At 43.6% G+C, this 56,639-nt stretch overlaps 2 protein-coding genes across 2 annotated transcripts in view; one reads left to right on the top strand and one right to left on the bottom strand.

Annotated features, from left to right (window-relative positions):
- rtbdn (retbindin) overlaps positions 1-5,191 on the bottom strand; it is a 9,049-nt gene extending 3,858 nt beyond the window's left edge. The window contains exons 1-5 of the mRNA XM_041062358.1: positions 5,006-5,191; positions 3,652-3,831; positions 3,420-3,519; positions 2,408-2,536; positions 1,790-1,886 (exon numbers count right to left, since the gene is read on the bottom strand). Of these exons, the coding sequence (XP_040918292.1) occupies positions 1,790-1,886; positions 2,408-2,536; positions 3,420-3,519; positions 3,652-3,811 (486 nt within the window). The 5' untranslated portion in view covers positions 3,812-3,831; positions 5,006-5,191. The remainder of the gene's footprint in view (positions 1-1,789; positions 1,887-2,407; positions 2,537-3,419; positions 3,520-3,651; positions 3,832-5,005) is intronic.
- Positions 5,192-17,852: 12,661 nt separating this feature from the next.
- LOC121198328 (microtubule-associated serine/threonine-protein kinase 1-like) lies at positions 17,853-55,409 on the top strand. Its single transcript, XM_041062369.1, has 29 exons — positions 17,853-18,006; positions 18,443-18,565; positions 18,788-18,915; positions 25,624-25,652; positions 37,536-37,627; positions 38,227-38,302; positions 39,681-39,753; positions 41,982-42,142; positions 42,750-42,825; positions 43,619-43,828; positions 44,587-44,688; positions 46,141-46,273; positions 46,358-46,425; positions 46,931-47,007; positions 47,148-47,356; positions 47,609-47,747; positions 47,892-48,024; positions 48,717-48,882; positions 49,054-49,155; positions 49,748-49,870; positions 50,283-50,392; positions 50,531-50,691; positions 50,820-51,079; positions 51,208-51,432; positions 51,533-51,762; positions 52,456-52,578; positions 52,689-52,822; positions 52,926-53,113; positions 53,340-55,409. The coding sequence occupies exons 1-29, from the start codon at positions 17,853-17,855 to the stop codon at positions 55,004-55,006; spliced, it is 5,472 nt and encodes a 1,823-aa protein (XP_040918303.1). The 3' UTR covers positions 55,007-55,409.
- The last annotated feature ends 1,230 nt before the right edge of the window (positions 55,410-56,639 follow it).

The raw sequence follows: 56,639 nt of genomic DNA, 5'->3' as shown, positions 1-56,639 counted from the left end.
CAGATGCCGTGTTTCGTGCCAGCGTCCGGCACAGGCACGGCCACTCTTTGCAGATGTAACCTCATTCCCACAGAACCCGAAGCAGAAAGAGTGTCTAATGCTGAGATAAATCAGACCTTAGCTGGCAAATAATGTTACCAATGAGCATAAAGAGGGAGTGAGGCACAGAGTACCAGAGGGATTTTTGCATGCAGTGAATGTGTGTGTCTGTGTGTGTCTATGTGTGCCTTAAATGTATTAACTTGTTTCTATGCAAATTGACATCTACTGCAGTCAGCATTTACAAATCCTGTCTACTTCTTTGTATATTTATTCCACACACACACACACACACACACATTCACACACCTATATTTTGTGTCTATCAGGTGAAGTTTTAAGGAGCTGGGAGAAACACCACCGAGGATTCTGAGACGGCTTTGTGAGGATTTTTCTTTTCAAATCATAGTGAAACACTGTATTGAATCATTTATTTGAAAGACAGGCATTCAAATCTTTAAAATTCAGAACTGTGAGAGGTTTTAATGCGATGCCAGAGACAGCTACGTCTATGTATGTTTGCCATTCTGCTTTCCCATGCAGCCCGTTTCAGCCCTGCAGGTGGACCTGAGGTGCTGGGAGCTCAGGCCGGGAGGCGGCCCACTGTGAAATCTCCCATCTCTGCTGGCTGAAGAGAAAACAAAATGAAGCTTCACTGCTGTGACCTCCAAAAATGTTGCAAGAAGCAGGTACTTGTTTGCAGTCTCTCTAAGGGAGGCGATTTGTTGAATGTGCTGTGACTCATTTCTTTGCATTCAGGAGCTGTTTAAAACACTCTGTTTGAGAGCTACCTGAATTTACTCAAGCCTTTTTTTGTGCTATTAGCGGCATCCTGCATGAAAATCGGCCAATATAAACACACAAAGCACGAATATACACAGGTGCACATACACACACACACAGATATTCTTGCTTATCATTTTCTCTTTTACTACAAATTTGTCGTTTCCAGTAATCACCTAATATCCTCCAAAGACTCTTAATAGGTGTCTGGGGGTGTGTGTGTTCATTTGTTGTAGTGTGTGTGTCTCTCTCGCCCTCTAGATGTGTGAGAGAGAGAGAGATAGAGAGAGCAGAAAGAGAGAGAGAAATAGATAAAGGAGGAAAGAAAGAAGGAAGAGAGGAGAGACATACTATCAGACAGATAGACAGATAGATAGACAGACAGAAAGATAGACAGATAGATAGACAGACAGACAGATACATAGACAGATAGATTGTGTTGTGGTGTGTGACAGTTTGCTGTTGGCCTCAGCTGCACACCAGCCCCTCGGTCACTCTGCCTCTTTTTAAATCACCCAGCTGGCCCCTGCCCACTGAAGCAGGACCGAACCTTTTCATGCTTCAGTTGCACAGTTAACCCTTCGCTCACCGCACACTCTCCTGACCACCAGCTGCCACAGACTCTGATGTGACACAGTATCTGACCTTCTACCCGCAACACGCGGCTCAAATGACAAGTTTTGAGCTCAGTCAACGAGATTCAGACCTCTAACACCTCCTCTGCCATCCAGAAAATCTTAAAGCTAAGGTGTGATGTTAGAGAGAGCGCACCACTTTAATGTGCTACGAAATGCTGAAACAACTGGTTACAGTTAAACATTACACCCCTGAACCATGAGAGACATGTGAATCTCATGTTGGCTCGAGAACAAACAAAATGACAAAAAAAACCCCAACAAAACAAAAAACCCTCACAGTCCCAGGTTTTGTAAACATCCAGTCACAGATGTGCCAGATCACAGCCTACCTGCTGGTACTGAACACAGGTTCCAGTGCAGTTCTGTCCCCTGGGGTCTCTGGCCCAGTTACGAGCACACGTCAAGTCCATCCTGCAGGCATCAAACCTGAAGAAAAGCAATGTCATGTAAATGAACTTAATATTTAATTATAGTTAAGTAGCTAATACTTGGTAATTTTAATATTTTTTGACATGACAACAGCCATCGCTAGTTCAAATATTTTGTCTCAGGAATGTGAAGACACGTATGTGCTGACAGCAGCTGTAAAGCCACCTCTATCAGTCTTTCTACTACCTTTTCTAATGAGTCACATTTTTGTTTTAACAAAGCATCCATTACATGAGCAGTTTCTCAAATTGGTGGAGATCCCCTGGGTGTCTGTGTATCCAGCTTGGGAGCCACTGCCACACATATTTGTAGCCTTCTTTATAAGAACCTTGGTCTTATCTGTGTCAAACAGATTTATGCTGTTTATTGGACACTCTGTCTCAGTATGAATAGCACTGTTTGCTGCTGTTACAAAGGCTGGTGATCTCTCTCTTGACAGCCTTATAGGTGAAGAGGGGGACAGATATGGATACTGATTTTGATTTAGGTTCGCTTGGCGCTTTGTTTGGCAGGCTCACCAATCACGACAGAAGCTGTGGCAGAGCGGCACAGCCTGGATGTATGAGCGGCGGTGGGGATGAGGCCAACGCGCAGCGTCAGGGGAGCAGCGGTAAAAACATGACACACGCTTCAGGAAACCTTCACACCTGAGGAGAGAGAGGGCAGCTGTTAGTACTAACACGATGTTTAGTGACGTTTGTATTTAAACCTCTACTGACCCTGGGACAGTCAGCAAGGCTGGTCATAAAGTAGTAATGGGATGACCTAGGAGTTGACACTGGTATTGCCATGCTGTTTATAGTATCTAATCCTTTTAGTGTGTCTGTCCAGCTCGTGGGACTTTACTGTCATTTTCAGTCTGACTTTCTGCATTATGTTTGTTTTCTGTGGTATGGTAGGGTTTTTGTGTTGTCTCCATTTTTCTTCCTACTTTCCCCTACCGCACGAGCAAGGTACCTTTTCCCACTGCACAGGGTTATTTAATTAAGGCTGTTCTGGTTGAATAATGGCCAGTGTCTTCATAGGACCCACTGATACATTGCATTGTTCATACCACAAACCCGCATAAAATCTCAAGATTATTTTCTATTGTGGGCTTGATTGTCTCACTTAATGCAGCTTCATTAAAAAGCCTGGGAACAGATCACTCTTGTTTTAGCTCGGATTTTGGCTGCCACCAACTCAGAAATATCGCACCCATTAGCAGCTGTATTCACCATTTAATCACTGACTTTGTTTATCTGGAGGTAGGTACGGAGGTTCGTGGATTTTTAGAGCTTTTATGCTAAAAATAGCTGCCTGCTGTGACCAAAAACACTAGCAAAGCTGTGTATGTGAAATCAAAACAATGCACTGAAAGAGCTCTGTATGCCAGTGGGTTTGTCACTATAAATGGCCTCTGTCACTGTATGTAACATTAGAAAAATGTGATCCATTTTTAATATAAAGAATTTAAACTATATTTATTATAAATGCTTTAAAGTGAAATTTAAAGAGTCCGGCTCAGGATATCTACTGGGTAAGACTTACTCAGAGCTCAGAGGTCCACATTTGTCCCAGGGTTCATTCTTATTGCTAGCAGAGGGAACATGGGAGATGTCCTGGATGTCTTCATCTGTGCAGCAGCTATCTGTCAGCAGCAAGGACAGGAGAACCTTTCAAGCAGCTGTCAGTCAGGAGATTTTGTTTGATATTTCCATCGCGAGCTGTCATTACAACCACCGAACATACAGTGTTTCAGGATAAACACACAGCCACTCACTGTCAGCGTACAGCCCACAGTCCCTCAGGTGTGGCTCCGGGCTGGGCGTGGCCTTGTGCTTGCCGTCTTGAAGACACATCCCCTCCGAGCGGGTTCCACCAATCAGCGCAGCCGCCAAAAATGCACAAACCAATAGCAGAGGGCGAGAGGTGACATCCATCTCTACAGCCGCAAACAGGTCTGGAAAAGAGTTCAGCACATTGGACAGCGGCAGACACAACACAACACATTTTTCTTTTAAAACTCAAACACCAGAAGAAAATCAAAGACACTAGACAAGATGATTCACACACAACCTGACGCAGTATCTAATATAATACACAAAAATTACCCCCACAGACATAACAGCTTATTGATACAGTGATATCAAATCAAACAGGTTGGATGTAAAAGCCACAATCAACGTTTCTCTCACGCCTCCTGGTGTCAGTCATTATGCCATACAGTGAGAGGCTGAGTGAGACATCCAGAGCAGGCTGTTGAGCTCCATGTGTGCTCTGCATGTGGTGACCTAGTAGTCAGGGTGAGCCTAATTAGGTGGGACTGAGGCACCGTGCTGAGATGGATGACATGCGTAGTTGTTTAATCTGACAAGCGGCTGGCCGATGTGTAGCCTACATAACACGAATTAAACAAATCTGTTGGACATGGCCGCATGGCCCTGGGCAGGTCCACTGTGACCGTGATCTTATGGGACAGAAACACGCAATTAAAAGGCAGAAAACAGGTAAAACTTTGGCACACGTGTTTACTCTGACCTCCAGTTTCGAATGCGTCTATTACCAATTTATAAACAGCAAAAATAAATATGGGCGTGGGCTACACTCTCTATACTACTTACTACTGCGGTTTTTCTACAATATTCTACCAATTAAACTATGTTATAAATGTGAATCAGCTGGTCAAACTTCGAAAAGAAAAATAAAATAAGATTTAAAAAAAAACAACTCAAAACTTATTGCAACTTAATTCTTATCTCCACAATGCATCAGTCGACAGCAGCTTAAGGCTGCGCCAAACATATTAAAAGTGAGGCTCAGGCAGTGACCTGTGTGATTTGCAACATATTAAAAACATCTAAACAAAAAAAATGCAACTCAAACAGATAAAAATCACGCAGTTGTCTGAACAAAAATTTGAAAGAAAGATTTGTTCTCATTAGTGAGTTTGCAGTGACATCAAGGCTCTTTGTGGCACAATATTGTTAATGTCATCGGCTGCCCTCATTATAAAGCTGTGCATGTGTTGTGATAACGAGCTCACATCCTTGTAAAAATGTTACTTACGACGACCTGTCGAACAAGGTGTTGTTTCATCTGGTAAAAACAGTTTAGATCGTCGTGTGTGTGTTTACCTGTCGGTGGGGGTAAAAGCTGCTCCGTGCGGATTAGTTTCCTCTGTTTTTATGCTTTTCTGTTGCAGAGTGTTTTCTCTGTGCCTCCCCGGTGTGTTGCTGTGGATCCGGCGGCTGTACGCGGTGCTCGGTGCTCCGGTCTCCTCCTCCTCTCTCTCTCTCTCTCTCTCTCTCTCTCTCTCTCTCTTTCTCTCTCTCTCTCTCTCTTTCTGCCTCTCTCTGTGCTGGCTGTGATCTCTGCTGCCCGGGGCCGCTGCTCGCCACTTTGTCACCGGTTTATATGAAGGACATTTCAGTCCTTTCCACCAGGCAACTCACCCCTCCCTCTGCCCCATGCTGGGAAGTCCTCTCTCTCCCTCTCTCTCTCTCTCCCTCCCTCTCTTGCACGCACACACACACACGCACACGCACAGAAAAGAGCGGGCTCTCTCCTTGTTAATCTCCCAATGAGATGTTTACCAAATCCTCCTTGTTGACAGCCTTCCTTTCATCCTTCCAAGTGATGTTGTAGATGGAAACACTGAAAAACATTACATTTCTCAAACTGATTTAAAGGCATAATCCGATCTCATAGGGGATATGTTGCCCTTGATTTTGAGAGGATCATTCACAGGTGGTGCTGAGTCACACCTGTCCTCCCCCAGCTCCCTCTGTCCACACACACACGCACACACACACACGCACACGCACACGCACACACACACACACACACACACACACACTGAGGTCAGGGCTTTTTCCAGATGACAGGGTTAGAGGAGGGTATAGCTGAGATTTAATACTTTATGATATGCTGAGGACGGGGAACACACATCTCTGTGGAACAAAACACCACAAACTCGCCGACAAGCTGCTGCGCCTTGCAAAACCCTTCCTGTTATCATAAAGACAGACCTCAGGTCAGACTGTTTTTCTAGATGCAGGTGTTTTTTTTTTTTTTCCACCTGTGTTAATAGATGCATGTGGGTCATCTGTAGACAAACTAGGACCTGCAGTCCTGCCAACACTGCTACCAAAAGGTGTGATCCCTAAAAGCATGTTATTCATACTTCTCATTTGGTGGCAAACATTTTGATCAATCACAGTTGTTTGATGACAAGGCCGTGGAGTACATGGTTTGAGTGGGGTCATGTGGACACATGAGTGTGACCAGCTAGTGTGTTTTTCCACCATGTGTGTATTATTACTCCTGACTTTTAATCTCACCTCCCCTCAGACCTGGTGTGCCAGCCTAATCCCTGGCTGGGTGCATCTCTACTCCCGCCCCCCCCCAAGTGGACTCCCAAGGCTTTTGGCCACAGAGGAGCAGATGGAGAGTGTCTTGTGGCCTAGATACGTCTGCCTAAAACCAAGACTGTGAAACTGGTGACATGCCTTAGACATGATTGGCTCTGGCAACAAAACCATGCAGGCACAGGAAGGGACCAGACAGATTGGCCATCAAATAAATACGCAGATTGAGTGCAGATGAAATGGCCCCAGCGGAGATTCAACTCAGATTCATACTGTATGAGCTGAAGGAGGAAATGAGGGCTCGCTCAGGCCCTGTTGTCCACCAGACTGTTTCATAACTGCCGAGGGTCATCACCACAGAGCACTTTATTTCAGGGGGTGAGAGCAGAGGAGCGAGAGGCAGACAAACAGCTCTCCATCTGGTAATTAGAGGAGGAATAACGATATCCTTTGTGCAAGAGCTATTCAGGGAACAGAGAGAGAGAGAGGACAAAGCAGGCCATCACTGCTCTCTGTGTACCCTTGTTGTCGTTCTTATTTAACAGGGTTGGGTCACTGCCTGTATTTGAGCTGTAGGCTGACCCTCGGCTGCGTCACCCATCGTTGTCAACTCACTAACTGACAAACATTCATTTCCGCCATTTAGAGTTTCTTTGATTTGTGCCACTGACCTATTTCTCCAGGACAGCAGCATTAACCAGTGCTGCATCTACACGAAGTTTGGAAATAAAAGGTGAGAAGTAGAGAACCGAAAACTGTCCGCAAACTCTTCGTGACCACAGGGATACAAGATGTGTTATTCACTGCAGTGATTCTCGACTAAGAGTTCTTGTACACCAGGGGCTACTTCTGCAGTTGCCAAGGGGTTTGGGAGGAAAACAGAAAGCCAGATAGGAATACAAATGACTGTGATGCTGATTGGATCAACACCTAAATTTCCAATAACCAGTAAACTGCCCGTGAACTTGGGTGCATGAAAACTTGTGAAAACAAGCGAAAGGAGAAGTTGAAATAAGACCATATCAGGAAGGCTGGTGGGACTGTGAGGCTACATGAGAGAGGAAAAAAGTTTGATCATGAGACTTCAGGATCTGCCTCTGTTTCCTCCTCATGAGGAAATCCAATGCAGAGGATTTCTGAGATTATCCTGTACCTGGAAACGTAGGAAGCTCCTTAAGCTCATTAAATGTTGTCTAGTTGTTTGGAAAAAGATCCCGGATTTTATCTCAGTCCAGCCGTAGTTTGTATTAGCTACTAACATTTAATGGTAAAAAGGAACCACTCCTGTGAGTGTAGAAGCTACTCTCAAAGAAAGGTCAAATTCAGTGACCTTTCCGTGGACAGAAATGTCACTGGTCGAATACCAAATTGTTGTTGTTGCTAATTAAGGTTTTTGCTGGGGAGAAATGTTTCAAATACCACCAGGAGTCTGAGATTTACCGCTGGATAAATATTTTTCTAATCAAAAATCATTCATTACATGAGTCAAGGCCAAAGTTCGGCTCTTCCTTGTCAAATCTTTATTTCATATCTTCTAAAACCCCCTGCTGTGACCTTTTTGTTCAAATACTTGCTACCCAACGGGTTAGTTGACAACAAAAAATACAAATCAGAGGAGAAATCTGCACACTAGAATATATTTCATCATTTACTCAAAGTCAGTTTCTGTACAATCAGCTCACAGACATTCGAGCAATTATGTTAAAAAAAGAAAAGACATCTCCAGTGCACACAGTCAAACAGGCATTTTTTTTAACTTAAAAGGCAAATTTATGTCAATAAACACATAAATGGATAAATATCTTAAATTCTAGTTGTTGGTTGTTTTGCATCTGAACATCTTTAATTTCAATTCTGTCTAATGCATTTAAAGGGCTGTGAAATAATGTCACCATCCTGGATCATTAGTTAGCTGTTGAGCTGGTAGAGGCATGCAGTCTTCAGTGAACCTGTGATTTGTTGCTGGAGATCATAAAAGTAGAGAAGTAGTCCCAGTTCTCCACCATGTGGTCACATGGCAGCACTGCATGCAAAGTATTCATGCCCATTCATTATTATTCATTCATGGCTGGGGACTCACATTTACTGTGGAACACTTCAGAAACCAGATTATATTGTCTTCTCGGTAAAAGTTAGTCTCTTGACTGACATTAGCTGATTTGTTTCCACATCCTTGCAGCATAAAGTTGTGATGAGTTGAAGTGAAAAAGCATTTCAGTTCATTTCAGCTCGTTCTGTCATTTATACCATTGTCAGAGAGACGAGGCTGAGTCCACATCTTTGATCAGGCCATCGCTTCTAGTTGCCGTTTGGTCTTAATCTTCGCTCCTGGATGTTTTTCCCAATGTTCATGGTTAAGGTAGCAATGGCATAAGTGGACAGGATCATGATGGTGCTCCCCACAAACTGTGACGAGGCTCCTCGCTTCGCCACAAACCTCCATCCTCGCCTCTGCACGTGAGCATCTGCTGCCTCCACTGTCTGAGCAATGGGCTCCATATCTGCAGCTCTTACAGACAGCTCCTCAAACCCTTGGAAGTGCTGATGAATTCAAAATGTCAGTGCTTCTGTCTGTCTCCCAGGATGGACCGGTCTCGTCCTTCTCGTTGAAGCTCAGTACGCCGGCTCGCCTTTTTCCAAACATGGTTCTTTATCTACTCGGCCTTGTTTGCCCACGTCAAATCCTCAGACTCAGCTGGGTGCCAGAGCACACCAACAACACCCGGGGAGATTGGCAGAATGAGCAAGGTCTCCTGCCCGCAGTGCAAACTGTCCAGGTACAACTCAATAATAGAACGAACAGAAGTCAGTCCGTCTGACCTCACTTGTATTTCAGGACCAAGGTCAGCACCAAGCCGAGCCCAAAATCCTGAGCACAGACGAAACATGAACAAAACTATCAGAGCTGCCAAACCTCCCCACCCATCTGTCAACTTCAAAGTTACCCACAGTCCATCAGAATGTCCCTATCGTGTTTTAACCCCTTATGGGTCTCTTATAGAACGTGTTTTAAGTTGTGATGTCTTGCTTAAAAATGTGTAATTCTTCAGTTGAAGCATGTCAGACTCGCCCAAAATACCCAGGGGGCTCTGCTTCATGGCACAACCTATAGAAACTCACAATATTATAACTGTGCATGAAGTCGTTTCAAAATGGAATAAAAACTGACAATACAACCATCTGCCTGTAATGTGGCAAGTGAATGATGTAATAACTTTTTGTGCAAAATAATAATGGTTGCATCATAAGTTTAGTGGCAACTTTTCGCAAAAACTCAACATATGTTATGTGGTGACAAATTAAAATTTAATATATTAAGGTCTGTGTAAAATAGGGAGCGCCAAGTCCATCACATCACGCTCCACATGATCCATATTGCAGCTGTGCCACGTCTCTTTGTATGTATATGTATTGCAGCCAAATGCCATCCACATGCAGTGACTGAAGATTCTTCCTCTGTGTGAACTTTAAGTGTTTATATATTGAAATAAAGCACATCCACTTCCCAGAATCCACCTCCAAAAAAAAAAACAAAAAACACCAAAGACAAAAGTTCAGACAAGATGTTGGCAAACCTAGTTCAGCCTATAAATACACTGACATGATTGTATGTAAAATGTATCCCAGGATGTAGTTTATAGTTTGTCAGAAAACGAAATCTTTGACTTTGAATTATGTCCATGAAAGGTAGTGGTCTTGTAAGTTAAGAAGAGGTGCGTAACCTCAAGGCTCATCATAAAAAAAGTGTGGTCAGATTTTTTGAGACCAGTATTTATGTAAATTGTGATCATTCTCTGGTGAACATCAGTTTGTGTGAGAAAACTGACTTCACAGCTGCTTCTTTGTTTTTTCCTCGTCTTCTCTCTCACATCCAGATTATTGCTTTCTGGATGCAGGCTGTTGTTTATCATACATCATTTCCTCTGCTCACATAAAGAAAGGAAATCACTTGCTTGAAAAATGTACAAATAGAGGATGGATCTCTGAGTCATGATCAGACTGAAATTTTGACTTTAAGGACGGGGATAAAGAGACACGAACAAGAGACGCATCTTAATGCTTGAGCTGCGTGGGTGCACCTTTGGGAAGATATATCACACGACAGGCGCCCAGACAGATTCATGTTTGTATTACAAGGACAGGCTCTGCAGCTGTGGATGGATGGAAGAAGAAAGTCCTGACAAACAGTTGTGTTTGTCCCATAACTCTGCCTCTGAAACGGCACCTCAGAGGGAGCAAAGAAGACAAACTTTGCAACATTCTCAGGTCTGTCTGCAGCACCTTATCGCTCCATGTCATGTTTTTTAATGATTCCCATCCCAGACCTGCATGTAGTACTTATTCAAATCATGTAAGACTAGTGGTTTGGGTGGTTTGGTTGTTTTTCAAGACTCAAATTCAACAAACTGCATAGGGATTTTTGTTCACATGTAAGAGGTCAGGGAAGTTTGCATCAGCCTGAGCTCAAAGCTGCAGCTGTGTGCTACTTTTTGGATGTTGTTGTGTACTCTTGCAGGACTCTTTGCGTCATGGTAATAGGCTTAGCTCTGTGTGTGTGTTTGTGTAGGTAGGTCTTTTCATCAGCTGTCTGAGGGACTAAAAACACTGCTTGGGTCTTTGCCAGTGCTGCTTTGAAGCTGGACCCAAATTACCATTCAATTCAAACATGAAAACACTCATATATATATATATATATATACATAAATTTAAAAAAAGCTTTGACTCAAATCAATTCGTCAGCTGGCTCTCTAAAAGCACTTTACTCCGATTACATCGGTCTTTGCTCTTCTCTGTGTCTCTTTGTTGACTGTTCTGTCTCCTCGTTGCTTTAGCTAAGTAATAATGAATAATACAACAAAGTTGCTGTCATTTCATCTGTCTCCTTTCTTCTCTCCCCAGTTCATCTCTCTCTTCCTCTGCAGATCAACCGATACAGTACAAAGGAGACAATCAAAGCTCTCTCAGCTTCAGTGTTGTTTACATTGCCCTGAACCCAGAGGGCCCACTTTAAAAACACTTACAAATCAGCGTGTTAGAGGAGGCTGCACAGCCTTTTCGAATGAAATGAAGCTTCTTCAATTGTAAGATCCTTGGAAAAAAAGGTTTTCCATCAGTTTCATAATTACCAGTGGTCTGGGTAAAATTATTTTTATAGAACAGGAACTTCTAAGCCTCTGTGGGAGGGTTCAGGTCTGAACAATACTTGGCTAAGGCTTCATGTGGGGCTCCACAGGGTTCAGATTTTATTTTTATTTTATCTCTACATGTTTCCACTGGCCATAATGATCACAATAACATAATGATGTGGATGATACTCAGCTTTACACATCACTTTCTTGTGATGGCTTACATCACTTTTAAATCACTGGTGAACTATGTTAACTCTGTTAACCTGTTTATTGTTTGTCAAATAAGTATCTCAACATCTTAATGATGAATTGGCACAAAAGTTTGTGCAGAAGTTCATGGTTCCCACACCATGAAGTGCATGTTTGAGGTTTGGAGTGAAATCTGTCAACAGCTACTGGATGGAATGAACTTTTTCCGACATCGTTTGCTTATTACATGTGATGTGATGACCACGTGTGAATGGGTTTGTGGTTGTGGCGAGCAAGTGTGTGTGGGTGTCTGACTGTCCGTTCATGTGCATTTGTTCACTTGTGTGTTCTGGCTGAAATGAATGGATCAATCCTCTTACAGGGTCCATTCGTCAGGAGAAGAAGCAGCGTGTGATGCAGTGCTGAGGAGGATTTAAGGATTTCCTGCGGTGCCGGGCCTTTGGGCTGCCAGCAGGAGAGGTGCCTCCAGATTCAGAATAAGACATAGGTGGCCATCAGGATTACCCATTATGCCTGCAGCTGATGTCTATCCTTCTAATTGGTGACGTCTGTCTGTCTGTCCGTCCGTCCGTCCGTCTGTCTGTCTGTCTGTTGGTGTGTGTAGTTAAAGACTGGGGGACAAAGACAGGAAGTGGGAATAGAAAGAGTGATACAGAGAGGAAAACAAGAATGAGATGCAAACATTTTATCCACTGCTGTTCAACATATACTGAACATCAGAGAAAATAATGAGAGTCCCTCCTCTCTTTTCTTCAGTTCTGCAAACACAAACAACAAGACAAACACTCCTGACTATTTACCACACTGTCTTTTGGCTCTTGCATTGTGTGTATTTAATTCTGGCCTTATCGTGACCCTGTGATCGTCTTACAGATTAAGTGGTGCCTCCAGTGCTCACTCTAATTTATTTGATGCAGGGAGTGACGTGTACTTTTGAATCAGTGCGTAAATAGACCAAAACATTGCTCTGACATCCTCCTGACCCAAGGGACCAGTCAAGCACAAATAAAATCAACCAGAAAACAACATTGTCCTTTATAATGTTGTGATATAAATTATTTCCTAGTAAAATTCATCAGGAAAGATGACTTTTGTTCAGCTAGGAGAATGATTAATCGTCATATCTGAGGATAAAACAAATTACATGACATCTCTCAATTCATCTTTGCATCTGTATTTGTATTGTGTTGTGTGTTGCAGGCACTCTGAGCAACACACAATACTGTGCAACGGTCACTGTCTCTGCTGCACTGCCATGTCTCACCACCAGGAGTCACATTGGTGATTTATTGTCAGGTGAAAGGTGATGTTATCTTCAGGAAATTACAGAGCTCCACGTCACTGAAGGACCAAGTGCAAAACCTTGGTGTTCCAGAAAATAACTGATCAGACATCTTCACAAGTCTTTCCCAAACCAAAGCATTTGATATTTACTGTATGTCTGGTGTTTGCAGGTTCCCATCCCATTTCTCCACTAATGGTCGGAAATGAAGAAGAAGAAATTAAAAGAAAATAACACACAGTACAGGGTTCTTCCTCTACTCTCTCTTGTATTACTCTCTTTTTTCTTAAATACTATTTTATATACTTTGTAAGCTCTTTAAATTATATTTGAATATTTTATATTGAATTGTATTTCTGTAAAGCACACTGAATCGCCTCTGTGTAGGAAATGTGCTACATAAATAATTTTGCTATTGATATTAATATTGCAGGACCAGTGGAAAAACATACAACAACAAACAACAGCAGTCAAACGCTGTTGTTTGTTGTCTGTTGTATGTCACTGTGTCACTGTGCAGGTGAGATAATGGGCCAAGTGAAGCTCATGATTTCATCAAATCCACCACTGAAGCCATAATACTGAGTTTCTCACAGTTTATATTGTTACAGCCCTGATTCTGAATAGGGTCTCAGGGACCCTATTCAGTCCAGAGAGCCATGCCTGTTTCCTTGTAATAGTGATCCTCTAGGGGGCTCTCTGTGTGTTCATATGTCCACCTAGTCTGCACACACACACTCACACGTAATCGTGTGACGTGCGCAGAGTGAGGAAAAACAGCGAGGCTTGTTTGTGCCATGTGTTCGAGGTGGGCAGGATGACTCAGTTGTTGTGAAAAGCAGCTGGTGTGGTTGAAGCTCTAAAACACTAGAAACTTTGATGAGCTTTTGTGTATTGTCTCCCTCACACTCCACTTTAAAGACTTTGTGAGCACAGAAGAAGAAACTCGTTTCATGACTCATAATGCATAGACATGCACTGGGCTTGGAGATTATGTTTATAAACAGCAAGGATGTGTGCTCTTATAGAATTATTAAGTTTAAAGGTTATATTAAATGTTTATTATTATGATTGTTTTTGCACTGCAACTTATTTTCAGATTTTAAAAAATACCAGCTACACAGCCAGGCTGTATTAGGCTGAACATGAAGTGACTGTGTCTTTCAGCTCTGGCAGTACAATATTAGCACTTCTGTATAGTTGGGGGACTTGTGAGCAAGAGTTGAAGCTCCCAAAACCCTGGATCCTACACTTCCCATAATGCAGCATGTTAGCGTCTTTCACCATACCCACCTTGCCTGCCTGATAAATGCCCACATTTTCAAACTCCTCACCTGCTGTTTGTGAGGCAGACTTTCTGTTGTGAATAGTATAAAAATGACCCTGATGACATCACTGTGACATAATCAGGGTAATATTTTTAAATTTCCGACAGCTCGTCTCAGTGCCAGATGACGTGGGCTGCAGAGTAGCCTGCTCCACATGAAGATTAAACAGATCTTCAGCCTGGATTGCTGGTGCATCAGTCACAGTCACCTGATTTAATGGTGGAGGAGAGTCTCGATGAAATCAGATCCTCTGACAGTCTCAGCAAAACACAGGCGACATTGCGAGATTCAATCATTCAAAGTTATATAGTTATATTTATGCATATGCAAAGTTATATTGTATATACACATAATACATATAACACATACTGTAGTTAGTTTCATGTTCTGTGCTGGAGCTCAGTGCACTGTGAAGATTGGCAGCTGTACAGATGTTTTTCACTGATGCTGTGGCTGGATGGGAGAGGAGGCTGTGATCCGGAAAGCATCACTGCTCCCATCTGCTCACTTCCTGTGTGTGTGTGTGTGTGTGTGTGTGTGTTTGTAAGAATCAAGAGAATCAAAGAATCAGACACTTTTTTCAACTTGAACTCTTTTCAACTTGATTTTGTTCAGCTGAAATGTTTCAGATCAATTTTATCTTCCAAAAAAAATCACCAAACACCAAAATATTTGAGGTTTTCACCTGACAGCAGGAGAAAGACTGTTTGTTTGTTTGTTTGTTTTGTAGATATAGTGTGAGCGTGTGCTGTTTACTGTTACTGATCATGGCAAAATGTGGTCATGGACACACATATACAGTCCATGGGAGAAACCCACTATAACAGGAACTACCACAGAGGTGGTTTTGAGTACTTTGGCAGTTGTTGACATATCTGTCTGTCTGTCTGTCTGTCTGTCTGTCTGTCTGTCTGTCTGTCTGTCTGTCTGTCTGTCTGTCTGTCTGTCTGTGGACAGACGGTGGTCTAGTTAGAAGTGCTCAGTGCTCCAATGTACAGTTGTCTAATTTCATAATAATGCTGCACAGCAGATGGGGGCATTACTTTCTTAATAACTACTGGGATAATTAGGATGGATTGTCCTTGAGATTTATAGCCATGATCAGAAGAGCATCAGCTCTTGTTCCAAACAAAACTGAGCAGCTGTTACTCTCTAAACTCAAAGGGATTACAAAATCATTACGTAAGAGGATATGAAAGCAGCATTCTCTCTGTATTCAGCTGAGCACCAGCAGGTCATTCTACAGCAACCTCAACAACGACATTATGAAACTCAGTAAGGCGCGCCTCCCCTTGCAGACTTCCACCTGTGCCTGGGTTTTTTACAGTAAGCTCAGTTCAGCCGGTGCTGGAAATCAATAGCTATGCTATGTGTCCACCGGCTCCACTGCAGCATTCAAGACTGTGACAGAGCTGAGCAGAGAGGAAAGGCAACAAGGCTTTGCGTGCATGAGAGGCAGTTGACAGCGCTGTGAGAGTTTGGTCTGTTTGTTAGGGTTTACACAGCACATAGACTACAGAACAAAGCACTGCCATCAGCACTGAGACGATCTGGCTCTCTGACTGGCAGCCAGAAGGCCCTGACAGCTCCATTTAATCTAACAAATAACAGCCTGCTTACTGGAGCTTTTTTCTGACTAGATTTGTGCGTCTGTGAACACATTCTGCCACAGCAGGGGAAAAGGTTTTCACATTTCACTGTTTAGACATTTGGGATGTAGTCCTGTTTGCTTTGTTAGCCCTATCTATCTATCTATCTATCTATCTATCGAGAGAAATAGTGGTTTTCAACTCTTTACCCACAAATAATAACAGATGTGTGGCAAATGAATTTGTCTTCTCACTACATTTGTTGACAGTTTTGACAGACGGCATGTTTGCCATCCATGTTGCGTCATAGATTTTTCTCTGTCTACTATTATAACTATTTGATGCTGCTCGGCAACATTTGTATTTATCTTTGCTTTGAGCTATGCTGACGTCAACATGCTAGCATGCCAATGTTTAGCAGGTATACTGTTTACTATGTCCACCATCTTGGTTTAGCGAGTTACATGGCTAATATTTACAAATTTGAATGAAGGTTTGTACCAGATAGGAGATATTTTAGGGTCAGTGAAAAGTTTAAACTGCTGGAAGCGCTAGAGGAAAAGTCAGATGATCACCAGAGTCATTAGGATTCATCCTCTGGAGGCCGCAAATGTCTCCACAAAATTTCATGGCAATTCATCCAATAGTTGTTGAGATACAGGAATTCAGTCAGGGCCATAGTCACAGACCCACAGACAGAACAGCACACTGGCACTGCCATCCATGGCTGGATGCCACTTAGCATAGCTAAACAGGCCTTTACAGTTTGTTTATCTGTTAAGGCAAAGGTAACATAAAAATGAAAAAGGCCACTTTCAGTGTTCAGCCAAGCTATGAATTTTTGCAGACAGCTTTTACTTTGCAGAAAAAAAAAACTGTCTGTCTATGATTTGAACACAGACCAACAGCCTCCCTGCGGCCTTCCTGGCCATTTCCTCTCTGATGGGTCAGTGTGGGCTGAATTTGGATGCTCTGTCTGCAGATCTCCTGCTGCGTCTGGCACTGATGAGGTCATGGCTGTGTGGGCAGCTTGGACCATATGTTACATAAAAACAGTGTGAAAGTCCTAATTCCCTACCCAGGCATTATGCAATGACTTTGCCAAAAGCCCACCCGCCTATCAATCACGGAAGTAACCTCATGGGTGGAAACATCGTGTTTCCCAGTGTGACCCAGCAGAGGCCAAGGCTGAGTCTTTTCTTTGTTTTTCTTTTTGTTCTTGTTGTCGTTGTTTTTTCCTGGCCTGGGGGTTGTGTGTTGTGTTGGAGAACCTTGTCTGTTTTTGTTTGAATTTTTGTGTACGTATGTGTGTATCTGTCTATCTACAAAGATATCTCGTGCCTTTCAGATATTGTGGTGTATTCTGATACTGATATCTAGATATAGAGAATCTTTCCTGACACAGATATGTGCTGATTGTTGATGCGGATACATTTATTCTCCACACACAATAATCCTGTGTTCAGGATTGTGATGACAGATTAATCCAGTCTGATATTGAGCAAACACCTGAGCTCAGCCATAAACTATGTGAAAAAATAAAACCAGAGTTTTAGCACAAAACAAGACTGAAGGATTAAACCTGTTAGCTGTTGGGTCCCTCTGTGTTTATTTGATTAAACTAAGAAGACAATAAAAACTAATATAATAATAATAAAGTTAGTCGTACATGAAGATTTAGACATAGGACTAACAGACTGACTCATAAACCTGCTGTAAAGGAATAGTTCAACATTTTGGGATGCTTGATGTTTGTTGATGATAGTTGACAAAACTGATACTACTATTCCACAAAAAGCAAATAATCATATCTGTCCGGTTGGGAATACAGCCTTGCTATGAACAGATAAAAATGTGGTGTGAGTTTTGGATCTGGTGCAGTTCTCTGAGGTGAATTTACCATATCACATCACATCAATCACAGCCATAGTAAACGCAGCTTCCAGTCCACAGTCTGTTTACTGAAGCCTGCGTCGCTGTCTGTGGTGCTGAAACTTGTCACAGTCACATTTACATTCTGCTGGGGTGAAAAAAAAAAAAGAGAAACACACATAACCGAGGTCTGTGTTAAGTTGCATGTGTAGTATCTCGGCCACCGGGACTGGCTGTTCCTCCATTCATGTGAGCACAGCCACTCAGCTGAGCGAGGAGGAGGAGGAGGAGGAGGAGGGGCGAGAGGGAAACCCAGGAAGGGGTTACAAATATCGCGTTGCTGCTGTCGCCCCGTCAAGTCTCCAGATTCACAGGATTTGAAGGTGTGGGGTCGACGACGACCGGGTGAATGAAACGGACTGGGGTTTGAACTTTATGTGGTTTCGGGGACGGACGGGAGTTAACGACTCGCTCGCCTTCCACTCACGGTGATGTTTACGGGACCGGACAGGCTCCTCGGCGGCGAAGCAGCGGCAACGTCAGCCCCACCGAGGCGCTGAAGGATGAAGCGCGTCTCGGAGGAGGAATGCTCAACCACGGTGCAGTAGTGTGTGAAATAATCGTCCGGTAGTTTTTCGCCTGCGCTGAGCTTTGAACGCGGTGTCCTTTGTGACCAAATGTGGGAAGGAGCTCACGTTTTCTTCGGGAGGTTGTTGTGAGACAACAGGAGAACTTGGCTTCAGCGTCTGATCGGCTGATCCTGCATGGACATTGTGTTTGCGGTGATTGTTCAGGCCTGCAGTCGCTCGGCTGGACAGCATCAAAGCGCACAGACCTCTGGCAAAATGTCAAGGATGCTCCGAGAAGGAGCGCAGACCGCAGAGACAGCAGCATGACTGGGACACAGGACACGGGTCGTAAGTGGGGCTGAGAGAGAGAAACCTTGTCGCTGCTTTTTAGGGACATTGCTTCAGTCAAACAGTATGGGACCGCTTGACGTGTGTGTATTTTCGTGGGCTTCTTCGACGTGACACCGGACTCCCTCTCTGAGTGTGCGCCTCCGAGTGCGCCAGGACGCGGCTGCTACTGCTGCTGTTGTGCAGTTCGGGTGTGAACTGGAGCGCCGGTGGATGCCGCAGTCCTGCTGGGTCAAAACACAGAAGGGTCAAGAGATTGTTTTAGTGAGGGGAAATCCCCGCCAGGAGCCCCCGCCGCTCTTCATTACGCCATGGATGACTCGGGGATAATCCGGCGCCGGAGGCTGCAGGTGAGGTTGGGCGTACAGCAGACTGAACATCATCCTCCTGTCATGAGTCTCGTGTTCTGTCAAAATATCTCTTTCATTGTTTCCAGTTTCAGGCCACACAGTCAGACATCTCATTGCATGTTCACAGTTTACTTCGTGTCTTTCTGATGACAAGTTACAGTGATTTTTCAGTTTGAGTTTTTATGGCTTCCTCATTAGAAATCCATTTTATGGTACTTAGTGGAACCTATAGTATCAATGCAGCTGAACTACAGGCCTCAGTATATCACATTCATTACATTAGTTTCATATAGACTCTCAAGTTGATTTTACCTCATTAACCACCAAGTCTTTCAGTTATTTTCTTGATTAACCGACTCGTTCTTCAGTCTGTAAAACACCATGAAACAGTGAAAAATGAACATCAAATATTCCCAGAGCCCAAGGTGATGTCTTCAACCTGCTTTTCTTTGTTTGACCAGCAGCCTGAAAACCAAAGATGTTCAGGTTACAGGTATGTAAGGCTGGAAATAAGTGGCAAATCACCACACTGGAGAAGCTGGAATCATAAAACATTTGGCATTTTTGCTCAAAAACAGACTCGACTGTTTAAGTAATTGCCCGTTCATTTTCAGTAAAAGCAGTATTTCTGTGACCAGCAAAGGCAGCCAACACAAAGGTGTTCTTATTTCTGGATGATTCCTTTTGGGGTCTCACAGCTCATCAGGTGGTGAGTCATGTAAGTGATCCTGTTGTGCTTATAAGTATTTGATTGGATTAGATTTTTCACAAGTAGCCTACATGTCCTGTACATGTAATATTTAAACTTGCTTTGCTGTGATGTTCACATATCATCACTATAAAGCAGCTTTTAGGATCATTACTGTGTTTATTTTGGAATGAGTTTATATAAGGTCTCTTTGAGGAAACCTTGGTAATGAATAGTCACTCATGCATACTGATATGACGTGTTCAAATGACTGTGTTCATCCATTATGAAGCAGCCTGCTTAACCCCCCCCCCCCCCCCCCCCCCCCCCATCTTTGTGTGATTCAGTCAAGTGAACTGAGCAGAGAAGAGCAGCCTGCAGGCCGGGTGGAGTGCAGCCTCCCGTGGGCTCACGTGCATGTGACAGTGTGCGTGTTCATTTCCATGAATTCATTCATTATGTTTGTACTGTGGTGGTTATATTTGTTCAAGAATAGCAATTGTCAGCGCACTCTCTCAGTTGCACCTCTGAGCTGCTCCGAGGCAAATTGACCCCTATTACTGCGAGAAGAGAGGGAGGGAGAGGGAAGAGGGTATAAAGGAATCATGGGAGGATTAGTACTGAGGTGTTCTGACGGTTCCACGGCTCATCATCCTCACCTCTCAGCTCACTGCTCTGCTGCTGTGATGTATGGCAGGAGCTGCAAGAGCATTAATCATCATAGAGTCAGACTCACAAAGTCAGTGGCATTTTATAGATATAGGCAGGCCAGCTAAATGATTTAGTGTGTGTCTGTGTGTGTGTGTGTGTGTGTGTGAGAAAGAGAGAGAGAGAGAGTTTGTGGACTCACAGTTTAAGGGTTCTTTGCATTTATCTTTTATTGAGTTTTATATGCCCATGTGTTATCATTATATGTGTGTGTTTCTGTAAAATTGTGTGTTGACGTGTGATTGGCTGTGCACGTCCTATTCAACTGCCTTGCCAGTCCCCTGGGTCTCATCATCCCAACCGTCACACACACACAATCTTTCACTCAGCACCATATGGTGACACAGCCCACTCCCCTGCAGTTAGGGTCAGGGGTCACACCCATGATGCATTGCTTTAACATGACTAACACAGAATGAACATCTCTGTGATTCTTTGTGCTTGATGCACTCTGTGGCACTGCGGCCCTCCATGTGGCTCGCTGACACTTGCATGTACTGCTATGAAAAACATGCACAGAAAATATTTAGAAATAATAAGAATTTCATCAAAATTGCAGAAAATAGCTACAAAACAATATTACATCTACTGTAAAGTGGAACTGAAGCAGCCATTGTGATCACAGGCCTGACGTTCAGATATCAGAAATAAAATATATGGCAGCACAAAAATGAAAACCACCAGACCTCTTGTATGCGTGACACTCATCCCCTTCAGCCTTTTCCATTTGTCAGACCGGGATCAGTTCATCAGTCACTGCTGTGGATGATGACTGGTCCTCTCACTGTCTGTTGGCAGCTTGACACTCCTTGATTGATCCCTGTTGTTCGTCTCCAGGTCCGCTCCCCACCATTTGTCTTTTGCAGTGTGTCCACAAAATGATTGGACTGTGTGGCTCATCCCGGCTGAGCAGCAACGTGCTTTATAGGTGCGCAGCCCAGCTATTGCCATTTCATTATCGCAGGGGCATTTTTATTCCTGTAGAGCAGGAAAGATGACTTGAAGGACACAACAGCAAAGGACCTTTTATGGGGTAGTCACATGGCAGGGAAGCGTGTACCAGAAGTAAGTGGCCTTTCAAGTGTCAGTTATGTTTTGCCACCTGCATCAAACTGTTTTCCCCTCACTGACTACCCTGCTGACTGGCTGAAGTACAGCGTCCCAGACAGGTCATGGTATCATAACTTAGGCATAAGTTCATTTTAAATGGTTAAACTAACATTCGGACACTAGTTCAAGAAGATACGAAGACGCAAGTGCAACTCTGAATTCAAATGATGTAGAGAAAGTTTGTGAATATAACTTGAATTTCAACTTGCTCTTCATCTCTGCTCGTTTCGCCTCAGGTTGGCTGAATGAACAAATGATGCATCGGGGATGACAGTGACTCGAAACACGAGGCAACCATAAAAACAAGGCCCTGGAGTGTGCACAGACACGCACACACAGAGACACATATAGGACATACTCAGAAATGGTATGAGCGCTACAGTTGAACCATAAGCGAGGTTATTTGTTGTCAGAGTGAACATGCTTTGACAGAAATAGGCCATCTGCAGGTTAGATGCTAAAAAATCCCAACATTAATCTGTATCTGTAAGTACTTTAAGTAATCTTAAGGCAAAATGTATAAACCACTGCCATTACAGGACAGTGGCACAGTCACCCTCCGGTGAGAGCATTTGAATATTCCTAGTTTGCACAGCCTCCCTTTCTTTGACACACATGAACACATACTCCTATACACTCCTGCCAGTGTGACAGCCTGGGACTAAAGGGATCACACAATCAATTATAAGCACCAACCTCAGCTCGCCTCCCCGCCCCCCCCCCCCCCTCCCACAGGACGCAGCTAAACCTGGATAAAAAAGAGCAGCCGTTGCTGTCAGAAAAGGGAGCAAATATAGTGTGGAACTGTGATGCTTTCTAATCTGTGATCAGTGGGCATGTCATGTTTGTGACAGAGCCTCCCATCTGTTGTCAGTCACCCTTCACCACCGCCAGACTTCATCAGTGGAACTCAGCGAGCATTTAGCTGTGAACCCTGCGCCACATCAGCCCGCAGACAGTGTTTGTGTTTTTAATGCTGTGACGTGGGAAACCATGAAACCATGCAACGAGCAACAATCGTGGCGTTCTGACAGGCTAATTATACCACAGGAGTATTAAGTCACGGATTTCAGAATGCCGTAGAAACTGGATACGGAGCGAGGATCACATTTCTTTAATGACATATTGTCTGCTTATTTTGTACTGTGAGGAAATGCTGAGACTGTGAGGCACAAAAGGCAGATTTAGAAGCAGACTCGTGCGCTAGTCCTGCTACAATGACCACTGACAAAGTCTACATTGGAGCTTGGAAATGAGTTGTCGCTTCCTGACCTTTTCACAAATTAAAGTGGAATTGGGGATTATGAAGAGAAACTCAGGCAGATATTGTGTGACAGAGATTACACAGAAATGTAATGGAATTTCTACTATGAGGTTAATAAATGCCATACCACTTGAGGATTTAATAATTGAGCTACTATAGCACAGGGACATAATCTACGGTCCTGTAGATTCACAGAACAGTATATTTCTGTATTTGAAGCTGCTTTGCTTGTTTATCGCGTTGACGCTCGAACCAGGGAAAGAAGTCACGAGAGGAAGCAAAGATGGAAGCATCACATTCACGGTGCCTTTTTATCCTTTCAGCCACCAATAGGCGGCTGCACTTTGTTTAATGTGCCAACTGGTTCTTTTTATTGTCTAGACATGCCTGAACTATAAAGAGCCCCACAGAGGGACGTCAGACAGACAGTGAGCAGATGTTCACAGGTCTGGATTCAGATACAAAAGAGGTAAATTAGTCTGCTCTGTTTAACCGATTTTCTTTTTGTCTTTATTTCTTAAATGGGCTTTTCATGGAAAACAATCCTTATGTGACTGAGACTGAGGCTGATGGGAATGTCACTAGTGATGTGGACTTTGGTCATAAACCTCAAAAGTCTGGTCAAAACCTCATGTCAATCCATCCAGCTGCTGTTGAGATGTGTCAGTCTGGACTTAAGTGGTGGACTGACCAATAGACCCATATTGCTAAACCACTGCTAAAGCTTACCATCAAAAACTGCACATATATTATGAATTCAGTTGTGTAATTGCAATATTTTTAGCAGCATATTTGAATTTGACTTTCAAAGCCAAAGATTTACTATTTCCCAACCAGCATTCAATGCTTGCAGTGTAGAGCAGGTTTTAAAATAGCATTTACACCTTCATGATGTTAAATTTTATTTGGGGGGGAAAAAAATGTAATTAGATAAAATATGGAGATAAATAGCACACACTGTCTGTTTGTTGCCTGATCGGAATTTTCCACAGGAGGTGGAAACGTGGTGCTTTGGGTTTGCCTTGGATTTATGACTTATGGCTACGGCCCATGTACAGCTTGGTAGGAAATGTACACATGAAAATAACAGTACACAGAAAATAACAGGCTGTGTTTACACTGGACTGTGTAGCTTCTCTGTGCCAGCACTGGCTGGTCAGTGCTTGTTTGTATAGTTTACCCTCCTCATCACTGAGAAGCTCTTCTTGAAGCCTCTTGCTCTTGTAAGTCATCTTCTCCTCTGCTCTGACAGCTCAGGGTCAATTAGCCTGATCAATGAAGGACAAAGTGAAAAGGGATCAATGGGTTGAATATTCAGTCGTCCTTGTAAAGAGGGATTTGTCTCTTTTAACATGGAAACCCTCGGGACATGCAGTCGAATAGATGTGTAGCCTGGAACTGGCTTATGATCCTGAGGTGAGGAGAAGACCAGAGTATTGTTTTCTTTTCCTCTTATCGGGTGAGTGTTTTCCACCCTGCTTGGTGTTGCGGCGCCTCACTACTCAGCTTTCTCCTCTGGAGGTGACTGTTATCCATGACATAGACTTAACCTTGTGGATGGCGAGCGACAACATAAAAAACACTCTGCTGTGTTGGAGGTTTGTCCTTGTATTGCAGAGCTTTCATGCAGCCACAGTATGATACATATTTGTGCTTCAGAGGAGATCGGTAGCAGCAGCTCCACACACACACACACACACACACGAAATCTATATCTGAAGGTTAACCTAATAATTGCACTGACTGACTGTTAGCAAGCAGTCAATACGATGCTAACAGCACCTTAACAACATCCGCCTGTGTGTGACAGGAGAAGGTGTGAAGTGGCTAATGCATTAATTACATCTGCAAGCATACACTGAGTAACGGCTCACATCATAAGCAGCATTTACCATTTGTGTGGCACATACAGACATACATGACGCAGGCCAGAGGACTAAGGCTCAAGGATAAGGCTCTCCCCCACCTCTCTCTTTCTCTGTCTCTGTCTCTCTCACCCTCTACTCCACCCTTGTTTACACCCTCCATCTCCTTCCTCTCTCCCTATCTCAGCATGCAGGGTTTTGTAAAGAGCCAGGCTGTGCTGGCATGAGATCTGGCTCTGCTCGCACTGTTTTCATTCGGTGCACTGAATGTCTGCGGCTGTTTCAGCTCAATGTTCCCTGTCCATCTGGACTCAGGAGATGGGAGGATAGAAAGAGAGAGAGAAATGTGCCCTGGCTCAAAGCTGTGTCAGAAATTAATAAACCAACTGGTTTGAAAACAAACATAGATGCAAATACCTAATGTGCATATGTGCAAAGATAACGGGGACAAATTCAAGTCAGATTTATTAGCATGTTAATCTGAATTACTATCAGGGAAACTTCTCCAGACCTCCAGGGGCCTGGGCACAAAAGCCCCAGGTTAACCATATAACAATTAGCCATTCACCTAACAACACCCTGCTAGCTGTTATCTCAATACCTGTCAAGCTTTCTGCTAGAGACCATTGGATTTTGTCCACTGAAATGACAACTGTCAGATTTTAACAGGTGTAGCTTCTTTCATATCATACTATCCAAATATTTAACTTCTTAATTCAACAGTAAACATTACTGTAAGCATTTCTGCTCCTTCACAAAGTAAACCTGCCTTTTTTTCTGTACCTGACAGAGAGTTCAGGGCTTCTGTCAAATCCCAATGTCCTATTTCAACAGGAAAAACATCCAGTTTAAGAAGGAAGATGCTTTCAAATGGTTTATAGTGACTCTACAGATTTTACACATACGGGACGGTTTTACCTGTCATGGAGAGTGCTACCCTGCAGGTGGAAACAGTTATTATAATGTCTCCTGTTTCTCTGGAAGAGCTTTGTCACGTCTGTAAAAGTACATGTTTGTATTTTTCTGTACCTGATCTCTCTTTTTTGTTGTTTTCTCTGTCTTTCTTCCAGAAGGATTTGCCACTGCCTCGCAAAAACAGCAGGTGAGTGTTACCTTTGTTTATCTCTCGCTCCTTCTTTCTCCCTCCCTCCCTCCCTCCCCACTGTCTTTTCTCTCCTCTCTGGGGAGAGACTGGGTCCCTCCACAAAAAAAACAAAAAAACAATCGCAGCGAGTGAAGCTGCTGTGCATCTGGTCATCCATCAACAAGATCTTTCCTCCTGAGCTTACATCACACTGGCAGGCTTTCTTGGATGAGCATGATTTACGCGTAGCGTTCGAAAGCTCTGAGGATGCTTCAGTGGTGCTTGTGGTGCCGACTCTGTAGCACTTGTGTGAAGGAGGAGGAGTTCGGCTGGAGGGATGCTGGAAGGATGCTTCAGTGGTGCTTGTGGTGTGGAGTATGTTGTCCTTGTGTGAAGGAGGAGGAGGTTGGCTGGAGGGATGCTGGGAGTCTGTCGGATTAGTCAGATTAAGGCCAGACGGGAGCTCTGGATGCTGTCCATGGTGCTGAAAGCCATTCTGCCTTATCCCGTCACTCACTTTCTCGCTCTTCATCTCCCCCTCTCCTCTTCCTATTGCTCAATTATTAATCTGTTTCTGTTACGCTCTCATTTCCACCCCTCGCCCTTTCAGATCCCCTCTACCTCACCCTCTTTTCTAAATCCCTTCTTCTGCCCCTTTTCCCGTCTCTCTCTCTTACACACTCAGAGTTGGTCTGGTTGTTAGGTTATAACTATTTAAACAATCTGCCTTTTCCAACCCACAGACAAAACCAGACCCGTAGTGATTGAAATACAATTAATCACACATATAGTAAAACATACAGTGCAACTGAATTACCTACAAAACAAAACAGACAACATTAGCAACAAACTGGGTAATGCAGAGGAACATTTAACTACTGAAGAGCCATTTATTTTATCACAGGAGTTGGTGGAGACCAAACTAGAGCTAAAAAAAAAAAAGAGGGTGAACATTCATCAGATGGATGGAAATATGACAGTTAATTAATACTAGTATTGTTGTGTATTTGCTGGATGTGTACATAAACAAATGTTTGCCATAACAACGTAAGGTAATATGAGATGGTTTAGTGTATAGATTATTATGAAGAGAGCATTGAATAAGATCAATAACATGTTAATAGAGGCTCTTAAGGTGCTTCATTATAATCTCTTTGATCTACTGAGTAGTAAATCTGTGTGTGTGCCTCAGCCTATGTTTGTGTCTGTGTAAGTGGTCACAGCCCACTACCTCCATCTCCATCCTCCTTTCTTGTCCCCGTTCCCATCTCCCTGCCCTATCCATCTTCCACAGTGCCCCCTCATCTCGAGTCATCATGGGTAATCAAACATGAAATGAAGCAGCAGACCGACTCTGTTTGTGTACGGGCTGTGTTCTCCTATCCGTCTCACTGTTGTCTTTCACTTTCCGCTGCTACTTCCCAACTTTACCATCATGCCCCTCAGCAGCTCCCATTTGGAATCAGTATGTCTCTGTCTCCTTCACATCACATCCCGTCTCCCTCCACAGGATGTTATCAGCCCACCATCCATTATAGATAAGCCCAGTGGAGCTGGCTTCACATTCAATCTGCCTACTGCCTCCATTCATGGGTAAACTCATCATACCCATTCAGATTGTGAATGTGTGTGGGATTGTGTGTGTGTGTCTGTATTGTGTTGCGGAGAAATCTACTGAAGTTAGCATGCTAACCAGTTAGCCCTATCTCATAATACCACTTTGTACTTCAAGAGGCAATAGTGAGTGACTGTAGCGTCCAGTCTGCCCTCGCTCTCATGTTCATCCCTGGCTGCTGAAAACTTTATGGACTTTTTAACAACCCACTGGCCCCTTGATACAGTATGCCCGATGTCCAGTCTGACTGTGGCATAGGGGAAAGAGTGCATTTTGTTGCTTCTTAAGACAGAGGAGGTCACCCCAACTTTCTGGTAACAAGCTGCCACCTATTTATTTGGAGTATGAATTCTACAGTTGGCCAGTTCTTACACATTGGCCCTTTAAGTCTTTGATTCCATTCAATATCTGTTTTACAGTTATATAACAGTTCACATGACCGTGGCCCTTAGTGAGCTCTTCACTTTCTGCTGAGATGAATAAACCTCCCGTTACGCTCTCCTTCATTCATTCATATTGTCCATAGCCTGCAGTAAAAACCTTTTAACTCCCCAGCAGGTTCTTTTGGTGACAATGAAAGCACAGACACAGAGGCAAACACAAAATTTAGCACAAATAAGTCACAATATTACACTGTGTACCAGCCTTTGCCTAAGCCTTGAGTCTTTTGTTGCTCCTCTCTAAAAGACAGACCCACCCTACCTCCCTCCTTCCCTCTCTCTCTCTGTCACGCTCTCTCTCTCTCTCTCTGTCTCTCTCTCCTTTGGTTCTTGGCCACACTTGCCCAGACACCAGCGCCCATCTAAAGGTTGTGGGAGCTACAGTATGCGCTGCATTGCAATGACATTTTCCCAGAGACCTACAGCTTTCTGACTGCTCTCCCTCACCTCTGACTACTGCTGCTGCTGCTGCTGCTGTTGTTCAGAGCTACGCCTAGATACCAAGCCAGCAACATGTTCCGACGCACAAAAAGGTACAGCAACAGACAGACTAGTCATGATTTGGCATCTGTGTGATGTGGGGTGCGGTAGGATTGGCTTTCTTTTCACTCTTCTCTCTCTCTTATGCTCAGTCCTTTCTCTGTGTTAGTCTACAGTGTCTGCAGTATGCATTACAGAGGCTCGTGTTGACAGCGTGACTAGTGTGTAAAGTCATACTCGCATGAGCACCTGTGTGTCCAACTTGGTTTTAGATTTCTGCTCTGTTCTGCTGAGTAAGCATGATGAGAGTCGCTGGATATTGTTATTGCCAACATTGTAATGTTACAGTGTGAAAACTTGAAGTCTTGTAATGATCACTCTTATGCCATGTTAACATTAGAATTCTAATATGTTAAACTAATTCAGTGAATATGGTAAATATTATACCTGTTTAACATTAACGTATGAGCAAGCTGATATTAGCATTTAGCTCAAAACACCACTGTGCCAAAGTGTAGTCTCACAGAGAATGTCTTAGTCTTTTTGTGTGACAGTTCAAATGTTGGAATTAGCCTAATTTGAGAAATGCTGAAACTTCACATGAAGTTCTGATAAACAAATTACTTCACATGATATGTAGCTTTCACTTTCATTTCACACAGGATGATATTTCTTGTTTTGATAGACAACCTTCATCTTATGGTTCAGTCCAGTTAATGTTCCATGTTCCAGGAACTATAATCATACATTACACTGAACACCAACATGCAATGCATGCAACCAACAAGCAATAAGCTGAGCAACTGATATATGTTTGAAATGGAAGGCTAGTAAGAACCATGAAATTGACATTTATAGTTAATTTACGGTTATATCCCCCTGGTTATGGTTTTGTTGACCTTGACGTGAATGCGCCATTAAGATATCGGAAAGATGTATCCGTGACTCATGGTGACATTTCTTGCAGAGCTGCAGGTAGACAGGATTCACTGTCTGAAGTAATCAGTCAATAATTACATGAGCCAAAGATGAGTCAGACAGAGCCATTGGCTTTAGATGGATTTTCCTGGAGTCTGATTCACTGACTCTGAGGGATGCTTTTCTGAATTTGGATGATTGGATAGTTTCTGTGGGTTTTACCCTGCCAAAGTTTTCTTGTGCAACAATTTGAAACCTGACGAGCTGTAACTGCAAATGCATTTTTTTTTATTTTACTGGGAATTTACAGGGGTCAGTAATAATAAGATTATTACATTTTTTAAAAAACATGAGCAGTATTTTTCCTTTGTGTTTATAATTGATACTTTCAATCACTCTGATGACAGTCTGAAAATCTGAACTGACATTCAAGCACCGGGGGTTTCCTCTTCGGCTGCAGCACTAGTGGATGACATGCTGGGTCTCCTAGAGTGACTTCATTCTCCCCTGCTGATCAGGCGATTAAACCAGCTTCTATTACAGCAGAGACTCTCGCTATGGCACACCTGAGCCCAGACGCACAGGCAAACAGATGGAAACAATGAAGAAGTCTTTTTAATCCCTGTACGCTCCTACAGCGGTGTCCCAACTCAGGAGGAATCATTTTGAAAATCCTGCAATGTGAATCAAATGCAGGATGGGTTCAGTGTATGGACAGTGATTTCAGCCCAGCTGCTGAAAAGTTTATTTTTTCCTAGCTACTAAGACACCAAGATCAGAAAGCAAAGTCCCAGCCAGGAAAGAACAAATAGAAAGAGAATCACTGATTAAGATGATAAAAATGAAGGAGGTGGAAAAAGAGGGAGAGGTTGTGCAAGAGGTGAAAGGAGGAGAGACTGAGATAGAATGCAGGGCCCTGGGGTGATATCTGTGTCTGCTCTTCCATTAGGGACCAGCTCACTAAGGTTACGTGAGCAAGTAAGACACGCATACTAGCTTTGACTGCATCTCTCTTACCCTTTTCCCTTTTTTTTAAAAAATCTCTCTTTTACCTTTTTCATTCTCCTTTCTTTCATTCATTTCTTCTGTGTTCTTCTGCACTTTAGAGTAAAAGGAGAAAAGATCTGAGCATTACTGTTTATTCAATCAATGCTGAGCACATACGCAAGCATATAAGAGTTGCTCCTGATTTATGCCTGTGTTGTAGATTTCTCCACATGCTAAAGCCTTGAACATGAAGCTGTAGTAACCACGATATTTGCCATTAAAAGGGTTTGAACAGTGGTTTCTTATTTTGTAGCATTTTCAAAACCAGAACAACAAGACCAAAGAGTAACAAACAAATTAAACTGCATATTTCAGCTGTGAACATTATGAACACATAACCAGCTAAGCCACTACATTTGTTTGTGGGTTAACAGTTCACATCACAACCCCAGCTTCTCTTCCACATGGGTTAGTCGTCATACCAAAAACCTTTTGTCATGTAATATAAAAAGTAAAAACTTACTTTTTGACCAACCAAACCAATCAATGGAGCAAATGTTAGTTTAATTAGCATGCTAAATACAGCTGATAAACTCTAAGCAGCAGTTGTACTTTCACTTGACAAAATCAACAATTGTTGGCTAGAAACGAAAAACCTGCTTTTATTAACCCCTCCGAAAATCAAGAACCCATTATTCAAAAACATATTATATTTCATTATATATTTTTTATAGTAAATCACTGTTATCACTGTAAACTGCATTAGGTGAAGCAACTAAGGGGAGAGGGGTTTAGCAAACTGTTAATTGGTTGGATGCTAAAGGAAATTGGGGGGATTCAGTAATTGGAGAGAGGAAATATTTAGGCTGTGTATGTGAGTGCATGTCCCTCAGGTGCTCTGGCTCAGGTGTACTGTGCTGTGGGGCAAACAGTGCACGAACGCACATTACACCCAGTTTTGTGTTTGCACGCAGACACAGTAGTCATGCAGTTCTCACACACATGCATCTCCTCAGCGCACACAGTCATATCCGTATCCTCTGCTCATAAACACTCCTCCTCTGTAACTAAATAAGCCATTACACTTCACTTAACCAATTATGTGCAAACCAAAGGAGGTCAGTGGGAGGCTGAGGCACCTGAGTCAGACTGTAGAGTCTCTCCTTCTAAGTGCTGCAGCTTTCCCCAAGAGAAACTCAGGGTTCAATGCACACAAGCTTACACAGGAGGTGCAACATCTCCCATTATCTCCTGATTTCAGTAAAGGGCACAATCTTTACTCTCCTGTTAGAGTAATAGGGCTCTTATTCTCTTTGATCCTCCTTCTCCTCCATTGTCTCTTACGGCTTCTTTTACATGAAGACGCTTTTAAGGACACAGACTTCTGGACGGCACAAAATTTACCCATGCTTGATAGATATTGCTACTGTCAGCTGCTGTGTAGTTCCCCAGACCGAGAGAGTAGATTTGAGACTATTACGGGGCGAAAAAAGCCCAAGAAAATGGAGTGTTTCATCCTGACTGATGGGCTTTGAAGTGCTGTCAGGGATGTCTGAGACCCCAGAGAGCTGAGGAAATGAAATGAATAAAAGAGGCAAAAGAAAGGGTCATGGTGTCTGTGACTTATCTTCTGGCCGTTGTGTATTAGGCCAGGCAATGCTTTTGACATTTAACACAATGCACGGTGCAATTGAGTGGAGATCTGATGAAGCCGAGTGAGGACAGTGTCCTGCCTCAGGCCCTCACCATGACCATTTTAGCTTCTGTCTTTGCCTTTTACTGCTGGTCATGTGACCCAGTGGACATTACATTTAGATTTACTTTTTTAAAGAGACTTGGATGGGCATAGGAATCAATTCATGCTGTCACGCTCTGCTGTATGCACTGTATTAAATTAAAAGCTTAAATGATTTTTGATTAATCACGTAATGAATAAACAGAAGATCTAACAGTTGTTAAATGTAATTGTTCAAGTCACTTTAATATAAAACAGTGGGTTTGTCTGCTCTGTAATAAGCTGCAACATGGGTCATCTGTTGTAATCCGCTAACTATCTTACTACCTACAACAGTAAAGCCAAGGAGTATATCATTAGTTACCTATATTTCTGTGTGGAAAATAGTAGGCCTGCAAAGGTTTTCAGCGCCAATGCAAACTGTTTTATTATCTCTGAGTGTGAACCCAGTGTAGAAAGAGTAGTAAGCAGTCACATGCATGCCTTTGCATGTGACTTGGGTGTGCAAAAGCCCCACTGTTTAACTGCTGTTTTAATTTACAGTGTTTCCCACAGGTTGAGAATTTACTTGTGGTGGTGGGTGGGACGGCATGTGACCAATTTGCACGCAAAGACTCATGCAGTTTACAGGAGGAGAGTGTAACCCAGGTTATTTTCTGTAGCTAGAATTTACCGATGTTCCCTAAATGCCTCACTTGTAGGCTAGCAGTAGATGTCAGTTAGGCAGCTGCTCACGCAGAGGACGCTGGTCCACACAAGGTCCCCACTGAGTTACTGCATCGCACACAGTACAGGCAGGTGTGTGGCCAAACATTAGTTAGTGTGAAAAGAGTGAAATGTGTTAGGTTGAAACTGAGCGGCTTTATCTACCTGGGTGAACTGGATGCTATCTGAGTTTAGGCTAATGTTAGCAGCGTTTTAGGGAAGTTTACAGTTCAGAAACCCCAGCTAAACATGTTACTTGTGATAAATGATAATCAGTTGATCCTCGCTGTAGTTCAAACTAAAGAAGCCAAATGGGCTTACATTAGAACAAAATAAAACCAGATCTTATTTTTTTTTCATCGTACTCCTACTAGCCAAGACTAAGTAGCTCTACACTGCAACACAAGAACAGTTCTGGATCTTTATTTCTGTGTCTTCTATGGGAATCATCAAATGGTGAGGATGCTAACTTTTTGTGGGTGACATGTAGCATGTAGCATTCAGCACTATATCATGTTATGTTCATCATGTGTGCATGTTTAAGCCTTTTACGTGATTCTCTTTTTAAAATGACTCAGCTGAAAAAGTTGTCATCAGTCAGTTCAAGTCTTCATTTTTAACCAACTCATGGCACCAAAATTTAGCTTCATTACCAAGCTAGCTACAGCTCATCAATTTTATTATTTATAAGATTTTCCTTTTCTCACATATATGTTTATACCATGAGAACGTCTCCCCAGGTGTTTCAGTACCAGTGCCTCTCAGTGCCCAGTATGTTCTTTGGCCAGAACCTGTCATGTGGTTCAGTTGTTTGTTAGCATGCTAATGTTGGTTTTCCAGGTGTTTTTGTTTACTTAATGGTTATTGTCTTTGTGGTGAGTTCATGGTTCACCTCCCCTCCACTGCTGCCTCCTCCACTCTTAAAAAACACCTATTGATCTTCTTTCCTCTCTCACATTGTAGTCATTGTAGTACATTTTTGCTTCTTAATGTCACTCTGACAATGGCCCAGTAACTTCTGGTACTCTGCAACTTGTTTCCTTTTACCTGATTCCAGGTGATTTGTTTTACATTTCATGTTGTGCCACCATTAAAAATCAGTTTCTGCGTATTCTCTCACATTGTAGTCATTGTAGTACATTTTTGCTTCTTAATGTCACTCTGACAATGGCCCAGTAACTTCTGGTACTCTGCAACTTGTTTCCTTTTACCTGATTCCAGGTGATTTGTTTTACATTTCATGTTGTGCCACCATTAAAAATCAGTTTCTGCGTATTCCTCCCTCTCCCTCTCCCTGCCTCCACCCTCCTACAGTGAACTTGAGTGTCTTCTATAATGAGCAGCGTTCCTCTTCTCTCTCCTCGCCTTCTCTGTAGTCCCTGGTCGCCGTTATCATAAGCCTCCCTGCCGCACGCTGCGTAGCAACAAGCCGTCATGTGACCACGACTCCCTCCTCTCCCCACATTCTCCACAGGGTTTTAGACGCCTGCTAAATTTCCTCTGGTTTTTGTTCCTGGAACAAAGTGCGCCAGTCTTTTCATTGCATTATAAAACTTTATGACAGATGTGTACGCAGAAAAAGGGGCTGATGCACTCTCCATGAAGGTTGACCAAGAAAACAAAATAAAAAAAACGGAATATTTGATTTTATTTATTTTTTTTCATTCTGCACCCCTGTCTCCTCCTTCACCCCTTCCCTGATTTGTCCCTTTCATCTTTTCCACCAACATATCAGTAATTTATTCACCGCTGTCATTTCTCTCCCTGGTCATCTTGCTTTCATTCTCTTCTCTGCCCATGCTGCGGAGGTAAACAAACCAGTGCTCCTCATCAGCAGTTCTTTCCTCCCTCTCTGCCTCTGCCTCTTCCTTTCTTCTCTTTGAAGTGTTCTCGCTTTTAGCCTTACTTTCTCTTTCTTATCTCTGTCTGCCTTTTATACCCATCTCTCCTCCCCTATGCCTCAGATCTGCTTCTGTTTGACTTTGTATATCACAGCCACATTTGTGCAGTCTCATATGAATGGGCGGTTTGGTTTGATCAATATTAATGGTCCCCCTGCTGTTAAGCAGAGGGAGGAGTATGAACATGCAGAGGATGAAGACTCCTGTTTGTCTGGCTTTGTTAGAGCTACTCTTTTTCCCCTCTGTGTCATCTGCTCACGCTTACAGTGAGCAGTGTTTCCCCTTTTGCTCTGTTTATCATTGTGGCATGTTTGTGCAGCATGTGTGTGTGTGTTGTGGTGAAAAAAATTGGGTCACGTTTACCTTGCAGATGTGTGGGTGATGGGCACCACTGGGAGCACTGTAAACTTGCATATCTAATTCTTATTTTTCTAATGTTTTTCCCGAGCATCTTTCCACTGAGTGTGCAGTCACCGTGTTTCCTGAAGCATTTGCTTTCTTTCATCTTGCTTTCATGTCATTCTTGTATCAGCTAACGCCCCTATCTCTCTTTACATCTCCTTCCTCATCCTCCACACCTTCATCCCCCTCTCCGACTGTCAGCAGCAGCAGCCGGTACAGCCCAGTGCAGTGCAGTGGAGTGCATCTCTCCCTCCCCTCCCACCCATCTCTTGATCTTGAATGACCATCCAGCAGCAAACAGGCCCCAGGCTTCCCTCTGAAATTTGGACCCTGAGTCATCAGCAGCAGCAGCGGCAGCAGCATACTTACTGGATGTGTTAAGTAAATACATGCCAGTTAGTGTCTACATGTTAACACTCCCTCAGCAACACTCCCCTAACACTCAGCTCTGGAAACTGCCAGAGTTTTCGAGCTGTACAGAGGGAAATTCAAGGCCAAGTGCTGTGTGATTTTTTTGTGTTTACATCCAACCTCCACTGATTTCCTGCAGCACTGAGAATCCATTAACCAGGAGTAGTCCTGCTGCTTGTTTTGTCTTTAGTTTACGCTCTCTTTACTCTGTGGAAGCAAATATTGAAAGCCAGTGAAGCTATGTTGAACCTTACACACCGAGACATACACACACACATATACACACATGCTTTCATTGAGGTGATTGGTGTGGGATCAGCTGTAGGTCATGGTGTGTGTGTGTGTGTGTTACACTGAGATTATTGCAGCTTCAGGGAAGAAGGTTTAAGGTTATAGAACAATGTCCGGATGTAATTGATCCAGTTTAGGAAGTGTGAAATGGCACAACAGCAGTTATTGGGCCTGCATGTTCAATCCACCCTATTGGCATGTGTGATCAATATCCATAAGACAGGTTATAGATCTGATCGATCAGGACATCCTGTGTGCAGTTATTAATAAATAATAATAAAACCAGATGAGATGCGATGGTGCTGAATTTACATATTTCATTGGATAGCAGGGTAGCAATCACTATTATTACTTAACAGGGCTGAAAAAGTGTGATTGGCTCCTGCTCCAACAACCAATAAGTACGTAAACCGAGTCAAATACATGACTGGGATATAAACAAGTCACATGTTGAACAGTTACCAAAAGCATCCAAGTATTTGCTGTAATATTAGTGGAAGATAAATTAGATTGGGCCTATCTGAAGTTAGGGACTGATTTTTTGTGAGCAGTTTTCTATATATAACATTGTTGAACTCACGATGGACTGTTTTTTAAAAACAATTATCAAAATCAATATTATATGTACAGGCCACACCCTCTTCCATGAATCCGAACTCGAATCTTCTTCCGATGTAAACAGATACTGATAGCAGCTTCGCGTTGCGCTCTTACAATGGAGAAAAGAATATGTATGATTTCCTAGATCCTCTGGTTGACAGCTTGTCAAGGTGGACGACTGCTGTCCCGTAAGTAAAGGTGGCAGGTGTTAACACTGCCAGAAGCAGTGTGTGTCCATCTACATCCACTGGAACAACATCAGGATTTGAGAGGTTCATACAAGTGAAGCTGCTGTTTTCCGTGTTCTGTATTATTATATATTATCTGTTAGAAATGTAGTTTATCTTTTTAGTGATTTTGTGTTGTGTGAAATTCCTGGTCAGTAGATGAATTATCCACATGTAGATGTGGTATTTTAACAAATGTGGTATACTAGTAGAGGTATTGCTGTCTCCATGTCCACCCATCTCACACAGTCTTTTCTCAGTCAGCTCACGTCTCTGCAGTGAAAGTGTCAATGAAGGTGTGAGTGTGTGCGTCCGTGCTTGCGTCCGTGCGTGTGTGTGTGTGTGTGTGTAGAGGTGGTGCATCCCACTCACATGTGAACCCATGTGATAGGGGCTGAAAGGAGGCCGAGGGGAAACCAACCACTGTCTTGATCTGACAGTGAAGATGAGATGGTGTTGTTTGCATTTTGTTTGTTCTCTCCTCTTTGTTCCCTGTTGTTTATTTATGCCCCTCACCCCCGCCTCTGGAAACCAGAGCCGAATGTGCCGCACATGTTTAAAAACGCCTTTGAACAAATTGCACAGCTGCAGTGTGAGTATTCTAACAAAAAGTGCATCTCTTAAATATAAAGAGCTTGCTTAATTCACCACCTAATGGTGTGTGAATTTGTTACAGTAATATCATGTGCGGTATGAACGTGTGTGGAGTCCACAAGTGGATTTGAAGTGACTCACTGTGGTAGTAGCTGCTTTTAAGTGCCCCAAACATAATTAACTGAGGTCATGGAAAAGCTGATGTTTCTGCACTATGTTTTTTCTGGTAACTCAGTCCTTTTCTTTTTTTTTTTTTTTACAGTTCTCATCTCTGTCCTTTATCTTCTCCCTTGCTCGTTGCCGGTATTCTCTCCAACTTTGCCTCTCTCTCTCATCTTGTTCCACCCTCTCTCCCCTCCTCTCTTATCTTGGCTAAGAGGAAGCAGACAGGGATGGATGACTGAGGAAATTGAATCCTCTTTATCGCTGTTCTGCTCCTGCAGTGAGCCATGCATTTGCACGTATCTGCTTCTCCTACACCTATGCAGCTGTGCACAGATGCTGCCCTCAGACGCTTTTCTGCCTGCGGTGATTTCGACACAGCAGTTGTAATTTCACCTTGTTTACAATAATCTCTCTCTTTTTCTCTCTGTAGTTGTCGTACAAGCAACAGGAAAAGCCTGATCCTGACCACATCTCCCACGCTGCCTCGCCCACACTCCCCTTTGCCTCTCCCTGGACACCTCGGTGCGTACAGTAACACATCACATCTCATCTGTGAGATTGCTCATTTGTTGGTGGCGGGAAGGTTAACGTTTCAGTTTTTCATAATGGTGTCAATCTTTTCATTTAACTCTGAACAAGAAAGCAAATAAGCCCAGAAGGTGGAATTATTCCTTGGACCTGGTTTTGTTGAAGTCTCTCAGTCCGTCAATCAAAACACGCACATTACTGCCCACGGAACAAGGCAGGACAAATAAAAATCTTAGGCTGCAAAGCATTCATCAGTCTAAAAATCAATGATAGGCCTTTATGGTTTGGACAAAAAAACCTAAATCGATTTCACACCATTTTACCCTCTCAGAGCCTACCCAGTAACTGTGAATAGTCACACTGTCATATTGAACCACAGAATCAGACGAGGGTGAGTCAGCTTTAGTGCCACACCTCGCAGGGAAAAGAGGAAGCCACGGTGAGAATATCTACACTGTGTTTGGTTTTCTCCAGGTTGTTAAGTTGCAAAATTAAATAGCTTGATTTGTCTCTGTCACATTTTTCTTTTCTTACATTTGTATCTCTCTTTCTCTTGTGTCTCATCCTCTGTTTATGCCTTGTTGTCCCACCAGGAAGCAGCCCTCTGGACAGCCCACGAAACTTCTCCCCCAGCAACCCGGCACACTTCTCCTTTGCCTCCTCCAGAAGGTCACTGCTTTATATCACTCCATATATTGAATGTCATGACACGTGTTTACTCCCACTTGTGTTCATGTTAGAGCTGAGAGAGGGACAGACAGTGAGACAGAAGAGAGGGGGGAGAGAAAGAGAGAGAAGTCAAGTCAGTGTGAGGCAAAGGGAGGGGAGGAGAGAAAACAAGTGAACATCGGAGAACAGAAGAGGTGTGGATCTGTTGTTGTGCGAGGTCTCACACATCCTGGGGAGCAGGGAACCTCTCGCTGCACTCGCAGGTTCTCGCGGTGTAACAGGCTGACTCATGTATGACAGGGCCAAGCCATTACATTCACAGCGCCTCTGTTTATTCACGCTGATGGAGCGAGGAGGCAAGAATGCTGAGCGTGTTTGTGTGTGTGTGTGTGGACAGGTGACCATAAACATGTGCATCTGTTCATATGACAGTGGTGTTCAGTATATTACACATACTACAGTATGCACCCCTGTGAATACACTACTGTACACTGTTGTCAGAGACTGTGTTATGAACTGAATCAGCAACTGTGAGCCAGGCCTTATCATCCAACATCAGTGGCTGGCCTTACTGATGCCCTTGTGGCCGAGTGGGAGAAAATCCCTGCGGCCAGGTTCAGAAATCTTATGGAAAGCACATTAATTCCATCACATATGGAGGTGTCCACATACTTTTGGCTATACAGTGTATCTCGACCGAGCACACCACAGTCTCTAATGATTAATGATAATATGTATAGTAGAAAATAACAGCTTGTTATTATTATATTGCTGTTACCATGGTATCTTATTTCCTTTTGCTTTGCTCCTAATACAGTATTTAAGAGAAGCCAGATTGACTGCAGCCGTGTTGAGCTTCTAAAATAACTGTTATGCTGTAGTACTGATGCATTAGCTATTAAGGGCATGATTCACTTTCCTGCATTCTGTAGGCAGAGATGTATGTGAAGAGGGCCAGTTATTTACCTCTGCCCCCCTCAGTCAGACACAGCGTTGGGAGTCATTTATCAAATCTGTCTGCCTGCCTGTCATTGTGCGATCTAGGCATAAAGAAGCACAAAGGAAGGCTCCAGGGACAAGCTAGATGTGTTATAAGTCACCGGCCTGCTGAATGAAATATTTTAGTGCCTCTGAAATTGAGATGTGCAGTATGTGAAGATAGGTTGTCAGGGTTTTGTCTTACAGTGACATTTATTATCTCTCAGGTATTGAAAAAAAAAAAAAAAACATAGGTATTTCAGTTCAACATTTTTTTCTTCAGGCTCTGGAGCATTAAAGGCACGATAGCTAATATTGCATGTTAACCAGGCTAATGTGACCTGGCTTTTATGACAAAACATGTGCATCACATTGGGCTGTAACACTGTGCTCTCTGCAGAGCGGATGGACGGCGATGGTCTTTGGCATCTTTGCCCTCTTCTGGATATGGCACCAACACTCCCAGCTCAACGGTAAATAGCTTCACTCCCTTCCCATCACTACAATTAGTGATTTCTAGCAAAGGTTACTTGTTCCCCAGGGGTAGTTTTGCCGTTGCCAGGGGCCACATATTGGGAATCAGTGTGATTCTGATCTTTACCATGTTTGCAGCAAGCTGGTTAGCAAGTGGCAGAGAAGATGAAATCGATTGTTTCAAAAAATGATTAAAGAGTAAACTATAGTGTTTAAATAGCATCCAGTTTATAATCCATTAATGAGAACATATGTGGAACATGAGAGATCTCACTGAGAACCACTGACACAAATAACTGTAATTGGCTCAGATGTAATCTCCAGAGTCTGCTTTTGCATCCTCCATTCTTTAGCATTGTTGTTTAGAGTACAAAGCAAGCTTCACTATCTGATTTCAAACCTTTCACTTAAAAAACACATAAAATACATTTTAACATCCATCATCCATGTTCAGCACGTTGTCACTTCTATTATAATTTTTTTTGCCTCCTGTCTTTTATGTGTGTCTTGTTGCGTAACAGCAACGTCACAGACCTGGTTCCTACTCTCCATCTGGCTGTGGACGGAGGTTTAGATGGATGGAGGGAGGAGGACAGGAGGGGAAAGTGATGAGTGCCAGGACAGTGGGATGAGAGGGTCATGAGAAATGTGGCACGAGATGAAGCACATTCTGTTCCACAGTAATTTAACCGCGGGCTAAATTTATCCAGATGCTATCATTAGAAACAAAAAGATATTTCATCGAAATGAGTGCTCAGACTTTTATTAGCTGTGGTGCCCAGTTCTCCCTTCAGGTCCCCTCTCTGAACAGAAACCATCTGCTCCAGAATTCCCTGCTCCATTTAAAGTAATAATCCTAAAAAATTCTATAAAAAGAAAAGAAAAATCAGTCATTCATTGCTGAATTATACCTTGGTGTCTTAAATGTTGAAAGTAACTAAACATTCACTTGCAGACAAGTCTCTCAAATTTCTTTAAAGGAAATGTTTCTGTTTTTTAAAGGAAAAGAAAAAAAACAAGACACATGTTAATTCATTCTCTTTAGAGGTGCTAGTAGGTGGATTTTCATACCTTTGCCAAGCTTGTGGTTTAACCTTTTCCAGCCTTCATGCAAAGCTAAGCTAACCAGATGCTAGGGATCACCAGACATGTGAGTGGTATCGATCAGGTAACACAGCAGATAATCACATTTCCCAAAATGTTGAACAGTTTCCTTAATCGCAAAGAAACCTCCTGAACAAAAGTGCCTCTGAAACCCAACATTTAGTAGCAAGGGTGCAATTTCTACCAGGAACAGGAGGGACATGCTCCAACTGATTTAAAAACCACTTTCTCAGTTTTAAAGATGCACTTTGAATTACTTGATTTGTTGAACTTGATTTACCTGAAAGTTCTTTAAATGTCATCTCGTTAGCATTCAGGTGAACTGTGACTGCCTCCAGCTCACTGATGGAGGCTTGTTAAGATAAGATAAGATAAACCTTTAATAGTCCCACAATGGGGAAATTGCTTGGGAATGAATGCAACTTGACAGGAAACTCTGAAGACACAGCTCACGTCTGAAAAAAAAAAACAACCAAAAAAATTATTAATGACAGTAATGCAAAATATAAAGTTGTGTAAACTGAATCAAAAGATGCTAGAATGGAGAATGGAGAGGCACAGAAGTACAGAACCAAACAAAGAAGAATGAAGTCTCCACACTTATTCCAGCCACCCTGTTAAGTTTGATTGTCTTCAATTAGTCTGTCACCTGTGATTGATCAGTGATCGATTCCTGGGTTAGCAAAGTAAGCGGAGGAGGTCCAGGTCTCATTGCTTTGATGAAAGCAGATGAGGCGGTGAGACGAGGTTTGTCTGTGAGACAAATTCATGGGTCTGACTGGACAACTTCATTAACGTTTCAGCGACTGTAATGTGCATGTTACTGTAATGATCTGGCGTTCAGAGCATGATGTGCTTGACTTGATCGTCCTCCAGGTAGAGGCAGATAAATTAGGATCATGTGCTGGAGTTTTGTTTCATTCATTTCCTGGGATTTATTTTCTTCCCACTGCTTCTGTACCCACTCTAATATTTTTGTTTCCCTTCCTCATCTGCCAACTTTTCCCCTCCTCTCGCCCGTCCTCCTAATCCTCTCCCCATCACTCATCTGCTTCCTCTTCCTCCTCCACCCTCTCTGCTCTTGTCTCCCCCTCCTCTTCCTCTTCCTCTTCTGTCGCTCCAGTCCTCCAGCTCCTCGCAGGAGCGGCTGCACCAGCTGCCCTTCCAGCCAACCATGGATGAGCTCCACTTCTTATCCAAGCACTTTGGCAGCACGGAGAGCATCACAGATGATGATGGGGGCCGCTGCTCTCCCCACATGCGCCTGCGCTCCCGCAGCCTCAGGTCAGCAGCAGCAGCACCCATGAGATTAAACACCGTCCTCTTTTTAAAATGACTCTCTGAAAGCAGATTTACAGGGCTGGATCTTGTTATTGCTTTTATATAACCTCTTCTTAAATTTTCCCATTTTAAAGCTAGAATATGTAGTTTTTTTACTACTGCCAGTAAAACCTAAAGATTACTTTTCTCTATTTGTGCTACTGCTACAGTATAATTTACCGTTAACACTATCTGTTCAGCAAAAGCGACATAGGCTAACTTATAATATTTTATAAAATAGATCTGTTAGTTTACTTAGCTTAAACTGAACTGAGAAATGGTGCAATTTTACAGCGTATGACTTCAACTTTTCATTTTTAAGAGGAGGAATGAGTTATTTTTTCTTTCACAAGTTACATAGTCTCACTTCAACAATAAATATGTCTTGATATTTATAAAGTAGCTCGCTAACTTTCTGTTTATATTGGTTGATTTGAAGTGCAAACAGAATCTTAAACCTGGTTCAGACATGTTCCTTACTGCGCTGGACAGAGTGGATAACTGGTTCCAGTTTCGGTGGAAAGGCCACATTTGTTGACTGTATTCTATTATTTTCTGTTTTTCCCTTTAGCCCGGGACGCTCCTCCTCCTGCTATGATAACGAGATAGTCATGATGAACCATGTGTACAAAGAGCGTTTTCCGAAGGTAAGACCACACACAGTTGAAAAACACGTTTTATGGAATATGACAAACATCCTGCCATCCACAGTGAGCAAGTCCTTGAGCTTACGGAGCATTAAACCGACCTTTCAATCCTCAATATCCACAACTAATCCCATAACGTCAGAACTCAAATATTACTAAAATAAAAAAAGCGATATAGTTTATGATTGAATGTGTTTTGAGGTTTGTATGTTTGAATGTTTGATATCATACATGCAAACACAGTAGAGCGATGGAGGCTGCTGAACCATAGCAAACAAGATTATGTGACACTGCCAGGCCCCGACACGCTCGCCCTGTCAGTCAGAATATTAAGTTTATTCACCAGGCTTATAAAAGCTGCCACATCTACGAACAGTTAAATAAAAAGACGTTTCCTCCTTTGCCTCGTTTTTCTCCCTTTCACCCTCTTGGCAGGATGAGGTTGGTATCAAAGGGAAATGGGCTAAAAGCTTCCCCAATGATAAAAATCCAGCTTTAGGAAATTGGTCATTATAGATTGGAGTTCATCTGAGGTAAAAGCTCTTTTGGCTTGTTCTCACACAAGTTGAATGGAAGAAAATGACATTGTATTGAAGTCCGTGTAAATCAGCACAGCTACACTGTCCGAGCCACAGATGAAATTACTTTCTGAACTTTCTTTCACATACTTCTGGCTCCTGTAAAGAAATTCAGTCTTGTTTCTGAGAACATTCTCTCTTGATTCCTCTTCTTCTCCCTGTCCTGACATATTGCCCCTCTCCTCTCATGGCACCCACCCTTTGTTCTCCACCAGGCCACAGCACAGATGGAGGGGAAGCTGGCTGAGTTCATCCAGGCTTTCTCTCCTGAAAATGTTCTTCCACTCGCTGACGGAGTCCTCAGCTTCATCCACCACCAGATAGCTGAGCTGTCCAGAGACTGCCTGGCCAAAGCCCGCGAGGGCCTCATCACTTCTGTCTACTTCTTTGAGCTGCAGCAGAATCTGGAGAAGCTGTTTCACGATGTGAGTAAAAAAGATTTAGTGTTAACTAACTCGAGTGAGACCTTGATCAAGACCGGAGTCAGATGACCAGAGTCATCAATAAAATATCATTTTGATATAATACAACAGCACAGGTATGACATTGACACTATTGTTGAAAAGCTTAGCTGCCTAGGTTGCTCAGCACTTTTCTTCAACACAACTAGTCAAGTACCAAGCAGAGGTAAACAATAGGCACTACGCTGGTTATAATTTAATTTGTAAATTTGGTTCGTTAAGCAGCGTCTATGAAATGAGTCACAACCGAATCAGACCCAGGAACGAACACATCTATGCTCTGCTAGTCAGGATGATGTGAATCTGTGGGGGGGTTACTGATGGATAGATTCAGCTTAAGTCTTTAATTTCATTCCAACGCATGATGCCTTTAGTGAGAGGCGAGATTGAAACGGCAGCGGTAAATGGAGGCTAATTGTGCGCATGATTTGCCAGAGTAGATAAGAGATATCAGGGAATTCATCACCAACCCCATTTTAACGGTTTGATTAGATCGCTGTGATTACTGTGGGTTGCCTGGTTTGGGTTTGATTGTGTTTTTTCATGATGAGAGATTCTCATCCTCTTACAGCTTTGAACATTCGCTCTGACCCTGTCTCTCAAGTGCGTCTTTTTGTCTCTCTCTTTTGACTGACAAAATTTCTCAGTACAACAAAATGTTACTGTCGTCGTGTGTTTTCCCTCTCTGTCTCTCTCTCTGTCTCTACGCTCCTCTGTGTCAGGCCTTCGAGCGCTCAGAGAGCACCGAGGTAGCCTTCGTCACAGAGTTGGTGAAGAAGCTTCTCATCATCATCTCGCGGCCTGCCAGGCTTCTGGAGTGTCTGGTGAGATAACACACACACACTTTTCAGTATTTAACCATCACTGACAAAAAGTGCTCACAATCCTTCATCACAGCACATTTCACAGCTCATGTCTTTTTGGTAACTTAAGACAAATTGATTTTCTTTAAATAAACATGAGCTACAGATACTCATTTGTTAGCCTATTATAAGCATTTAAGCACTATGGTGTGTTACACAGCAGGGGTAGAAAATCAAAACTAGCAAACACTGATGGGTAAGAGCCGGTCCAGCCTGTCTGGGTGGTGAAGGCATTTGCATTTAGATTAAAATTTGCCCTGCCACAGTACGACTAATACCAGGCAGCCAGCCCCCCCCCCCCCCCCCCCCCCCCCCCGCCCCCCTGCCGCTCAGCTGCCTTCCAGTCTGACTCAGACAGACCGTGACCATGGTGTCATTTAAAGTTGGAGGATGCCAGTGTGTGTGTGTGTGTTTGTTTGTGTGTGTCTGTAACCCAGTGTGACTGTGTTTTATACCAGAGTATCAATCTTGTGTCCCCCCTCGATGAGTCATGCCACACTGCCGTGGTTTTTGATTACAAACGACAGCTGAAACAGTGACACGGAGAATTGATTCATCGACGTAATTCCACCCTCGTTTTCTGCATGTGGCACCGTTAGCGATCAGGTTTGGATCAGCAGCTTGGAGCTGCATTAGTGGCACAATGGATGAAACCCTCCACTGCAATGCAACATGTCAGGTTTAATATCTGACACGGGGCGTGTACTCTTTGGGCCGTGGTGGGCCTATACTGTGTATTTCTGACTGAAACAGAATATGTGGGCATGATATGGTAATGATAGGGGAGGGATTTAAACCAGATCCTTCAGGTTTGATTAGATTGGGCATGGTTTAGCAAATACAGTGGTATGCAGAGCTGAAGAGGAGAATTAGATGCAGAATATGTATATTTATTTGCTGAAGTGAAGTTATTCTATATGTTTTAATTTTTCAACAAAGCGTAACTTATAGGTGTGCAAAAAATAATTTTCTGTGCTTAGAAAGGCCTAATGTCACCTCTGTCATCACGGGCTCAGGATTAAGGCACTAATATAACCCTGTACTTGATGGTAACCTTTGCTGTTAGTCTGTTGCTGACCCACTGATTTGGGCTGGACATAAACCTTGTAAAGTGAAAAATCAGTCCGAAGTCAGAAATTTGAAGTCTCCTCCTAAGGCTGAACAGCACAGGCTGCAGTGATGGTGCCTTCCAGAAACAAATCCTGGAGCTGGTCCAGAGGCGGTGAATCATGAAACAGCTCCTGGCTTTACTTGGAAATGAAAACATTTTCTGACTTAAACTTTGCATCAACTTTGATGCAATACCTCAAACAAAACTTCAGTCGGCCAACAGAATCTGAATCTGAATTTAACATTGATGGAGAAGCTCCAACGATTTCCGCCTGATTACGTTATCTCTTCCCTGACTTCCAGGAGTTTAACCCTGAGGAGTTTTACCATCTGCTGGAGGCGGCAGAGGACCACGCCAAGGAGGGTCATCTGATGAAAACGGACATTCCTCGTTACATCATCAGTCAGCTGGGACTGACCAGAGACCCTATCGAAGGTGAGGGAAGGACATGGACTTGGTTTTATCTCATAAAATGAATTAACTGTCATTGGGTCTAAAACGCCACTTTTTTGTCATCAGAGATGGTAAACCTCGACAGCTACGACAGCGAGGGACCACTGACACCCGAAACAGATGACTCGACAGAGGTGAGACCCAAATGCATCCTCAGCCTGGTCTTCGCTCAGTCTCTACGCTCAGTCCTTTTCCACATCCCCCCATCCTTTTCCTGCTTTTTCAGAGTGACAGTAAAAAAGTCTGGCCTGCCAACGTCCCTGTTGCTCTCACTGAAAATGCTTGCTTCATCTGCTAATGACTTGGCATACACGCTTTCATCCATCTAATTTAGCTCATTTCTGCTGAAGGACAAAAAAAAAAACAGGATTCTCCCTTCCCTGAATCTTCAGGCCATCCCTTTAGCATTAGGCGAGCCTCCAAGTGCCAGAATTAAGCTAAGCAGACAAAAAAAAACATTAGAGGAGATGGACGGAGGTATGGACCAGAACTGAAGCGTTATTTTTATAAATCATTTGAATGTGAATGTGAAAAAAAATCAAAGTGATTTTGTTGACACCGGTTAAGAGGTGTTATTAATAATTTATCAATGAGTAGGACCAACTCTTTTAAAGCAGCACTGTGATCTTTGATCCATAGGGGAAGATGAGAGCAATGAAACCACCAGGAGAAGCAGACTTCCAGACCATCAAGCTGATCAGTAATGGAGCATATGGGTGGGTAGAGTATTAGGAGGTCCTCTTCTCTCAGCTAATGAGGATGTGTAATTTAAAAAAAGTCAGGCATGGGCACAAATGATTTTTACAAGCAACACACAGGAGTAAAAATAACGTGTGCATGTCTCTGTGTCTGTCAGCGCCGTGTACCTGGTGCGTCACCTCGAGACGCGGCAGCGATTTGCCATGAAGAAGATTAACAAGCAAAACCTGATCCTGAGGAACCAAATCCAGCAGGCCTTCGTGGAAAGAGACATCCTCACCTTTGCAGAGAATCCTTTTGTCGTCTCCATGTTCTGCTCCTTCGAAACCCGTCGACACCTCTGCATGGTCATGGAGTACGTAGAAGGTGAGTTCGTGAAGGTGCAGACAGGCTGTACTGGAGCAGCCTCCTGGGGGGAAAAATCATACTGGGGCCGCAACTACACCTTCAGTCATTCTGTGAAAAGTTACATTGACGTCTATGACGTCTTGAAATTTTAACAGCATTTATCTGTGAATTAGAGTAATGTAAGTAGCACAGCTGTAAACAAGACTGTGGAAATACTCTGAATGCCCTAATCAAGACTAAGACTAATCAAAAGATGAACTGTGCTGGCAGGTGGAGATTGTGCCACCCTGCTGAAGAACATCGGGGCCCTGCCTGTGGAAATGGCACGCATGTACTTTGCAGAGACGGTCCTGGCTCTGGAGTACTTACACAACTATGGCATTGTACACCGTGACCTCAAGCCTGACAAGTAAGACAGAGTTAGTTTTCATCGAACTCTTCCAAGGAGATGATGCAAAATGTGGCAATACGTTGCTTTCTTTCATTGCTGTTTCAAAAGGAATATTCTGTACATAAAGCTTATATAACTTCACTTTGCCGTTTCTGTTCTCAGCCTCTTGATTACCTCGATGGGTCACATCAAGCTGACAGACTTCGGCCTGTCTAAGATGGGTCTGATGAGTCTGACCACCAACTTATATGAAGGACACATAGAGAAGGATACGCGGGAGTTCCTGGATAAACAGGTATCACGGACTGCATCAACATAATAGCAGAGCTGTGTACTCATATCCCAATTTATATCAAGTAACTCATACAAGGAGTCAGAGCCAGAATTTACATTGACAGTTCACTGACTGAATTCAAATTATTAAAGTAATGGCATGTACATTATAACAGTAAATTATTTTTTGGCAATATTCAAGTGTTGACAGTACGATCCAAGCAAAGTGAAACGTCTCTTTGATGCCTTCATTTCTATGCAAAGATATTCCCTGTCATTGTGTGCCAGGCATATCTGAAGCACGGAGAAATGAGACTGTTAACAGTTGGCAGAACAATAGGCCAGTTTTTCCTCAGTTATTATAATCATTTCTCTTTTAGGTTAGGCTTATCTTCTCAAGCCTTTCATTCAGTGCTCACGTTTTGAATCCGAGCCTCATTGTTTCTTGTGTGTGCGTTATGGTGGCCAGAAATCTGGTAGCATTCAGTGCATACCCATCTGCACATAAAAACGTTCACCGGGGGCTTTCATCTTGTCTTGGCATCTCTGGTGTGATCTGCTCGGCTGGGCAGAAATACGAACGCTCCACATCCGTGTGCCTCTCACTCAGGGTCAGCTCTCTAGGCAGAAATTTAACTCAATCTGGATACATGTGAGTCACAGGAGTCAAAAAATCGAATAAACAATCAAACAAACCACGCGTTTTTCTCATAGGTGTGTGGAACTCCAGAGTACATTGCCCCTGAGGTTATTCTTCGTCAAGGTTACGGGAAGCCAGTGGACTGGTGGGCTATGGGCATCATCCTGTATGAGTTCCTGGTGGGCTGTGTGCCTTTCTTTGGAGACACTCCAGAGGAGCTGTTCGGACAGGTCATCTCAGGTGAGGGCTCAAAGGTCCGAGCTGGACGAGGATTTTTAGGTAGATACAGTAAACACTCCGTACGTTTCTAACAGATAAACCTCCCCTCTCCTCTCCCACACGCTTTCTTCACCTCTCCACCAAAAATGTGGTTTCTCACGTTCTCCCCTGTCTCTCTGCTGTGTCTTGTAGATGACATAGTGTGGCCAGATGGCGATGAGGCCCTCCCTGTTGATGCCCAGCACCTGATCTCCTCCCTCCTGCAGACGAATCCACTGGTTCGACTGGGCACAGGTCGGTCACCTAAGGCAGTAGAGATTTTTTTTTCTTTCCCAAAGTACCACTGCAGCCCTTAAAATTTATTTTAAACTGGATGTTATTTAATTCTGGTTTGGTCAGATTTATAGTCATACTGCTAATGGCAGGAGATAGACACTTCAGCCATTAATCTGTTTTCCATTATCGATCTATTTCAATTATTTAGCTTTATCTATGATCTATCACTGTTTGTTGAGACTCCTCTGCTCACTTGTAAGCTCGTTCTCACGCACTCTCAGTTTCAGCACATGGTGTCCAGGTGTTGCAGCTTGCATGCGGATATGTATTTTTTTAATTAAATCATAAGTTCTGTTTTTTAGCCGAGCTGCTCGACAGTCTTCCCATGCTCCTTAGCAAATGCAGTCATACCCCCGGGGAAATCACTGACCTAGAACACTGACTGTCGTCCTGCATGTAGACTCACGGGTTCAGTTTACCCAAAAAGTCGACTTCTGTCAGAGTCAAAGTGCCTTCACTCGCTTTAGGGCTGCAGATATTACCTGACTGTCTTTGTCTGCCCCTCTTTCTCTATATATACCTCTCTCCTCTTCCTTCCTCTGCCCTCTAGGTGGTGCTTTTGAAGTGAAGCAGCACTCATTCTTCACAGAGGTGGACTGGAACAGCCTGCTGAGACAGAAGGCAGAGTTCATCCCTCACTTAGAGTCAGAGGAAGACACCAGTTATTTTGACAGTAAGTGCACTTGTGGGAGTGCAGGATGCTGTGGAAAAGTCTGATTCCGGGAACAGACCTCAGATCCCTTTGAGCTTCGGAAATTCTTAGTCATCAAAACAGCCCAGGGTCTTCTGATTCTCCCTTGTTATCACAGTAACCACTGTAAATGCAGAAAGTTATCAGTGTAATGTGCATGCTTAGACTGTGTCAGCATGACCAGAGGGTTCTGTTTTTTGTTTTTTTTTTAGGGTAAGCTCTGCTCACACTGTGACTGCTTTGTCTCTCTGAATATGGACCAATTTCTGTAGCTAATAATGTGTGTTAGAAAACAGACTGAGATCAGAAGAATGGAGCACAGAGAGAAAGATAATGCCACTGTTCTCTGAATTTGTGACCGTTGTAAAGCTAAATCATTACGTTTCTCCATCAGCCCGCTCTGAGCGCTACCATCACGTGCATTCATATGATGAAGATGACACCAACGACGATGAGCCTGTGGAGATTCATCACTTCTCGTCCTGCTCCCCTCGCTTTAGCAAGGTCAGACCTGACAGTTGTATTAAATCCACCTCTGACTTCTTTCTGATAATGTTAAAATGGCAGTGCCTGTTCATCAGCCCATAAAACAATACAATCAGTGCACAGATAGTTCGACTAACTCATTGTGTGGACCTAAAGGTGTACAGCAGTATGGAGCACCTGTCCCAGCTGGAGCATAAACCCCATGCTGTGACTCTGAGAGAGCACAAGGTCCCCAGAGAGGATCGAATGGCCAAAAGAGAGAGCCTGGGAAGTGTCACCCTGAGGGACAAGAGCTGGAGGGCTGGATCCCCTGAGATGTGAGTGCAGCCCACAGAAAACAGAAAAGAAAGTTTTAAAAGGTCTAGTGTCAAATAAAGTTGAAATGGGTCTGATGTATTAAGGGACATATGTTGTGAGGATTTTTTTTTTGTTTTGCTTTTACCAGGAAGCGCTTGTCCTGCTCTGAGTCCTCTTTCACTGAGAGTGACTCCAGCCCACCATCCGGGACCCGGAGACGCTTCTCCGCCCTTATGGATACACACCGATTGGCCTCCCCTCTGGAAGTCGACTCTGAGGTGCCCGTATCCAGCAGGCAACCTCCAGTGAAGGCGAGGGGAACTTCCCTGGAAGGAGCAATGGGCGCAGTCTCCTCTCAGGGTGATCTGAGGTCATACCTGAAAGACAGCAATGGGCTCACAGCTGGAGGTACGAAGGGACGAGGCAGCACAACGTCACTGAACAATCTGATCTGTGACCCCAAACCTGTATTTCATCACAATAGATGTGAAGAGCATGTATTTACTGTTGGGTTTCATGTCTCCACTGTGTCACAGAAAAGCTTTTGAGACCTGCTGATGCATCATTGCCTCTACCAGGCAGTGCTACTGTTCTGGGGCTTCCAGACGCACAGGGGCCCCGCGGGGCCACCACGGACCTGGTGCTACGGAGAGTTCGCCACCAGCAGCTCTCAGCTGAGGGAGAAAAACGGACCTCACGACCAGGAACCAAAGTTATCAAATCTGCTTCTGCTACTGCTCTGTCTGTCATCATTCCTACAGGTAAAGGCACGTATTTTATGGCATTAGCAGAACGAACTGTAAAAACCTATTTAGAAATGAATTCTGTAATGTAACTTTAACCGCTTCCCTCTCTCCTCAGTGGAACAACATGGTGCTTCCCCTCTGGCGAGCCCCATGTCTCCTCGCTCCCTCTCGTCCAACCCCTCCTCCCGTGACTCTTCTCCCAGCAGAGACTACTCTCCAATGGTTAACGTCCTGCATTCTCCCATCACCATCCATCGCTCCGGGAAGAAGTATGGCTTCACTCTCCGAGCCATCAGAGTCTACATGGGAGACAGTGATGTTTACAGCGTACATCACATGGTCTGGGTAAGAGAGCAGAGCTTACAGTACGCAGAGTTCTTGATGGCTGATGAAAGAAATATGTTTACTACTACTACTGTTAATAACAACAATAATAGTAATAATATTAAATTTGATTTGTGTAGCAACTTTCATACATACAGTACCACTCAAAGTTCTTTACATCAGATTGTATAAAAAATTTTAAATATGTAAACACATGAAAAAAATTTGAAGTTCAATAAAACAAGGCCGTATAATAAGACTGAAGAACTAAAATCAGCTTTCAGTAAGAGTAAGTTAAAGCACAATATTTTTGTTGTGCAGAAAAAAAAACATAGTAGTCACTTTTTAAATCATGATGTCTTATAATTTTGCTGTGTCACAGTCGTGTGTGTGGAGCACAGGGTGGAGGACCCAAATGCAGACATTAAGGCAGGCAGATTCAGTAGGCGGTACAAACATAAAGGTGAACAGGCTTATAGACTGTCCGTGCAAACAAGTCCAAAGTAGAATGAATACAATACTACCAGGGCCAATGGGAACAGGTGTGTAAGTGGATAGGGAATGGCGGGAAAGTCTGAGGGCATCTGCTGGTCGGGTGGTGAATGGCAGGGACAAGGACATAAGCAGTAACCATGAAGGAAGAGACCAAGTATTGAACCCTGTGGTGTGTACTGTAATTATGTACTGGGTAAAAGTAATTTGTTCTCATCACAGCATGTGGAGGATGGAGGTCCCGCCCACGAGGCTGGACTTAGTGCTGGTGACCTCATCACTCATGTAAACGGGGAGTCGGTCCACGGTCTGGTCCATACAGAGGTGGTGGAGCTCATCCTGAAGGTGAGTTCCTATCTGTCAATCAAATTTACATTTTAAGACTGGTGTAAAATTGTAAGGATAAAATAGGTCTACAAAATAATATGGTTCAAATGCATAAATATCATCTACAGAGTGGAAATAAGGTGACCGTTACAACCACTCCCTTTGAGAACACCTCTATAAAAGTGGGTCCTGCCCGCAAGTCCAGCTATAAATCCAAGATGGCGCGACGCAGCAAGAGGACAGGGGCCAAGGAAGGACAGGAGTGAGTTACTGCCGAACAGATGCATCTCATTACAAGCCCACGTGCTCTTTTTATGTTTCCCATGCATTTATTCTCCTCACCACATCATTTCTTTGTCTTTCAGTAAGAAGCGCAGCTCCCTGTTCAGAAAAATCACCAAGCAGTCCAACCTGCTCCACACCAGTCGAAGCCTCTCCTCTTTAAATCGCTCGCTGTCATCTGGAGACAGTCTCCCAGGCTCCCCCACCCACAGCCTCTCCGCCCGTTCGCCCACACAGAGTTACCGCTCCACTCTTGAATCCCCTTACCTGGGTCAGTCAGAAAGGCCTAGAACATATGTTCTTACTTGGTGACCTTCTTCTGGGCTTTAAGACAATTAGTTTGGATAATATTATTTAGAAACAGGCGCTTTATTAAAGGCTCTGAGATTTTATATGTGTATTAGATGTTTTTAGAGTAACTCAGAAAGTTTGCTGCTAAGTTTTGGAAGATGAGAGCAGAAAATACTGTAACGTTTATTTTCTCTAATTTCCTCCAGGCACCTCCTCCCAAAGCAGCTCTCCAGCATCCAGCACCCCGAACTCCCCGGCAGCCTCTCACCACATGAGGCCCAGCTCCCTGCACGGCCTGTCTCCCAAACTTCACCGCCAGTACCGCTCTGCTCGCTGCAAATCTGCAGGCAACATCCCTCTGTCCCCTCTGGCTCACACTCCCTCCCCGACCACCTCCTCTCCTCCGCCTCTCACCGGCCACACGGTAGGGAGCTCCAACACCACACAGATATTTCCCGCCAAGCTGCACTCCTCTCCTCCTGTCACCCGCCCTCGTCCCAAGAGCGCAGAGCCGCCCAGATCCCCCCTGCTGCAGCGGGTGCAGTCGGCGGAGAAGCTAGGGGCACCGATCCTGCCTTCCTCCTCTTCATCGTCATCGTCGCCCTCTCCTCTGACAGGTGGGGTGTCGTTACGCAAGCATAGCCTGGAGGTGACGCATGGGGACTACAGGAGAGAGTCTTTCCACTGTGAGCACAGCCTGCAAAGTCTGTTAGAGATGGAGGGAGAGAATGGACCTGCTCCCCCATCTCCTTCATCATCTTCCTCCCCTTCTCCTCCCATGGGAGGGGAGATTGGAGGCCTGAAGCCTGCGAGGAGGCTGGGAAGGCAAGAATCGCCGCTGAGCCGTGACACTCTGCTCACAGCAAGAGAGAAAGATACCCAAACCACAGCGTCTGCGACCACCGCGTCACAAACTGATAGCGTAGCTACTAAAGCTGAATCCAAGACCAGTGTTGTTGATTCAAGTAAAACATTATCCACTGCTGAGGTTCTAAAGAGCAGTGTAGGTACAGCTACAGTGGAGACCAAGTGTAGTCCAGCATCGGTTTCATCAGCTACAGAGACCAAGCCGAGCCCTGGGGACAAACCTCCAAATGTAAGTGCTTCAAGTTCTGAGGCAACAATCTCCAAGAGTAAACTCACAGAGAAAATGTCAACTCCAGGAACATCAAAGGGTGTCGGACAGCAAGAGAGTAAGCAGCAGAGCGCACAGACAGACAGCGGAGCTAAAACTAAAGCTCAGGAGAAGACTGAGGACAAAGTGAAAGGCCCTGCAAGTGCAGACAAAGGTAATGTCCAGAAAGTGCCATCTTCAGAGCAGTCAAAGCCACGAAAAGGTGCAGAGACAGGAGAGAAAGGAGGCATCAGTGGCAGTGATAAATCAGCTGAGACGACCAAGGTTAAAGGTCCTGCACCCCCAGTCCCATCCCAGGTTCAGACCCACACTACAGCTCATGTGCCAGCTGCCACCAGATCCAAAGCAGAGAAGGTATCAAGCAGTTACCGTGGGGCCAAAGAGGAAAGGGCACACTTGGAAGTCCTGGAGGAGAATCCCATGTCGCCCTCCTCCAACGCAGCCTCTCCCTGCTCAAGCAAGTCTCGTCCCATGTCTCCGGGGGATAAAGCCAGCTTTGTCACCCAGCTCACAAGTGTTGCCAAAACAGTGCTGGGGCCAATGAAAGGAGCATCACAAGAGGGAGCCAAGGCAAAAGACACCTCCAAGTCGAGCGAGGATAAGCGGGGAAACGCAGCCGGGAAAGCAGAGACTTCGTCTGGGGGCGGACGTCGGGGGGCTCAGACAGCAACCTCAGCCAGCGCTGGCACTGTCCAGTCTGATAAGGAAACCAGTCGGAGCTCTAAGCATCATTCATGATACGAGAGCTTCAGAAAGAGTCAGACTCTCCCATGTAATGCCTTCTACTGTAGCATCATACTGACATATCATGAATTAACATGACTTTGAATGAAGGAGAGACGCTAATGCCTGAAGAAATAACACCAAATAGATGACATGTGACATGTAGACACATAAGATGTGAACAAAGATGCATCAGCTACTGTTGAAAAAAAAAATGTGTGCACATGGTATCATGATGTAGTGTGTACTGTATGTTCATCACAATGTGTTGTATATAGTTTAAAAACAAAAAAAGCATATGTCTTAATGCATGTCTAACATTGTACATGGAAAATGAAAGAATATTTAAAAAGAAGGTGAAAAATATAAAGCAGACCTTAAGGTAGCGAACACTGTGAACAACATTTCGACAAACCACAACGGGCAAACTGTTACCTACAAGAAAACAAGCAGGATTCTGTTATAAACGGGGCATTATTCATATTTCAGATCAGCTCCAGTGCCATGATTTTGTTCAGTACATACTGGGTTTCCTTAAAGTTCAGTTACTCAAAGGGATCAGGTATCATGTAGTGGAGATTATGGCAAACGCACTGGAAACTGGACCAAGATACCAAAATGCTTACAGTGACAGAATCAGAAGGTGAATCAGCTGGTTTGCTTCAGATCTGTTTAAGGGCTGAATTTCAGTGGGATGGAAGGAGGTGGATTAGATGAACTTGCACAGGGACACTATGCAACGTGCTAATGATGCCAGTTTTTGTTTTGTTTTTTGTTTTGGTGTCCCCAATTACTAAGTTTACATTGTGCTCTAGATGAGATGAGAAGAGAAGACAGACGGAAGGGTTGCAATAAGCCAAGCAAACGCATTTTGTTGTAAAAGTCGTCTCCACTGATCGTAGTGAAATGTGCAATGATCCTGTATATTTTAGGCTATTATGTGAGTAGATTGGTGTGTTCAGAGTCTGGTGAGGAGATGAAGTGTGTAAAAGAACCATAATCAAAGTAGCACTTACAGGAGAGCAGGCTAGAAAGGCTCTTTCACTCACTCTTTTCTATTTATGCAGAAGTACAGTTTATTGTATAATGTTACATGTGAAGGAAAGTGCCAGTGTTTTTATTTAGGGGTAATGTGATCTATTTATTTATGTATGTATGTATGTATGTATGTATTTATTTATTTATTTATTTGGTTGGTTGGTTGGTTGTTCACACTTAAATGTATAATAATATGCAATCCATCAGTGCCCCAGTTCTGTAGAACCGAGCACCCTAGTCCGTGATACAGTAGTAGACTACACAAAGCCAGGAGTAGATTTGTGGACAGCATCATAGTGCTGAGGTCTTGTTTGTTCTTGTGTATTACAGAAAACCCACCTTGATAGTTTTGGGACACCGGGCTCAGAGCTGTGTCAGACTGCCACCTTGTGGAACGACATCACATGACACCAAAAGCCCCGACCAACAACAAAAAGTTAGGTGTACGTCTCATGAGAAGTCTGATATCTCCTGCCTGTGGATCTCTCCATGTTATACACTATGAGTCTGATGCATAATTATTCTTTTGATGAACACATTTAGATCAGTTTTGCAGACTGAGCTTAAAAAGTCTTTATTTTATCCATTATGATGTAGTGGTTTAAACATT

Source organism: Toxotes jaculatrix, chromosome 18 (assembly GCF_017976425.1).
Source record: "Toxotes jaculatrix isolate fToxJac2 chromosome 18, fToxJac2.pri, whole genome shotgun sequence".
Classification (NCBI taxonomy): domain Eukaryota; kingdom Metazoa; phylum Chordata; class Actinopteri; family Toxotidae; genus Toxotes; species Toxotes jaculatrix.
This window is presented reverse-complemented; position numbering and strand designations above follow the sequence as displayed.

Coding starts and splice junctions, on each gene's coding strand:
- LOC121198328 (XM_041062369.1), top strand. CDS start 17,853: ATGTGTAGTATCTCGGCCACCGGGACTGGCTGTTCCTCCATTCATGTG. Junction 37,628..38,226: donor GCCTCTCCCTGGACACCTCG/GTGCGTACAGTA, acceptor TTGTCCCACCAG/GAAGCAGCCCTCTGGACAGC. Junction 51,080..51,207: donor CAATGGGCTCACAGCTGGAG/GTACGAAGGGAC, acceptor ACTGTGTCACAG/AAAAGCTTTTGAGACCTGCT.